The 72,089-nt window shown below is 32.0% G+C and overlaps 2 protein-coding genes across 2 annotated transcripts in view; one reads left to right on the forward strand and one right to left on the reverse strand.

Annotated features, from left to right (window-relative positions):
• Window positions 1–1,521, reverse strand: part of LOC132713305 (multiple epidermal growth factor-like domains protein 6) — a gene marked incomplete at its 3' end in the record, with an annotated part of 20,100 nt that extends 18,579 nt beyond the window's left edge. Inside the window, 1 exon segment of the mRNA XM_060695835.1 lies at window positions 821–1,521. Within this exon segment, the coding sequence (XP_060551818.1) occupies window positions 821–860 (40 nt within the window).
• Window positions 1,522–41,814: 40,293 nt separating this feature from the next.
• On the forward strand, window positions 41,815–49,963 carry LOC132713306 (fibrillin-2-like). The gene is made up of 8 exons (XM_060695836.1): window positions 41,815–41,893; window positions 42,194–42,358; window positions 43,487–43,618; window positions 44,341–44,466; window positions 44,899–45,204; window positions 48,610–48,744; window positions 49,067–49,094; window positions 49,840–49,963. The coding sequence occupies exons 1-8, from the start codon at window positions 41,815–41,817 to the stop codon at window positions 49,961–49,963; spliced, it is 1,095 nt and encodes a 364-aa protein (XP_060551819.1).
• Window positions 49,964–72,089: the final 22,126 nt, after the last annotated feature.

Genomic DNA, 72,089 nt, shown 5'->3' on the forward strand with positions numbered 1-72,089 from the left:
AACGTGCACTTTTTATCTTTGCAATGAATTAAAACAACAAGCAAACAAAACAACCAAAAACAACAAACATACAAACAACAACAACAACAAAAACACTTTTATTTTATAATTAATTATAATTTATATTTGATAAAGAAAATATAAACATTTTATGTTTGTTTTTATTTGGTTAACCATTAAGATTGATGTGTTGTTGGTTTATTATCTTTTTATTTTTTTATTCTCTATTTTTTTTTGTCTTAGCGAAGTTTCAATCCCTTGGTAAATTGTCAAAATTGGAAGACTGATAATAATACAAACAAATATACGTAAATAGCATTCTCTGTATAGTCCATTATTCTTCACAAGTAAAATCAATTGAAATGATCATTAGTTATTATTTAAGGCATTTTTTAAAATGGCAGGGGAACAATACATTTATTTTATGTTTATTTCACTTTTCAAAACAGACTGTATAGTAATAACCAGTCCTTTTAAATATGAAATTTGAGCATAATATATCCTTAAGGTTAAACGTTTTTTATTTGCGGACTTTTTTTCATAATCATAACGATTATTAAAGGGGTGGGAAAAACTGGAGTGATGAAATTATCTGATATATTTTACAGAAGTGTTGGTACAGACCTACATAAAATAGTACAAATATATATATAAACATTTTAGTCCTGTTATGTCATAACACACTTAAGTAGAAACCCTTTTTATAATGAAAATGATGATGAATGATATAAAGAAACGACAATTTATATTTAAAAGAAAGAAAGAAAAGACAAGTAATGACCACAACTCTCAGTTGAGAAAAACTAAAATATGTTCATACCTTCAATTAGCAGCAACAAAGGAAGCAATGTCTTCAACATTTTACTTCTCTCTGATACACCCTCTTTTGTTTTAATCTACATTCCAGAAAAATATCTAAGTGTCTGAGTTGAGTGCCAAACAATTTGTCTTCACTAAACAAATATAATTATGTAATACCATTGTGCCGTTTTTATCCGGTTCAAATCCAATTTAACAGTTCATATTAAAAGTTGTGACACAAATGCAGGACCTTTATTTCCAAATATTCAAATTGGAAATTTATTTTTGGTCATCTAAGATTTGATATAATTTCGAAAATTACTTACAAAACATTAAATCGCATCTATAGTCTATCACTATTGAAAACAAAACAAAACAAAAACAAAGTTGTGTGTTTTCACTTTTTTCAGTATTGTTATTTAACATGGATATACATTACTCAATATCCACTGCTATTATATTATTTTTTATTCTTTATATTTTCATCTTAAAAACTTTCATTAGAACAATTTCACATTATTACGGTAAAGTATATTCCATGTATTCACGCAAGCAAGAACACTTATGTTTAATCTTTAAACTTTCTTCATTTCACTTCAGCGAGTAAGTTCCAATACTTGAAAATTTAGAATTATGTAGATTTTTGTCGAATAATTCACGTGCGCGTCTTGTAATAGGCGCGCGTGCGTGTGTACAGGTATTAGAGAAGTTTGTTTATCATCTACCTATGCTGCGTTATCTAGAATGAGAGTCTAACTAAACACGAAGTCAAACGAACATTTAGAGAGTACTGTTATATTATGAATAATGGATAAAAAAGAGTAATTTTATAATATGGATTTATTTCATATGATTAGGTCTAGCATATTGTATTATTGTTGATATTGTAAGATCTTCTAATTACCATATATACTATAAAGCTATTTTATATATAAACCAGTAAATTCCCAGATATTATTCATAATGCTCTACGTGCTGAGATAATCACAGTTTTATCGCATGATTTAATAAAGAACATACATTCGGGTTTTCTTAGTATGCTACTGTAAAAACGTATGTTAGACGTTATAATAACATAATTATGTTGAAACAAAAAACATCACAAAGAAGTAAGACTTTTCACAATATATAATATCTGAACTAATATTTTAAATTATGTCAAACTAATAAAGTAAGTCTTCAAAAGGTGTCACAGAGATAAACAATCTGACTTCAACAATAATCAAAGTTCAACAATTTATGATACAGATGAACAAAGAAGGTATAGCAACACTGACACGAAAAGATAGATAAGGATTTTACTGATTTCATACGTCAATTTAAACTGTTTTACGGAAATCTAGACGAAAAGAGAGTTTCTTAATGATTCTAAGCTAGTTACACTACAGAAAATGACAAATGTAACAAAACAAATATTTTCCATGAAAGCTTATATAGCAATACAATCTGTCGATATAATGTAAAACGTTGTACAGTGTTTGCAATCTCGGTTCTTTGTTTTTGTTGATAAATGTATAAGTACTTAATACACTGTATTATAGGTATGCTAACTTCTCTAGAGTTTATTGTTTCATTGTTTTTATCTTTTTGTTTTGTATCACATCTATGTTTCTGTTTTTTTTCCGGCTTTTGAAGTTATGGTTTGTGGCATCTTGGAAGAAAACAAACATTTTGTTGACTATGCCACGCTTTGACTTCTGCCAATAATGTGTTTTGGCTAGAGAAAGGACACGTGTGTTGCAACCACTATTGAAATAAAACCACAATGAAATAAATTATTTCAATAGTGGTTGGGAATGCATTTCATTAGAAAAATCACTTTGCAACCACTATTGAAATAAGTTATTTCAATAGTGGTTAGGGAGGCGTTTCATTACAACCACTATTGAAATAAGTTATTTCAATAGTGGTTAAGGATCCGTTTCATTACAACTACTATTGAAATAAACTATTTCAAAAGTGGTAGGAATGCATGTCATTTTTATGCCTATTATTCCGTCTGCGTATAGCTTTGTCAGTTCCAGATGACAGGTGGTATGGAAAGCATGACCATATAAAGGTAAATCATGATTAAAAAGGAATTTATCATATCATAAGACATACTTCATATCTGAAAAAACTCCCCTAGCAGAAAGGAAAGTGCTACAAATAGACATAATAATAGACATAAAACTGATATGCATCATCAAATCACTATTGAAATACTTTTTTTTTAATAGTGGTTGAAATGAAAGGTATCCCTAACCTCTATTGAAATAATTTATTTCAATAGTGGTTGAAATGAAACGCATCCTTAACCACTATTGAAATAATATATTCAAATAGTTGTCGCAATGACGTACATCCCTAACCACTATTGAAATAATTTATCTCAATAGTAATATTTATAATAATATTTATCAATAAATAATGATTCATTATACAGGGGGTTTGAATAGAAGTTCTGGCAATTGACAATATGTTCACTATCATTTAAATACATGTAATATACAATATTCATAGAACATGATATGTCTGTAAAAAGAGAAACGTAAAGAATAAAATATAAATTTTCAAAGTAATACTTATAAAGATATTCATTCTAAGCTACGATTGAAAAATAATTTTAATAGTTTATGTACTTCAACAGTGTCTGTAAATTGATTTTTAAAATGGAATACATCCCGGAACAATATTTAAATAATTTATTTCAATAGTGGTTGTATTTCAATAGTGGTTACAATGTGATTCTTCAAATGAAATACATCCCCAACCACTATTGAAATAATTTATTTCAATAGTGGTTTTATTTCAATAGTGGTTGCAAAGCGATTTTTCTAATGAAATGCATTCCCAACCACTATTGAAATAATTTATTTCAATAGTGGTTTTATTTCAATAGTGGTTGCAACACACGTGTCCGCTGAAAGCAACTTTACGAATTAGTATCTTGCAGTAATTTTATGAAATGCCTTCAAATTTGTTAATAATACTTTTACTAAACGCCAAAAATGATGAGTATCAAAAACATGATTACTCTTTTACAAGATTTTGTAAGGTTCTGTACTGAATGACTGAAATGGTACAGCGTTATATTGGTGAGCGTATGGATTATGAATTTATTTCTTGCCATAATTATGTTAGTGGAAATAACGGCATGAAAAGGGGATATGTTACAGAAAACAAAATAATTTGGGATAATGACACAGTAAAATATTTTTAGCACTACTACTACTAAACATGATATAGATTCCTGCGTTGGGGAAAACTATACTGTTGAAACACCGACCGAGACACTTACAAGCTATTTGTATTCAAATGCTATGAAATATTTGAAAAGGCTGTCCATATTTCGGATATACAAATTCGGACTAATAAAAGTCGAAATGGTTTGATGAATCGTGCTACTTGGGTAAAAAGGAATTTAAAATAGCAAGGAATTTATTTCTGAAAAATAAAACTGACGAAATTAGAATAAAATTCACCAAAATAAATTAAAACTAAATACAATTTAATGGAAAAAAAGCAAAACAAATTTTAAAATTAATGAAGCGAAACGTTTAGAAGAAATTGCAAAACACAACCGCGTACATTTTGGAAGTCAATAAAAAATGCTATAAAAGTAAAAACAGCTGTGAAGTAAAAATAGAAATATATGAACTTTACGATCACTTTAATAATCTTTTTGGGGAAATACCTGAAACTAATGATCAAGAATCAGAATTTAGACAAGAACCCAATATTTACGAAAATTCAGATAAAGATATAACCGAGAATGAAATTCGAAACGCAGTATATGGACAAAACAGTTTTAAGGCATGTGGTCCCGATTGTATATCCGCAGAAATTATCAAGTCGTGGTATGATATCATTTCACCATACTTACTTAATATATTTAATAGATTATTCTTAAATTCTGATTATCCTGAAGCTTGGGGAGATGGATATATAATACCAATATTTAAAGGCGGAGACGAAACTGACGCAAAAATTAAATATCGGGGTGTAACTTTAAATAATATACTAGCCAAAATATACTCTCAGGTACTTTTAAATAGGTTAACTAAATGGACTATACAATATGAGAAAATTGCTTATAATCCATTCGGATTTCAAAAAGGGAAAAGTACAGTCGATTGTGTTTTCATTTTGAATTCTGTCATTTCAAAATTATTAAATTCTGGCAAAAAGGTATATAGTGTATTCATTGATTATGAAAAAGGTTTTGATAAGATAAATAGATCATTTCTCTGGCAAAAGTTATTACATGTAAGTGAAAACGTTAGCTCTAGAATGGTAAACGCAATAAAATCTATGTATAGATCTGTTCGATTACGTATTAGGTTTAATAATAGACTCTCTGAGCCAATTCTCTCACACTTGGGCGTGAAACAGGGAGACCCCAGTTCTTCTTTGATGTTTATGATGTTCGTAAATGATATTGTTGACAATATAAATACTAATCTAGATGGATTATTCACATATGATGATTTAATTTTATTCTTAATTTTAAATGCTGATGAACAGGTGTTCCTTGCAACATCACCAGAATCTTAAAAATCAATGGTAAATGATATTGAAATATATTGTGATACATGGGGTCTAAAAATAAATACTTTAAAGACAAAGGTTGTGATTTTTGAAAAAGGCAGTAGACAAACAAATTATGACTTTGACCTTTATAATCTCTACTAGAAAATTTTACTTCTCTTAAATATTTAGGCGTATATTTTTTTCAAAAATGCATATTGGAATAGAACCCAAAAACGTATTGCAGAACATGCATCAAAATCTTTACACAAACTATTTTCATTTTTTGATAAGAACGATTTTTCTACTATTGAAAAAAGTAAATGGTTTGATTCGCTAGTTGCTACTGTACTAAACTACTGTTCAAAAGTCTGAAGAATGAATGCAGGAACAGATATAGAACTTATTCATACAAAATTCTGTCGAAAACTTTTATGTGTTGATAAATCAACTAAAACTACTGGTCTCTACGGAGAATTAGGGAGAGATCATATGATTATTTGTTGAAAAATATGATAAGATATTGGACCCATTTACTGAAATCAGACAACTCTTTGCAAAAACAAATTTATATCATGCTTAAGATTGATGCCAACAATAATATAACATACAATAATTCGAATTGGGCCTTTCAGATAAAAACAATGTTAAACAATCTAGGACATTCAAATATATGGATAAATCAAGATACTGGTAATTTTTAAAAATTAAACAAGGATATTAGATAATTATTTTCAAACTTGGTATGCAAACATAAACAATTCACAACGTTTACTTACTTACTGCAGGTTTAAACAATCTTTTAACTTTGAAACATATTTAAATTCAATAAGTGAGAGGAAATTTCGGATTGCCTTAAGTAGATTTAGATTATCTTCGCATAATTTAGAAATAGAATGAGGTAGATATAGGTAAATATAGAACGAAATAATAGAATATGTAAATTTTGCAACCAACATAATATAATTGAAGATGAGTATCATTTTCTTCTTGTCTGCCCAATATATCGAGAAATAAGGAAACCATTGATTACGCAAATACAATAAACCCATTTTCCCTGATATGTTTAAATAATGCTTTGTTTATTCAAAGCAATGTATTGAAAAAAGTCTAAGAATAGAATGTTCAGTTTTATATAAAGACAAACAACAAAAACACCTACGTACACAATACTTATTACATAAAAGTACTCAGTGAAAATTTATGTTCATGGGGATTACAGGCGTTTTAACTTTATATACTCGAACCTATATTTTAAACATTATGAAAAGTTTATTGTATAACCTGGAATTTACACTATTGGTATGACTTACTTAAAATGATTGATATGCAGTGTAAATCTCACTGTACTGAATACAATGATTTTGTTATAATTCAATTTCATTTTACCTGATGTTTTTTTACATGATCGAATCAACTATTTGTGAAGTTTGACATTTTCCCGCTGCGACGGTTGGCTCTATTCTTAAATAGAGAATACCATATAATGCCTCTCAAATGCCATTAAAGAAATGTATTTTTATTTCATAAATATGGTAAACCATGAATAGAAAATGGTAAATCATAGAAAAAAATTGAATTTTGTATTTTCCCTCCACAAAAAAGGAATGAATGAAAGAGAGAAATAATAAATTATTCTTTTCAATAAAACGCTACACAGTGGATTTATATAAGTAAAAGGTTAGATATGCAATAGTTATTAATATTTATTTACATTTGACATGTTTCGTTAATGAAATAACCTCGTATATTCATGTTGGTTACTTGGCAAATAGATCAAGACTTTAAATGTATATTTGTTACTTTTGCAATGAATTAAAACAACAACCAAACAAAGAAAAAAAAAGGAGAAGAAAAAGAAAAAAGAAAACACTGTTATTTTATGTCGGTAAATAACTAAACATACTTGGTTATTTGCTGTCTTGGAATAGTCTTTCGGTAACAATCGTTTGCAATAGTTTATCATGATTGTATATTATCCTGCAGCCTTGATGATAGTGAAACCATATTCATGATGATCGTAACATCATTTTACATAGTTCATTTCGCAAACATAATCTTTAATACTGATGATTCTTTAGGAGATTCTTTTCCAAGTGAACAAACGGTGTACATTAACGATATAAACGTTGCCCTCTCCGGGTTTATTGATAATTATGCAGCCTGATCGAATGGAAAAATATACATAAAGAAGAAATTAAGGTGATTCTGCTTTGTCAGCCATGTTTGTTTTCACAAAGTCTGTCCAAAGTGAAAGTAGGCCAAAATTCATATAACAACAAAGCTGACATTGTTATATGATGAGCCATTTGCAAGTACACTTCCAGTTCTACATTTTAAAGACTATTTTAAACAAAAATAAAAATGATAACAATAAGAAAATTTACCTTGAATGTGCTACATTTCTGAAGACCAAAAACATTCTGTTGGAAAGTTTTATGCACATTTCATGAATGGCAAAATCCTTTTTAAAGTCTGTTTTAGTGCCTACAAAAGCTATTTTTTGCAGAAAATACAAAAAACTTAAAAAAACATAAATCTTAGGAAAGTAGTTTATCTGACCTTGAAAAAACATGGCCACCATGACATGTGTAAAAAAGTAGTACCATGAAAATAAACATCATTTACCTATTTCTTGTGTACATGACAAACAGAGACACTTCACTGTTACACATAAAAAAGGTTAGATTTTAAAGTTTGATTGTGTTTTCATTTTAATTGTAGTTTATAAGGCTATAAATGATGATTGTTTTCTTGCACTACTTTTTTACAAAAAATAATGGATGCCATGTGCTTAGAAGGACATGAGATACAGATTTATTTGGAGTTAAGTTTTGAAAGATTTTTGTATTTGCTGCAAAAAATAGCTTTTGTAGGCACTAAAACAGACTTTAAAAAGGATTTTGCCATTCATGAAATGTGCATAAAACTTTGCAACAGAATGTTTTTGGTCTTCAGAAATGTAGCACATTCAAGGTAAATATTCTTATTGTTATCATTTGTATTTCTGTTTTAAATAGTCTTTAAAACATAGAACTGGAAGTGTACTTTCAAGTGTTTCATCATTTTACATTGTAATCTTTGTTGTTATATGAATTTTGGCCTACTTTCACTTTGGACAGACTTGGTGAAAACAAACATGGCCGACAAAGCAGAATCACCTTAAGCTACCTGGAATACCTGTTATTATTAGTGATTAAGGGGAGAAATCGCACGGCTTAATGTTTTTTGATTGCTTCCAGGCATAAATATTGATGAATGAACGAGTAGATCACGTGATTGGTCAGTAATTATGGTGAAATTAAAAATATAGAGAGTATACTTGTTATAAACCATATACACATAATGGTATTGTTTCGCCAATATTAACATAACAAATAAGAAACCAATTTACATAGCAAGCCAGATGAATACATGTAAGTCATTTTTTCCATGATGCAGTATAATATATAGAGGATATTGGATGAGTGTAAGTTCAATACTGAATTTATTGCACGAGTTGAATAAAATTATATTATGCGAGCCTCTGGCGAGCATAATATTATTTTATTCAACGAGTGCAATAAATTCAGTAATGAACTTACACGAATTTAATATTCTATTTATCACATACCCAAAATAAAGACCGTTTAAAGAGAAATAAGAGTCATTTTTCATTGACGCGCCTATAGTATAACGCTAACATTTAGCGCGTCATTACACTATGTTTGTATAACGCTAATGACGTCACGTCAAAATATATGCACGGCCGTGCAATACCATATTTACGGAGTCGCAAAATCGGCACGGGTGTGTGATAAAAAAAGAAAGAAAACATTTCTTCAATGAAATAAACTTGTCTATTCATGTTGGCAAATATATCGACTTTAAATGCGTACTTTTATCTTTGCAATGAATTAAAACAACATACAAACAAAAACAACTGAAAACGACAAAGAACAAAAAAACACTGTTATTTTATTTATATTAATAATGATAAAGAAAATATTTGTATGCTGTTTTTATTGTGTTAACCTTTAAGATTTATGTTATGTTGTTGTGTTTTTGTCAGATTTTTTACTTTTTTATTTATTTATCTATTTTGTCTTAGCTCTTGGTAAATAGTTTTAAAACAAAGAATCGATTACAATACAAACACATAGCACAATTGAGTCAGTTACATACATCATTTGTTAATATAGGAAACCATTGGCATATTTGTCTTGTTAATTGATAACATAGACGTAAACATTTATATGTATGCAATGAATATAAATGGACAGAATCAATAACAATGTCGCACTAATTTATTTAATTTTTATTTGAGCTTTTAAAAGAGTCGTGTATAGATATAATTCAGAATGTAATATGTGAAAATAATGTATCATTTTAAATTGTTTACAATGCACAGGGACAGAAACAAAAACGTTAGCAAAAGAATATCTATTTTCAGATAGTATGATTGTGATACAACGCCAATATGATAACGAAATGAAGTTCCGTTCCCCACTTTATACTCGTAATGTATCGTTCTCCTGCCCTTCAAATAGATAAATAAATAATGATCATTTCATAAAGAATAATGGGAAATACAGAGAATGCTATGTGCTATGTGTTCATCTACCTGAATACAGTTAAATAATCAAATAATATCTTAATCGTAGCTGGGCATGACTAACGTTTAGATACGCTTTTTAATATAAAACAATCAATTAGAGAATTTATAACATAAGTTAAAAGTGCTCCACTGAAGTCTCACAGTCTGAAACAGGAAATTTGAAATTATTACCCCGATCAATTTTGGCTCTAAAAAACGATTAAATATACAAGCTGTGTGAGTATAAAATGTGTGTGATTTTTTGCCCGATTTGACTTAAAGATATACTATACTCATTTTTGGTAAAATATTTTTATTGCGGAAATTTACTGAAATCTAAATTCTATCTGAATATGTCTAATTTTAATATTACGTGAATGTATGAACTGAAGCTGTATTCCCTATTACTTGTCAAATTAATGTGGTCGAACAGCCAGTTTCTTTTTATGGCGCTATGTACAAAATGCAATCATACCTTGATTTCCTGTAGTGTGTAAAGTTAAAATATTTTTCTGTGTATATTCAAAAAAATATTGTACTTTTCAAGAGACAGTTGCTAATATAGAACTTGTCAGTCCTTTCAAATATCAAATTTGAGCATAAGATATATCTTTAAGGATAAATGTTTTTCATTTGCGGACTTTTTTCATTATCATAACGATTATTATAGGGGTGGGAAAAATTAGAGTGATGGAATGGTGATATATTTTACAGAAGTTTTGGTTCATACCTACATCAAATAGTACAAAAATATATATTTCTAGGCATATAATGTCATAAACACTTAAGTACAGACCCTTCTATAATGAAAATGATGATGAATAATATAAAGAATCGACAATTTACATTAGAGAAAGAAAAAAAGACAAGTAATGACCACAACTCTCTGTTGAGAAAAACTGAAACATGTTCATACCTTCAATTAGCAGCAACAAAGAAAACAATGTCTTCAACATTTTACTTCCCTCTGATACACACTCTATTGTTTTAATCTACATTCCAGAAAAAATATCTAAGTGTCTGAGTTGAGTGCCAAACAATTTGTCTTCACTAAACAAATATAATTATATAATACCATTGTGTCGTTTTTATCCGGTTTTTGACGGTTTAAATCCAATTTGAACACAACACCCTGTTTATTAGTTCATATTAAAAGTTGAGACACAAGTTCAGAACCTTTATTTCTAAATATTCAAAACGCAAATTAAACATGGATATACATGTACATTACTCAATATCTACTGTTATTATATTATTCTTTATTTTTTATGCTTTCACCTTAAAAACTTTCATTTATCACAATTACATATTATTACGGTTAAGATACGACAAAGTATATTCCATTTATTTTCTCCCTCGCTACGCTCGTCCGAAAATAAAGCATTTCTTAATTAAGTAGTTGGTAAAAGAACAACAAGACGTTTGACGTTTACAGAATGCGGTGCGTTACTGATCGAATTTAATATCAAAATCCTTATACATATATATAAATGAACAACTTTCAGCAGATGAACCAACAATGTATACATATTATAACACATCTATGATGAAATACTGTTATGATAACACTGAAAACATTTTTATATGTATTTGATTTTAAATATCACCTAACACTGATGTAAAAGTACCACATGAAATCCGTCATAGAACACCAAAGCCGCACAGGAAACAAAACCATTTTAATGGATAAAAAACCTGTACCCGCAGCAAGTGCTAAGCTATTCTCAGGATATGGATGGCGGGATATTCTCATCCGTGGTACAATAACACACACACAAAAAAAAATTAATGTTTATACATATTACAACCCGGGCTCAATTTTTTTTTTTTTTTTAATTCTATTTGTCCGTATGCAACGTATACAATTAATAACTAAAATTAATTAAATTAATTACATATGCTTCGATTAGGCGAACTATGAAACAACTTTACCCTTTCAGTAACGCCCGTCGAATGAATAACATTCTTAACATGTGTAATACATGTATACAAGATTCCCGCCTCACGAAAAACCCGTGCAATCTTCTTATATAGTATTACAGATGTAAAATGACAAAATGACATACGTTACAGAAATAAGAAGACAAAACGACATAAAGAAATATAAGTATTCACGCAAGCAAGAACACTTATGTTTAATCTTTAAACTTTCTTCATTTCACATCAGCGAGTAAGTTCCAATACTTGAAAATTTAGAATAATGTAGATTTTTGTCGAATAATTCACGTGCGCGTCTTGTAATAGGCGCGCGTGCGTGTGTACATGTATAAAAGCAGTTTGTTTATCATCTACCTATGCTGCGTTATTTAGAGAGAGTCTTACTATACACGAAGTCAAACGAAAATTCAGAGAATACTGTTATATTATGAATAATGGATAAAAAAAAAGAGTAATATTATAATATGGATTTATTTCATATGATTAGGTCTAGCATATTGTATTATTGTTGATATTGTAAGATCTTCTAATTATCATAGATAATATATAGTTATTATATATATAAATCAGTAAATTCCCAGATATTATTCATAATGCTCTACGTGCTGAGGTAATCACAGTTTTATCGCATGATTTAATAAAGAACATACATTCGGGTGTTCTTATTATGCTACTGTAAAATCGTATGTTAGACGTTATAATAACATATGTTGAAACAAAGAACATCACAAAGAAGTAAGAAGTTGCACAATATATATTATTTTAACAATTACTGGGAACTAATATGTTAAATTATGTCAAACTAATAAAGTAAGTCTTGAAAAACGTGACTTCATTCGAAAGCATAGCATTGTTTTAGTCACAAGGATAATGAAAAGTTCAACAACAAACCGACTTCATCAATAAGCAAAGTTCAACAATTTATGATACCGACGAACAAGGAAGGTATAGCAACACTGACATGTAAAATGAGCAAGGATTTTACTGATTTCATACATCAATTTAAACAGTTTTACGGTAATCTAGACGAAAAGAGAGTTTCTTAATGATTCTAAGCTAGTTACACTACAGAAAATGACAAATGTAACAAAACAAATATTTTCCATGAAAGCTTTTATAGCATTACAATCTGTCGATATAATGTAAAACGTTGTACAGTTTTTGCAATCTCGGTTCTTTGTTTTTGTTGATAAATGTATAAGTACTTAATACACTGTGTTATAGGTATGCTAACTTCTCTAGGGTTTATTGTTTTATTGTTTTATATCATTTTGTTTTGTAACACATCAATGTTTCTGTTTTTTTTCCGGCTTTTGAAGTTATGGTTTGTGGCATCTCGGAAGAAAACCAAACATTTTGTGATGGTAAAAAGATAAAACTTTCTAACATGAGAAAAAAGTTTGTCGTATGATTGAAGTTGGGAATAAGTAAGGCATATTTGAAATACTAACATTTTGAATGTTTTTATTAAAGTTCACTTGGTCTACGTTTTATGTATGTATTAAAGTTAACGTGAATCAATTGAGAGGAGTTAACTGACCAACTGGCTGATTAAAAGAGTTTAATTGATCAATCAACTGCGGAATACAGCTGCATTCACTACAATTGAAGGATACGTACAGAAAACGCTTATTTCTATAATTAAAAACTGATTTACCTTTGATAAAAAAAGTTCAGGTCTTTAAGCTTTGGTTTATACAGAATTTATTTTAGTTTGATTGTGTAGGAAGCTATAAGCTTATAGACACACTTTCGAAAACCGCACACTCCATGTAATTTTTTAACCATGTTTGAATCTTCTGCATTTATTGCAATTTGTTAAAGTGCAGATGTAAAAGTAAAGTAGCGTATTAGATTTATAAGAAATATTCTACACGAAGTCTGTGTATATTATTAATAATTGTTTTCCTTTATTGAGATAGAGTGCTACTAAATTATTTCTTAAAACTCCATTTATTCAACCGTTACCGCTAAATAGTTTAGTTTTGATTGTAAATCTTTCAATATGAACGTTTTAAGGATACTACTAATAGAGAAAGTGTAAAGAGCAGAGAGTATAAAATAAAAAATTGTCAATTAAAAGAAGGGTAAGTTACAACATTTGAACAATAACAAAGTAAATACTGAAGAACTTATGTCAACAAATATTTTAGTCCAACCTTGACCAGAACTATAGGAAAAACGTTATCTCAAACATATACATATTTTTTCATATTCTCACAGCTTTGTACCCATCGAAGTATTCTTTTCATTAGCATTTACTTCATTGAGTGTTATCTATGGCCTCCATTGGCAAATTGTTTACATTGTATGTGGCCATTATCATAAGTGAATTGTTGTAATGGAAAGAGAAACAACAAACAGGTGAAGCTTTTTCTATCATAGTAACATATTTACAGTGTGCTGTTGAAAGGAATATCCATTTTATATTTCTCACACTATTTTCTGAACGCAAAAGAGAATAAGCAGTATAAGCTATATATGTAATTACCCAAGGAAAGACCTCGGTGGTGTGAATCAAACTCGGTAATATCATTCATAATTACGCTATGATGAACTTATTATGACGCATTGCCCAAACATAAATTACCTCTAATAACGGGTAAATATTATAATGTTTGGCATATGTCATAATATGTAACTATTGACATGCATTTGTACTACTTCTAACTTGACATTTAAATGTTTATCATGAACTTTGTGTGTTTATTTTAGAAGTATCTTAGAAGTTTTTATCGTGTGGTTCATAGAAATATCAACGCAAAAATACCAATTCGATTGAAACATAAGTAATTAACGTACAGATGGAAGACAGTTTTTAAAAGACATTTTATTAATAACATAAAGTCTAATAGTTTTAGGTTGTCACCAGTCAAATAAAAATTTTCCAAAATAAAAAACGTTCTGATTGAAGTCATGCAAAAAGCTATTATACCCATCTATCACAATGACCATGCCACGCTTTTACTTCTGTGAATATTTTTTTTGGCTAGAGAATTATCTCGTCCGCGCGTGAAGCAAATATAACGAATATCTAGAAGTATTTTTAAGAATTTTCTTCAAGTGTGTTAATAATACGAGTACTTTTATAAAACGCTAAAAATTATGAGTTATTTTTTAACAAGATTTTGTAAGGTTTTGTACTGAATGAGTAAAATGGTACAGCGCTATATTGGTGAGCGCATGGATTATGAATTAATGTATTTCTTACACTATGCAAGTAGAAATAACGACATAGAAAGGGGATACATCTTTTTCACGTATTTATTTCGACTACGTATTACTTTTTCAGTGCATACTTTTTAGCGCTTTAATTATTTAGTTTCTTTAAGTCATTAACTAATTTTTACAGTAAATATTTATTTATATTGTATGAAACATAACAGTTAGATTTTAAGTATACCAATATAATTGACATGGAATGATAAGTGATGTATAATTTAAAACAATGAGCAGTGATGAATAGGTTAAAGACAGGAGTAAATTTATCTTAATTAACATCCACTTTAATCTGGATGGGGCTTTCATTTCATTAGAAAGATATTATTTACTGTCAGCCTTTTTTCTGATCCCTCCGATACCATTTTTGTAAGAGTATCCATAATTATCAACATTATCATTTTCAATCTTGTTAACTGTTGACGTGTATGTTCAACAGCTCTTCATCAGGTGAACAGGTGCAAGCCAGCACCTTGCATGAAAAGGCAGTTGCAGCAATTTTTGTCTTCATTTTTCAGCGGGATAAGAGGTAAAAGCAGAACTTGGGTGGATAATATTAAATTCACACAGGGAGTATAATTTACAAAGCTTGTCACAATCTTTCATATATCTATAAATTTTCAGTATTTTCGAGCAATTTAACTCACGATAAAGGATATTAATCATATTAGAAACAGCAATATCTAACAAACCAGCAGAATATTATCATGTGTATCCCTTTGCTATAATGGTTCAAATGTTTTGAATTCTATGTCATTCGTAAAACTTATTTTTTGAAAATGCATTATATATAATATTGTTATAATTAATACGTATTAACAATCAATAATGTCTTTGTAATTGATTGTCTACGTTAAAAAGTGTTGAATACTAGGGTGGAAGCGATGGCCTTGTGGTTAAAATGTCTGCCTCTCAACCTAGGGACAATAGATTCGAGCCCTAATTGGATTACGACTATGTTTCTGGTTGGTTCCAGGAAGCGGACTCGAACATGATTAATATATGTTGTAAGAAATTTTTTCGAGCTTAAATAAATATTTTTAAACTTACCCTAACCCTATAAATATCTTTTATTTTATAATGTGGATTTTTAAAAGGTTGGACATGGTCATAATCTAATCATTTCAATTTACTTCTTGTTGTTTTTCTTAAAAAAGTCATAATTATTTAAACAAAGATAGGCTATTTGTACTATGAACAATTCATTATCTTAATGTGATACTTTCTAAAGAATAAAACTATACGAATATTTATTAGCATTATTAATATTTTATATTATTATTATTATTATTATTATTATTATTATTATCATCATTATTGTTGTTGTTGTTGTTATTGTTATTGCTATTATAAAGATCAATATGTTCGGTTAATTTAGAAAGTCTTCATTAAAGAAAAACCGCACTAGTTTGGTTTGAATTAAACAAGACGTATTCTAGTTCGATTGTGTAGGAAGCTATTAGATTATAGGAACACATTTGAACACCCTCGAACCAACCTGTATAGAGCAATAAGTGAAGGAACCACCCATTCTTAACTCAAGTTGCTTACTAAAGGAACCAACCATTCTTAACTCAAGTTGTTTGCTCAAGGAACCTCTCATTCTTAACTCAAGTTGCTTGCTCAAGGAACCACACATTTTTAACTCAAGTTGTTTACTCAAGGAACCACCCATTCTTAACTCAAGTTGTTTGCTCAAGGAACCAACCATTTTTAACTCAAGTTGTTTGCTCAAGGAACCTCCCATTCTTAACTAAAGTTGCTTGCTCAAGGAACCACCCATTTTTAACTCAAGTTGTTTGCTCAAGGAACCACCCATTTTTAACTCAAGTTGTTTGTTCAAGGAACCACCCATTCTTAACTCAAGTTGTTTGCTCAAGGAACCACCCATTTTTAACTCAAGTTGTTTGCTCAAGGAACCACCCATTCTTAACTCAAGTTGTTTGCTCAAGGAACCAACCATTCTTAACTCAAGTTGTTTGCTCAAGGAACCTCCCATTCTTAACTAAAGTTGCTTGCTCAAGGAACCACCCATTTTTAACTCAAGTTGCTTACTCAAGGAACCACCCATTTTTAACTCAAGTTGTTTGTTCAAGGAATCTCCCATTCTTAACTCAAGTTGTTTGTTCAAGGAACCACCATTTTTAACTCAAGTTGTTTGCTCAAGGAACCACCCATTTTTAACTCAAGTTGTTTGTTCAAGGAACCTCCCACTCTTAACTCAAGTTGTTTGCTCAAGGAACCACCCATTTTTAACTCAAGTTGTTTGTTCAAGGAACCACCCATTCTTAACTCAAGTTGCTTACTCAAGGAACCACCCATTCTTAACTCAAGTTGTTTTTCTCAAGGAACCACCCATTCTTAACTCAAGTTGTTTTCTCAAGGAACCACCCATTCTTAACTCAAGTTGTTTTCTCAAGGAACCACCCATTCTTTACTCAAGTTGTTTGCTCAAGGAACCTCCCATTCTTAACGAAAGTTGCTTGCTCAAGGAACCACCCATTCTTAACTCAAGTTGTTTTCTCAAGGAACCACCCATTCTTAACTCAAGTTGTTTGCTCAAGGAACCAACCATTCTTAACTCAAGTTGTTTGCTCAAGGAACCACCCGTTCTTAACTCAAGTTGTTTGCTCAAGGAACCACCCATTCTTAACTCAAGTTGTTTTCTTAAAGAACCAACCCTTTTTCACTCAAGCACAATACAATAATATTCTACTATCAAATTGTTCAATATCAACAGCAATAGAATTTTGAAAACCTAAACTTCAATGAAGGAAAAGAACAATCCTAATATATATAAAAAAGGATTATGCACAATTGACAAAGCCAAAAATAAATACAATGTCCGAAAATATTATTATTTTTATAATAATACTGCACGTTTGTAACATCACTTTTCATTGGATAATCGTGACGTTTATATAGTTTATATACACGGCTGCTGTCAATGTACAAAGAAATCTTAATTTTTCTCTAAAAAAAGGAAGTTTGAGTATTATAAATTCGTTATTAAGATTGTTGACAGGTTATATGACCGGATATAAATGGTTGTTTGCAATATAACCCTCGCCTGGCGGCTCGGGTTATATTAACAAACAACCGTTTTATATAGAGCCATATAACCTGTCAACAATCTTATAACTAATAATATACACGGCTGCCATCGTTTTATGAATAAATCATATTTTCCTCTTAAAAAGGAAGTTAGCAATATTGCAAATTCCTTATAAAGATTCCTTACAAGTTATATGACCGTAAATAATTATACTGTTGTTTGCAATATAACCCTCGCCAAGCGGCATGGGTTATATATACAAACAAACGTTTATATACTACCACATAACCTGTCAAAAATCTTTATAACTAATAATATGTATATGTAATACGAATTTTGAATAATGTTAATCAATCATGAAACAAACAAACTGTACAAACTCTATCCAGTTCTTCGTCTTTTAAAGACAGAAACGAGATTCTTGAACTTTACTTGAACGTCTAGTATGTGCACTTGTTCAGCTAATTCAATTTTCCCTTTAAAGAACATGTAGTACAAACATGTAGATTGAACTCACTGTGAGTATAAAGTGTAAAAAGTTTTATGTATATAGTAGAAACATGTGGAATACAATGGGATGTAACTATAAATGATTCATAATATCGTCATATTTAAAATTATCTCCCTTATCTCAGTTGAATATGAGGAAGTGGAACTTACCTACCGGCTCTTTTGTTAAAAGCGGTGTAGTAAATCACTTACCGACCGATTAACGGGTCTGCAAATATATACAGGCCTGTTATTGTTCTATTGTACTTTATACAATAGAAAATTCATGTATGTGAAGTCGTGAAACTCGTGCATTTAAGATTCAGCATTACATAATAATCACCGTATACGTGTTGTATCTCTTAACGCAGAAATTTTGAAAAATAACGCTGTATTGTTGAAAAAAGGGTCGTCCCCTCAAATCGTCCCCGACAGATACAATATGATCACAACCATTATCTTTACAAAATATATAGAATGAACAACAGAACAATTTAGTTCTGAAATAACGTTTAATGTGTTGCAAGCGACTTGGTTATAGCTGACTGTACATGAAATGAACCAACATATACCGGTATATGTACAAATAAACCCTCATTTGCAAATAACATACATTAATTTAATATATCGTTTCATAAATTACATGTAAATAACTTCAGTCAAAGTACAAGACAATTTACTAGGAAAGATGGAACACGTACATCTATTATCTAATTCCTTAACAAAACTCATAACAAAAATCTTAATTTTCTTCTTCGGACATGTTGACAGTCGGTTAACCAAGCCCTGGATGAATTTGCAACGCTATTCCGAAAATCACGTGCTGATTCAGGCGCGAATAGCGCCCTCATGTGATCCGACGGGAACAAAACCAGGGAAATAATTTTCTTCTAATGCACTTTGTTGAAACGAAGAAAATTATATATAATTATTATATATATTTTAAAGTTCATTAAATTAGCGCATACGGCTGCAAAGGACCATCGTCACATTTATTCCAGATTATTTGTGAAAAAAAAAACGAACTAGTTTCGCCGATATTAATGAGTACAATAACGCCCATTTAGTATTTCTTTATAGTTTGTTTTCCAGTACTTACCTAACACATTTGCCGAACTATATAGCTTCATAAGTTACTAGTTTTCGGCATTTATTTCCACAACTATGTCTGCTTTTTCACAATCCTGCAGTATTTCAACAATTCTTCATTATGGGATATATACGACGATTATATTATTGGTGCACATCAAATCAAAGTAAACTTCTGCATCTTTCTTTTTACTTACAGTTAGATTATAGTGAGTATAGTTCATCTTAAGTATAAGACCGTCTTTTCTACGTAACACTATGGATTTTGTATACCAGTACTCGCCTGTTCTTCACAAGAATACGGCTTGCGCTTCCATTCTAGACCGCGTGCTTACATGCGGTTTTATCAAACATATGAATAAGGGATGATGCTAATTTAGTATACACCGAAAGAAAAGTCTTCAAAACATGAATGAAATTCTAAGAATATTTAAAATCAGTCATCATAAAACAACAACAACAACAACAACAAAAAACTCAACTTACATGACGGAATATCTACCTGTATCACTAATATTTATTAAAAAAAAACCCTGTCTTTTACTTTCCTTTGCAATAATCGTATATTTTAATTAATATTAGAAATAGCCTTTACCATGGAATTTGTTATATATAAAGATAAAGTGTTCCGTTTTTAGGATTAGAACACTTTTATCTTCCTTAATAGATTCTATATTTATATATCATTATTATGTTATGTATTCATATATCAAAATGATGATCTTACCTTTGCCTACCTGAAACAGATTCTGTGACTCATTACTGTACCTGACATTATTACATAATGAAATCCCATGAAAAACACGAGAATATTCAAATAGCACCTGATTTGTGAACGAATGAATTACAAGAGCGAAGCGTTTGGTATCTTGAATGACTTTGGAATGCTTTCTTTAACATGATAAAGTACATAAATAATATGTTTCTTGTGAGTAATATTAATTAATACTGAGTTAATATTCAGTTTAAGCGCTTGAGTTTAAACTCTTTATTTTTACGCTATACATCACAGTATATTGCAATGAACTGTATATTTGAAACCGAGCACGCTTCTGCCAATTCCTTTTCGATCCAGTCTCCGAGCTCCTGAAGCTGCCCTGGACCAACACGGAAAAATGATGGAGAAAACATTATGGAGCGGTTCTGAACAAACATGGCAAAAACACAGACACTTGTGGAGCTCAAAACGCCTTTAAAATCTAAATAAAATGCATATTTGTCAATCCCAGCACATGTACTGATCATATATATCAAAAAACTTAAAATAAGCCGTTTTGAAAAAAAATCATATTTCAACATCTATAATAATACACTTATAGACGTTTTATGACAATATTATGTTAAAATTGATCTAACAAACCAATTTTTCAAATTGTTATTATGACCACGAGTTTTAGACAATCTAGATCTATTAACAATAGGCTGAAGGCCAGAAAAAATTCTGAGAAAAAGTGACCCTACTAAAGACATTGTTGATACTATTTTGCAATAGGTTTATTTAAAAAATATATATATTTGGTCACGTCATCACTAGACTTTATGACGTAACAAATACCTTGTGACTAGTGGAGTATACAGTGTAATAAATGCCCTGACAGTATGTTATTGTGTTGATGTTATATATATGTTTATAAAGTATTGATATAGACTTTTATCTACCCATACATTATGTTGACTGATTGTCCAGGTAGATCTATCCTTTAATATATTAAACTTTGAACGTAGGGGTGCTTCATAATGGTAAGCAATGTCATTCGTAGACATTACAAGTGGTGATAACGTAATGCGTTTACCTTGTAAATTCAGCATTTTAATTCTGGTTTTATTCTACTTTATTTTACAAATTAGCGAATTATTTGTAATATTGCACATTAGTAATTATCTATAACTGTATCAGATGATAAAATAATTTAAAAAATTATTTCCAGTACTATCATGTCAAAAATCTCTTCGGTTGAGTACCTTTAAGTTATAAGACATCAACAAGATGTTGGATGGACCTTTATTTCATAAAATGACAATAATAATAAAATATTGGGGGAGACAGAAAAAAGAAAAGTTAGTTAATGATTTACAATGGCAAAACATGTGATTATGGATAGACTTGCATGTAGTCATCACAATTCTTTAACTTTTTGATCATTTCCCCTGTCTCCCAGAGATGTAACATTATGTCTATATTACACTCGTGTTTACATGAACTACGCTCTTGGTTTTGCTGTTAATATAGTTCAAAAGTTTAAACTTATGACTTTCTGTCATTGGGTTAGGATTTTGTTTTGTTTTTCTTACATTATAACATGTGACATTTAGTTTTTACAGATTAAGCGATTAAAATCGACGCCGAAAACTAAACTATCCGAATTCCTCAGCATAATTTGCACAAAGTCATGGTCTTGGGTGTGACCATCTATTTTGGGCTTTCTTACTAAATGCCAGAAAAAAAGTAATAATAATAATTATAATATTATTAATAATAATAAGAATCATGACGATTATGAATAAGAGGAAGTATAACTCGTTGAGGATGATGATGCAATGATATGGATGCGATTGCTCAACAGTTCGTTGTCTTAATGTAAATGAATGTATACACCACAGTTACAGTATACACTCTGAGCTGATCACAGACAATCTGGTCAAGGATATCAAAGGTTTTGAATTTTACATTAAAGGTGATCATTGGTAAAAAACGGCATGCCTAATGGGGGAAAATGGCATTTCTTGAGAAATTTTCTTTTAAGAATTTGTACATAATGGCAATTGTTGCATGTATACGTCTGTTAGGAAACGATGCGAAAAATCAAAATAATATGGTATCATAGTTTGGAGACCTTTCTGTTGAAAATGTGTCAGGGTTAAATCGTATACATATACATGCACAGTGCGTTAACTGGAGTGCGGGTATCAGTTACCCGCACTCCAGAGCATGCCCATTGATTGGCTCATTTTTGCTGGGGTTTACATACTGTGACGGCAGAGAAAGGGAAAGCGACAGAAATGTCATATTCAGATGTTCGTTCATTGGTTCATTTTTGCCGGGGTTTCATATTGTGACAACAGGGAACGTGCTTTTATGTTTGACTATGATACAAAAGAGAAAGAGCACCAAAACACTCGGCAATCTGATTAATACTCGGGGGCTACGCCCCCTCGTACAAATCAGATAACCTCGTGTTTCGGTGCTCTTTCTATTAATAATTAATACTGCTGAGAAATAAGAAATTTTCAAAAAGACAAAATATATGGATCCATTAAAAATAAATGAACGTGTGATGAAATTTGCTGTCATCTTATATTGTTGAAATAAACACTAAAATGAAAGTAAAAATATATGTACAATACAGAATACTTTTGCTTATTCAATAAGTCGTTTTCAATGGTCAAGGCAATCCAGGAATAGCCATCATGGCTATTCTCCCGGATTAACCACAATACGCATCTAGGCTTCCCTCCGTAATAACATTAAGCATTTCTTCAGATATTCAACCGGAAGTAGAAAGAGAAGTTAATTATCAATTGATTCGTCACTCTCGGCATAAAACATTAATATAGCCACCTACAGTGTGACATATAACTGATAAAAATGGCATACCTGCTATTGCAACAATACGCGTGTCACTAACGTTGTTGCATTGCCTCAAGTACCTAATGTAAACTATATAGCCTTGTTTATAATACAAAGCAATTTATTGTGTGACAGTAGCATATCGGAAGATTCTCGAAGGTTGAAGAATGCTAGTTGGGACTAGAAATTAAACGTAGACTTACTTAGAAAATCTAATAAATTACTAACGAAATATTTATGCCCTCAGTTTGAAGAAATTCTCTATATATATTAATTAACTATAGGAACGAGCAAAATGTCCGACTTTTAACCGCACACAAATGATCTAGAGTGTATTGGTACGTTTATTAGCATCGCTTAAACACAAAATATTAAAGGATAATAAAGGCAACGTATTGATAATATACAATTACAGCGGCAATGGCTGTACTTTTATGTCATTTAATTTAAAGCAGCATGCCTCCAGATTTATGCAATTTTTTTTTATGAAAATCTTGAAAATGTTTAAAAAGTAAAATATTGTCAAGTAAACAAAGAAAATAATTTTCACGTTGGATACAGCACTTACAACCCATGCAAATCAGCAAAATAAGAGGTCAAAATATGCAAAAATAACCCTCATTGCGTTAGTAACGCAGTAGAAATATGATGAAAAATACTACAAAACATAATGCATATAAAGATATTATTTCAGTTTTTGAATCTTCCATTGTTCTTATAAATCAAAGTACTTTTCTCAAGTTTAATTTTCTTGAAATATTTTGATATTATCTGGAGGTGTGCAGCTTTAATGTAAAATGCATCAATTTTTATAAGCATATTATGTTTTTAATAATATTAAATCCAACTCATTCAGAATAGGTTATGCATCCATTTTGGGTATCCTTGTAGTAAAGTAAAAGGTAGATAGCTGTAACATATTCGTTCAACTCATGATTCTTGTACAATATATGCTTATAGTAGTACTTTAGGTGAATTTGTTATATAACAGGTAACATGATAACAGGGTGTTTTTTATCTAAGGAAGACACTGCTTTCAAAATTATAAAAAAGAAATGAAAGGTTCTGCCAATTGCCCTTAAAGATATATTGGACCGGTAGTCCGCCTTTGGGTTTAAATTTGCAGTGTCTATATGATAAATATAATTATGGGTGCAGTTTACCCACATTTTAATGTATGTGTGATACCGTCGACGGATTACAATGCAGTGATTTTACTTTATTTAATATATCACCCTTGGAAAAAAAAATGTTTTCAAATGGGTGCAGTTTACCCAGATATCTTTCTATCAGATTAACATGGGTGCAGTTTACCCAAATATATTTCTATTATGGATGCAGTATACCCAGATATATTTCTATCAGATTGAACATTGGTGCAGTTTACCCAGACATATTTCTATTATGGGTGCAGTTTACCCAGATATATTTTTATTATGGGCACAGTTTACCCAGATTTATATCGGTAATTTTGAACATATATGGGTGCAAATTACCCAAAGATATTCATGAAATTAACATTATAGTTGCATTTTCCCTGGTAAAATAATGTAATTTCGTACATTTATGGGTGAATTTTGCCCAGTTTTCATTGCAGGCAATGCACGTAAAAAATAAATAATTAATAATTGAATAAATTATAATAAAATTGTATCATAATGACTGCACTGTTGTGACGTACAAATTCGTTATTACATGTGTTAAAGATAGGTTATCCGGTGATCTCCAATTCCTTCCGTGGTTGGTTGGCTCATCTCTAATAGAGGGCACTTTTCATTAGTTTCGTTTTGCGTGGCATTTGCAATTGTATGTGAAGTTTTGGTTTGACATGTGCATTTCATTTCAAAGAGCCTACCATTTAGTATCTTATTATTTAAATCTATCTGCATATTTGGTTGAACATTACGGTTGGATTAAAATTAGGTCTTCTTCAACAGCCACTGCTGATGAAGAAGAAACTTTCTTCTAAGCCTAGATAAATATCAATTTTCCTACGTTTGCACTTGCATTCCAAGCACTTAATTAATTTAGACTCAGATTAGTTTGCGTCATTCTTAGAGATATATGGCTGATGTTGTTTTGGCAGAACGTATCAATAGTGACATACAAAATAGTACATACGTTATTAGAAATAGGTATTGTTGATAAAGTCTTAAAACCCCGTGATCTTTTAGAGTACGATGGTGCCATTAACTCCCTTTTGGTCACGATACTACGTTAATTAAAATTTCGCTCGTGGTTTAAGATTAAACACACCAGTATTTCCAATGAAAATCGTCATGACTGCTCATAAATTCTGGTTTAAGTTAGCCCGCTGTTGGCGGAAGGCTCTCTCATTTCTTCGAGACACTATTGGCGAAAATCTAACATAAAATTACAGGTGTTTGCAATCGATGACGAAGCAAAACCTATTTTATTATATTCTATTTTATATAAAAGGTTCAAACCTTATTAATTTTATGTTACTTAATGACCAGTCATGACGAAAATTTTATGCCAACCATAAATAAAATAAGTTAAACATATATGTTGAATTTATTATCATTTGTTCCTTTAAAGTGACTATGTTGGAAAAATAATATTCAGTTTAAGCGCTTGAGTTTAAACTTTTTATTTTTACGTTATACGTCACAGTATTTTTGCAATGACCTGTATATTTGACTCCTCCTCCCAACAAGTCATTCAATCTCGGTTGCGCATGCTTAGTGGACTTGGTATATAAACCGAGCACGCTTCTGCAAATTCCTTTTCGATCCAGTCTCCGAGCTCCTGAAGCTGCCCTGAATCAACACGGAAAAATACCCACTGGCCTTCCTATTTGCCTTGCTGTTGTCTCTTTTTTTCTGTTTTCAGGTAATAATGACCGCCGCGGTATTTAGCCCTTCTTCGTCATGGCTGGAATTATCATTACAACAGTCACTATTGGTTTTGCGACATCCGGAAGTTTACCAACGTCGACTGCAAGACCATTATCATTTGAATCCAACGTCGGTTCAAAACATACATTTAACTGGCCTGTACATAATCATAAACACTTTCATTTCAAACACCTGTGGAATGCAACATAAACAATGTGAGACTTTCGGATATTTGTAGAACAGTCATTAGATAACCTGTAACAGATGACGGTACACAACAAAACTCTGTTTTCAGATGCCATAATTGACTTAATCCATGCGTAAATAAAACACATATTGTCTTTAAAAAAGTATTGATTTAATGGTTATTATCATAACATTGTTATACATGGTTTCAAGCAAACCTTCATAAAATATATCACAGTACCTTCTACTATTTAATTAAAAGAATATTTTTTCTTAAAGAAAACGTTAAACTTTCTCTTTATTGAGTTGTATGTATTTTGTGTTTTATATGTTTATTGGCATATCTTAGCAGGTCCGTTGTTCTATATTCCGAGGAATAGTCTGAGGGGGTTTCCTCCGTGCATGCCAACGGATGCCACGGTTCCTCTTAAAAAGGGGGAAACGTAGGCGGCCAGTATTCCTAAGACGAATATACGATCAAAGCTCTATTAACTTTATGTTACTTAATGACCAGTCATGACGGAAAATTTATGCCAACCATAAATAAAATAAGTTAATATATGTTGCTTTTATTATCATTTGTTCCTTTAAAGTGACTATGTTGGAAAAATTAAAAAAACAAAAGAGCATGTACATGTAGTTAAGAGTTACCGCACTCGGAGTAGGTCTGCATAGTATTTACAGAGACGGGTGGCGGTTTAAAAACATTGTTCGCTACGCTCTCTCGGTCTTAAAATCGCCACCCGGGTCTGTAAATACTATGCAGACCTATTCCTCTTACGGAAACTATTACTAATAAGTGTTTAAGAAGGCAGCACTTTTACAAATGGACAATACGCTTTCCTCTCTTGATTGCATCTCATGGGCAAAGTAGAGGACAATGATGAGCAATCATTAACATAAATGTCTTCAATGTCGGGACTTAAAGCGAGGATTGATGTAAGAGCTTTAAACTAGTATAGTTTGCAAAGAAATATATTTGAATTAAAAGTTGAGCTAGCAAAAAAACACACAAAAAAACAACAGCAACAACAAAAAAAACATGAATTTTAAAAACTTCAATGTCATGGTGTTCCCATAACCTTATTGTCGTTTCTCAATAAACATGTTTTGTAACATTATATAATCAGCATAAGAGGAAGAAGTTGAAGGTACAAATGACGGTTATTTGGTGTTATGTGTATAGACTCAAAATACTTTACTCCTTGCAGCGTAACTTGTAGTTATAATCAAGGTGTCAAGGATTATAACCAAGATAACAACTTGATACTGTACGGTAAGGTTAAAAAAATATATTTATTTATTTAGTTTTTCCCATGAAATATGGTGCTATATCAGTCAAATATATTTTACATTTTTTAAAAATAAATATGAAATATAAATATGAAAGTGGGCGGAGTCAAAACTCATATTTATTTTAAGGGACTTCTTTCGCCGTTGAAAAATCTGAAAAATACAAAACAACTTTTTGTCGAATTTTGCTTTGAAAACTATCTGGAATGATAGACAATGGTCTAACTAAGAAAATAAATCCGAACACCAATAATTCAGTTATTAACGCTGTACAGACGTTTAAACAGTTGTTTACGTGACGTCACAATGTAGCGCCAAATATCGCGTGCAAAACAAGACGCAATAATATATTACTGCGCGCTGTACAATTGCAGTTGCATAGCAAGCAATAGAGTTCGTAACCATTTTCTTTGATAATGAAATTAAATAAAAAGGTTGTTTTTTCGTTTTTCGTGAAATATGGTATAAATTATATATTTTTACTCAACATGATAAAATGCCACATATTTTCACTCGCCGTCCCGGCTTGTGAAAATATGTGGCATTTTATCATGTTTCGTGAAAATATATTCCACACTTCACTCAAACGAAAAAATATCCTCTTAATATTTATGAATATTATGTCTGTTCTAAATTGACATCAGTTTTGAAATGTCCGGTTCATAAATAAATCTTACGTGATATGTTTTGATGATAAAAAAGTCGATTACTGTTTTTTCCTATGTCATTATATGTCATATATGACCGTCAAATAATTTAACATTTATCTAAATCTATATGTAAATGCATAGTTTACTTTCAAATATCAAAGTAATAGCTGTTTATAAAATTGACTGTTATCAAAAGCATTAATCACAGCCGGGTACCGGTTCTGCAGAAAATCACCGTCTATAAAGGAATGATATCAAGCGACAGCATATTACAAAGTTTAAAAAATGTTCATTTAAAGCAACGCCACTGACGTTCAAATGCCTAAAAACATAACATTTGAATTTCTTACACAAATTAGCAGGAGCATTAAAAAAAAAAGAAGCAAAAGATAATTAAGAAACATACTAAAAATTGAATTGAAAATCGTATTTTGTGCTATTCCTAGCATAATTTGAGTGAAAAGTGTTGTAACGTTTTTTCAAATTTGGGGACATTTTTCAATATTAAAATGAATATTCAGGGAAATCAAAGTGAGCGGATGATATATTTTTTGACGCAAGTTATTGTTCTAACTCTACATCAAATAGAACATCAATCTCGAAAAATTATTTCCAATTCCGTCAAGTAAGAAACACCCAGTGGAGTTACCTTTAAGAAATCAAGAAGCTGGTTAAATGCATTAAAATCATTGCAAAAATAATATCGCTTGAGCCTTAAACGTCTCAGTTTCATCAACCCTTTTATACCAGACATTTGTGATTTTCAGTATATTTAGACATTTAGACAGCCAAGTTGACAATTTTAATTCAGTAGTAATTAAATACACGATAGCTTCCTGGTAAACGTTTTCAAATATTATACTATCTTTTCCATCAAATAGAAAGCTTTATTCAGGACTATTTTGCATTTCTTAATACTGTTTACCTTGTGACAAGAAATTTTTAAAATATTTAACAAGGTCATGAGAAAGGGTTATAATTTTAAAATAAAATCATTATTTATTTATACAGTGAATGTAGTTTGAAAAGAGTCACTGGCAGGATGGAATTATTTGAAAAGGAATGGTTAGTTTCAGTTTGCACATTTAATACATCTAATTTTGTTCAGATTTTACTAGATGAGTGGTTTTATGCCAATGACTTCAGATTATTTGCTTGGAATAAAATACCGCAGGAAATTTTAGTTTACTTTATGTGAGGAAGCTATCCTGGTGGCCTGCAATTAGGTCAATACCTTGAGTGCCCGTTAAGGTCATATTTGAACAGCCTCAATATTAAAAGAGAGACACAGGTAAATGTTTCATTGCTTCGTTTTGTATTTGTCATTCATTGGACAGGTTGCACAGGTGCAAACCCGGATTATAGTATGGTGAATGTCGGGCGGGTGGGAAAAAACTTTTCGTAACATTTTTCTCAGCAACTACTTATCACAACCTCTTGATATTTGGCATACATCATTGACACTTGGTCCCATATCGTTGGATTCGATTTCAGGTCTGTCGCTCATCCACATTGGTTTATCGACTTGGTTAAATTTTCGACTATTATGGTCAATGGTAGGAAATTTCGTAACATTTTCTCAGCAACTTCTTATCACAGCCTCTTGATATTTGGCATACAGCATTGAAATGTGGTCCCATACCGTGGGATTCGATTTCAAGTATGTCGCTCATCCGCTTCCTGTTAGTCTATTTAGTTAAATGTTCGACATTAATGGTCAAAGGTAGGAAATTGTCGCAACTGTTTTTCTCAGCAACTTTTCATCACAGCCTCTTGATATTTAGTGTATAGCAATTTGCTCCATGGACGAGTCTATTCTTAAGAAGGCCAACTCTCGGTTAAAATTTCTTTACCGCAAGAAAGAGTTTCTTTCTCAGCATACCAAGAAACTTCTGGTTATGTCTCTAATACAGTGTCACTATGATTGGTATGCTCTGTTTGGTATAATAGCTTGACACAGTCTTTGAAAAATAAGTTACAAACTTGTCAAAATAAAATAATGAGATTTGTACTTGACTTGGATTCCAAAGCCCATAGTGACCCATCCCACTTTAAGTCCCTTAGCTGGTTACCGGTCCAAGGAAGAGTTGAACAGATAATGTTGTGTCAAGTTTTTGAGATTAAAAAGGCCTGTCCCCGGATAACATGATTTGAGTACAAGTCATATGATTATTTTAATATTTTTGTCATTAATTTCAATAATTTGCCTGAGTATCCCCTTAACATGTCATTGTTATTTATTATTATTTAAGAACATTTCACGGATAAAGAACATAATGTTTATCAAAAAAAATTATAATCTCTTAATTGATATTTAAGAACATTATAGAGTTAAAGAACACAATGTTAATTCGAAAATTGTAATGTCTTTACATGCGTTAAGTGACATTGCCATACATTCAGAAGGGTTAATATATCAAAAATATCCCACTCAGTCCTCATTAACCCTTCCAGCCTGCTGAATCTTAGTAAGGGCTTATCAGCTAGTAAATCACTATTAGTTGTATGTCTCCCATTAACACGTCCACTGAGTTGAGAGTTTGTCATTATTAATTGGCCTTCTGTATTCTTATCTAATGACCCAAACATTGAAGGATCAAATTTCTGTAGAAGATACACTCACTAAATTTATCAATGTTTTTTCTCCATTCTTGATTTTAACTGGGTCTGTAGCCCAATTGGATTGTGAAACTTAGCAATTATTTGTAAATATACTTTATAAGACACGATAAATTTTTTAATTCTTAATAAAAAAGTTCAATAGTTAAGTGTCACTGTTACTTATGTGACTGAGTGAACACCCCCCGCTAAAAAAACAAAAAACTGTTTACACATGTAACTTTTTACTGCAAAGTGCAAGACTCTTATTAAAATGACCAGGTAAGTGATATTTTTTATTATTAGCATGGCTATATTAAGAATATGGTGAGCTGTCCTACTCACCTCGGTTTGTAAGTCGACGTCCGCGTCCATACTTTAAATTAATGTTTATGTGCCTGTGTCCGGACTGTAACTTTGTCATGCATTGAGGGATTTTGAAATAGCTTGGTGCAAATGTCTACCACATCAAGATGATGTGTCGCGTCCAAGAACCACGTCCCTATCTCAAAGGTCAAACTCCGGAAACAAAGTGATCCCTCGGAAGCTCAAGGTAACACTATCGTTTTGAAGTTTCACATTATCGCAATGTGAATGATTTTTAAATAACTAGGCAATACTTTTTTGGTTAAAACATATTTATTTATGCTCGGTTGCGAAACAAGTTCTTGCACCTTATATTAATCACTGTCGAGTTTGCTTCCTGGAACCAACCAGTACTGGTGTCATATGAAGAAAAAAGGTCGTAACCCATGATATCTGGATTGAGAGGCAGACACCTTAACCACTAGGCCACCGCTCCCCTCATAAATGTCTACCACATCAAGACGATGTGTCGCATCCAAGAATTAGGTCCATACCTCAAAGGTCAAGGGCACACTAACATTTTGAAGTATCACATTATCACAATTAGAATTGATAGGACCCACAATCGTGTTCAGGCTTTAACTTTGTCATGCATCGAAAGATTTTAGAATAACTTGGCATAAATGTCAACCACATAGAGACAATATATATTCCTTATCATCATCCACATCATGTGATAAGGTGCAAAACTCTAAAACCACAGTATTTCGAAACAATATCCCCTTGAACATATAATTTTCCTTAAATTATGTTATATTTTACTCTAACATCTTCATTTCATATTAATGGATTGACTTTAAACTTCAAACATATGTTCCTTATCATCAATATGTGACAATGTTTTTTTAACTCTAGCACCAATTTTTCCAGAATTATCTCCTCGTGAACTTTTCTCAAAAAATGGTTACTTTTGACTTACTTTTTTTTATTTCTTAAGGTATATACTTCTAACTTTAAATATATGTTCCTTATCATGTGTGACAAGATTCGTAAATGTAGTATGAACATTTCCAGAATTGTTTCCCCTTGAACTTTTTTTCCTATTTTCAAAACAACCTGTGGCTTTTTGAAGGGAAAAATATAGCGCGATAAATCAAAAAAGGGGGAAACCTGAAATCAAATTCCAACAACTGAAAACGGAATTTATCCACACATTATTTGAAAAAAAAAAATTCAATTCATTTTAACATGCATGGTACATAGCAGAGGCTATCTATAGGGACATATTTCTGTCTCCTAGCTGATTTAAGTCAGATGCTGTTAGGTCACGGTTCTGGTAAGGAAGAGCATGAGGCAATTCAGCGGAAAATATTAGCATTTTTAGGGGAAAATATACCTATTTTGGGCTAGGGGAAACAGCATTTATCCGGCTGAAAAATACAGTGAAAAAATCACTGTTTTTTTTAAAATAAAAATTGATAGTTTTGCTCTTTTTATCAAAGAATTTACTTCTAGCTTTCAACAATACCATGGCAAGCTGCATAACTCGAGCATCAATATTTTCAGAATCATCATCCCTTTATACTCAAAATTTTCCTTATTAAATTCAGACTTAAAAATACATGTATGTTTCTTATCAACACCTATACCAGGTGCGATTAGATTTATAACTCTATCTACCTGTATTTCTAGAATTATCTCCATAATAATTATTATTAGAAATGACATCAACTCTAGACTTAAGATAATTGTTCTTTGTCACTACTTACATCATGCATGACAAGGTTCATAACTCTAGCATCTTTATTTCAAGAGATATTTCCTCTTTGAACTTTTGAACCTAGAATTTTACTTTAAAAACTTTATTTACTTTTTGCTCGTATCATTTTGGTACCTTTTTAACATTTTATTGCACATTCAGCTCTTTTTCTACCAGATTGAATGATGCTTTAATAATGCTTTGAATCAATCATTATTATTATTACTTAACATTATTTTGCTCCTTCTGAAAAAAAAGAAAGAAAACTAATATTAATCACTGTGGCATGATATACCTTTAATATGAAAGTGATTTACACAAGTATTTTCATTGTGAGTTGTAAGTGATTAAAACTTGTTTAATGTAATCAAATCTTTTTTGTCTTTAAAGGGACTCCACTGAGGTTTTTTGACATGATGGGACTGAAATTATGTTTTCAAGATAAATCTACCATTTGGTGTAGGTTTATACCACTAACCTTTGTGCAATAATTATTCAAAATGTACAAAAATGACCCAAAATGAAAAGCGTTTAAACACTTTTCACTCAAATCGGGCTACGAAAAGCATAAAAATACGATTTTCAATTTATTTCAAAGTATATCTCTTAACTATCTTTGCAAATATTTCTGTTTAATGTGCCCTAGCTCATTTATGTAAAAAATTCAAATGTTATGTTTTTAGACTTTTAAACCTCATTGTGGGTCCCTTTAACTTTTAATAAAAAATGTACGTATCTCTTTATACTAAAATGAAAATCTTAGTTTTTCCTTATATCTATAATGTTCTCTATATCCTCCAACTATACATTCTTGAAACATGATAGGGTCATAAAACATTCAAGGGTGCTGCTATCAGTGATACAGTGACAAGCCGTGTAATTATAATTAAATGCTCATCACTGACCAGAGATAGGAAATTTTGGGGGAAAACTGGAAATCTTGGGTTAATGCTAGTCCAACTTATTGTACTGCGCGACGAGATATTGTGCTATTTTCGTGTCTGGGCAATATCTCGCCTCTACGTTAAAGCGAGATTATGCCCCAGAACGAAAATATCTCAGAATCAAGCTTTGGCACGTCAATATATTTTGACTAGGGTTAATGCGTAGGACTGCACTGAGGGTGAAAGAACGAATTATTCACCCGAGACTAATGACAAACCAAGGCGTAAACCTAGGTGAACATTATATTGTCAATAGCGGAATAGCTCGTTCTATCATTAGAAAATATGGAAATGATACATTCATCGGAAGCACAAAAAACAACAAAATTATATGAAAAATGCTAACTAGGTTTGATTAAGTCTTTTCAGGACTCTAAAATCTCTCATGCATTTGAGCACCGGCTTAACCAGTTTTCACTCTTCAAGGCCAGAATCAATAATATAAAAAGGAACAGAAGTAGTGAAGAACGGGGCATCTTAATATAGCTGTAACACGGCACTGGACACCTGCTGTAGTGAAACAACAAAATTATATGAAAATTGCAGACTTTGTTTGCTTGAGTTTATAAAAAGTCTTTTATCCCTTCCCCTTAAGCAAATAATCAATTAGGGTTTATTCCTGGATTTGACCAAGCACCAGGAATGGCAAATAATTATGTCTTTTGCTAGTGATGAGAAAAAACTGTGGTCCATCTTAAAAGGTATACAGCTAAACCTAAATCTCATGAAATATTTATTCTATAAAACTTATAAAAGGTAAAAATATTCTATTTTGATCTGTTATTAAAACGCACAAAGTCATGAATATTGTACGTAAAATGAATAAAATGTATTTTAAATTATTCTCTGTCAAAAGTAAAACAAGCATTTCGTTACACAAACAACGGATAATAGCTTAATATACTTCTAAGTCTTATTTATTTATTCATAATCATTCATTCAAGATAAAGAACTTATTGAGTTATTATGGCATTAAGAAGTTTTGCAAGTAATCTATTGTCACATAATTTGTTTAATAAGCAGAGAAATATGGACACAAATCAGTGTAATTTTGTTTCCGTTATACTTCACGTGAATTTGTTTGTCTCATTTGTCATATATGTATGCAACATGAAACAAAAATTGCATCGTATGAAAATAAAATTGTCTCGTACGTGCGTGACAATAACATTGTTGATCTCACATATCTGTATCCCATAGGCGCTTATCAAACGACGTTGAAAAACACTTCCGGTGTTACAAAAATGTAAGATAAATTTTACTAGAGCCTTGAAGCTCATGGGTTGCCTTTCAGTGTTGAGACATCGTTTATCAATGCATGATCGTTAGAGGCCACTAAATGGGTTCGAATTATTTGAGTCTATGCGCCTCTTAGCTAAGGGGAGCGATGGCCTAGTGATTAAGGTGTCTGCCTCTCAACCCAGAGGTCATGGGTTCGAGCCCTACTCGGGTTACGACCATGTACCTTCATATGACACCAGTACTGGTTGGTTCCAGGAAGCGGACTCGAAAGAGATTAAATTAAGTTTCAAGAACTTGTTTCGCAATCGAGCTTAAATAAATATGTCTAAACCAAACCAGCAGGTGAGGTGAATTCGACTCCTGGTGTTGCTTTAAGTTTGTAACGCCTGAGGTTAGCTAAAATATATATTTCCCGTTTTGGCGTCATGGGACCTAATACGTGTTGGTGAGCCTTAAAACAGAACTAAACAAAACAACCTTGAAGATATGGCACACAATTTGTCTTATTATTGTCATTGATAGATTATGTTCGTTATAATAAAATAATCCTATGAGGGTAATATTACATTATTTAAACCTTTGAATATTAATGTTCATCTCAGCTCACGCCTTGGATAATGTCACGTTCCTTCACGACAATTTATACAATCTTTGATTTTTAGATATACGTTTTGATATATGTCATTGTAACGTAACACGTTTTTGAAAGATTAGCAGCGCAATATTTGTAAATATAATTCATCGTTTTTGTTAAAGTGATGAAATTTAAAGAACACATTCAACATGTTCTATATGAACTGTGGTAATTAAATTTCATAAATCTAGTAAAATTGAATAAGACTTCTTTACATGTAAAACACTTTATTGGCGTCCGCACCGAAGCGCGACGCCCTTTATGGAATGAAATCAGATTTTGTGAAAGGGCACTTGCCACTTCTCGGGCATTTTCGCAGTCATAATAGCCGATCATTCCGATTGGTATGAGGGTGTTTGATTATCAAAAATGAAAGGTTGCGATATGTACAAAGAAAAGCGAACTCGAGAATTTCGTTATGCAAACATATTCAAATGAAATCATCTTATCCGTCAAGTTATCGCGCTCTTCGTTTTTTTTTGGTACTACACAGTGTTATAGCTGTACCTATAAATAGAATGATGACCTTAACATTGTAAAAGTCCGAAAATCTATTTAAAGAAGTAGTTTTAGTTTAATGAAACGGTCATTCGTGTCGCGCTATGGTAATAAATAACGAAATGGATAATTTTGCAGGAAATGAAATGCAAACATATTCAAACAATTTATTGCACTCTTTTTAAATCTATAGAAAAGAATTAAGTATGCTATTTTTTACGAATTGATATATCATTTTGAAATTGTCTTTTTCTTTTTTTCTTTTTCTTAGTGAAATGTTGTTTGCCGAATATTGTGACATTTTAACAACAGAAACTTTCGTCTGCAATGTTAACATGAGTAATTATGGGTTTTATTGATAGGAACACACGAGTGGGTCAGACGAGGTTTTTGAAGTAATTCATTAAAATAGAAATTGACTGCACCCCCTCCCCTCCAATTAACAGACTTATTTTATTTTGACTACAATTTGGTTTGTTCCAACGAAAATACCACATGAACTTAATATCCAAAATACTCCCTATATAGTATTAATAAACGTTTACCATACAGGGCCGTACATTTTGGATATAATAAACCTGTATATTTTGGATATTATCGTTAATATTGATATAATTTAAAGTTCCTGTGGAAAAAAACATTTAATATTCTAATATCTAGCATGCCTACCAAAGTTCATGATGAACAAAGTCTATCGTCTGATATACAATTCTGGTAAAAACCAATTAATCATTAAAAAAATTAAAAGAATATCTGGTCATCAGATGTCTCCTAGCTTGTATTGATTATGGTTGGTGTGCACACATCATTCAAAAGACGTTTACTTTTTATGATACCCAAAAATTCTCAAAGAATATGAAAAGAACTTTTCATACTTCTTTTGTTTTTAGCTTAATGAAGTATGGTTAAACAAAATTTAACTAAATTAATATAAATCAGTAACAGTGTATAATCTTCTGCTTACAATTAATTATTTATCATTATATATTAATTTTACTATTAACTGTATCAAAAATGAATTATCTTCTTTTAATAGACCCTGAAAGATGTTCGCACAATGTGTTCTACTGGTTCCTGTGCTGATTACCCATACCAACGCAAGTAAATATATTTATTATCTTATAAAAGATTGCAAAACATATTCCAAGATTTAAAAGAATAATTAGAAAAAAACATTAAAACAAAGATTTGTACCTGGGAAAAAAAAAAATTTTTTTATATGCTTGTATTTTTAGCTGCAAAAAATTTGCCGACTAATTTTACAGGGCAAAAAAAACCCCAGCGGGGCAAAAATTTACACCGTCAGGGTGTTAGCCAAGGATAATATTGCCCAGTTTATTCCGTCAGTAAGTTGCTTATAACGGATGTATAATTAAGCATATGCTTATAAACGACAAATGCATCAATGAAGATTTAGAATAACGCTGTCTCAACGCACACGTTTCCATTCCCGCGTGCAAGCCAATCATACCCCCAGAAATTTATCTGATTGTTTTTAAGATTAAGATATAAGATTGTCTTTTTAACATGTTAAGTTTTATTGTAGTGGTAACAAGCACCGCATGTACATCGAGTGGAGGTGAATGTGATTCTATTACCAATAGCAACTGTGATTCAGTCACGGGCTTATGTCAATGTAATACAGGGTATGAAGCGTTTCGTGGCATCTGTGTAGGTAAAAACACTTTTAAGAAATGAGGACGAATAACAATTTATTATGATTACAATGTCTGCTAAATGTATCAGCAATAAAATATGATTAACACTGACTACTTAAATATTTAAACTTTCTTTTTCGTACATTTTAAGTTTGGTGGGGAACATGTACAAGGGAGTGTTAAGGAAAAAACTAACAAACTATCTTAGTTGTGCTAGATGAATGTCTACTGTGGAAACTATTTGAAACTCACCTAGTGATCGATCAATTATTATGTTCTAGCATTTCTGGTTCTGTTACCAACAGCAATCCTAAAAAGCAGATGTAAATTTTTCAATTTCGCTGCTGTTAAATTTAATGAATGCATATACGAGTAGTATCAATTTTGTGCTTGAATCTAACATTGTGTAAGTAATATATCAATCCTGTTAAAACAGATTCCATAATAAATCTATTTCTAGTTTACAATTATGTTCAATTTCTTACCAGAATTTCGAAAAAAAAATGTAAAACAAAATGAAAACTAAAATAAATACTAGTATTGAGTGCCATCTTATTATCGCATTAGTTCCCAAATAATTATGAAAAATAATTAAATTCCAAGTCACGGCGGGGTGGGGATTATTTACAAAAAGTGCATAAGGGGCTTTTTGGGCATGTTTCCCATTTTTAAAAATCCAAAATTTTTTTACAATTTTCATGCTGTTTTAAAAATATGGAAAGGAAAACAAAAACATTTTTCAAAGGATGTAAGGGAAAAAGGGTATTGCACATATTTAAATTTCTTAAAACTACCAAAGGGTTTGAAAAAAATTTTTAATTTAAACAGATATATTTTTTAAGGGGGGATCAAATTCCCTTTTTTTAAAAACACAAGGGTTTTCTTCAAGTGGCCCCCGCTACAAATAAAATTTTCCCGGGGTTTTTAAGAATTTTTAAAAAAGAAAAGATTATTTTCGGTTAACTTTACAATTTTAAATTTTTCCCCGTTACATCCCATAATAACAAATATTAAAGATTATGTGGTCACCCTGACAAAAGCAAAAAAAAACAATAAAAAAAGAAGAACATAAAAAAATGTAACTGATGACATTCTAGAAAATTTGTTTTAAACGGAGAACAGACAGCTGCAAATAAAGGAACAAAGAACATCACAACATCATTATTATTCATAGAAATAATAAGTTCCAGTTAGAAAAAAAAACACCAAAAAACAAAAAAAGATGTGAAATATAACGGCGTTAAAAGTATAGTATTATACGTATCTCTTTAACGATAATAAGGATAATAAGTTGAACCAATTAACATTACAAAATGTGTTATGAATTAACAACTGGTAGTAACAATTCTTTTCTCTTTTTATTGGCTACATCTATATATTTTTCCTAAATTTACAAGTATAGCTTTATCATCTGATTGTAGACGAATGCGCTGCCATGACAGACAAGTGTGACTATACAAATGGCGGATGCACAAACACTGCAGGACCGTCTACTTGTTCATGTAACGCTGGATTTCATCTTGAGGCTGATGGTTTTACATGTACAGGTAATGAATGACAATGTTATTACCTTGAAAATATTTTTAAAATATGTTTCATCTTGCTTTATTTTTTATGATTTTATAGATTTAAAGCAAAATACATTTGAAATCATCAAGAATAAAGGGACCTTGTGAAACAAATGTGATTAATGCTTCCGAGGGATCATTTTGTTTTCAGATTATTATACTTCACAACAGCAGGTGTCAAGTGCTGTGTGGCAGCTGTAAAAGTTGCCCCGTACTTCACTTATGTGTTGTTATATTTTTCTGGTCCTTCGGGATCATTGATGCCAGCACTATTAAGTGTTGAGAATCGAGGTTGAGAATCGAGTACCGCTCGAGGGATGTTGCACTTATTCATTATCCCTCATGTACAGACTCAATCAAACCGAGTCTGCAATTCTTATGTAATTTTGTTGTTATTAATGCTTTCGATGGATAACTTTGTTTCCAGATTTTTTAACATAATTATGAACAAAAATGAGATTTGTCACGCTTCTGAACAGTTAAAACCTTTTCATCCTTGTATAACAAAAATAGAAACATTTCTATTTTTAATTTAGTACATGTATTACCTACTTAGTTATTACATATGCTTGAATACCATTGAGGTAACCATAGATATCATGGATGGGTGCAATATTTTTGTATCAGATTCTGACATTTAGACCAAAGTTCTATACAAGAATATATGTGTGCTAAAGTAATGCAACAACAATGTAGTATTCAGATACAGACGAATGCACTGCAAATACTGATAGTTATACATGAATATGAGAAAACGAGCTTAAGGCTTTTTCTTCAAGCTATGTTGAGTAATTACTATGCTATGTAATATCTACATTCCTTTGATAAGCGTAAAATGCAAAATGTTCAATATATATTTCCAAATTAAATCTACAATGTAAGTTAATTAAAGCTATAATGTAAGTAATAAGAAAGTAACACAATTCCAAATAAATTACCACATGTATGAGCTTCAACGGACTTGCATGACTGTATGGATCTTACAAAAGTAATTATATATTGTGACATGTAAAGTAATTATACTTTATTTAAGAGTTGTCCATATATGTACAAGGGTTGATCATCTCTTTAATAATCAGAGCCTTTAAAGCAAATGAACTTATTGTTTATGCACAGGTGTCTCAAGTGATGGTCGAGCTAACAATTATTTGCTGTTTTCAGATAAAGACGAATGTACTGCAAATACCGACAACTGTGACGACACAAATGGCGGATGCAGGAACACGGCAGGATCATTCACTTGTTCGTGTAACACTGGATTTAATCTTGGGGCTGATGGTTTTACTTGTACAGGTTGTGTAAAACAATGTATTTATAGAAAATGTTTTATTCAAAACATTTCATTTAACATAAATTAAAATTCAATTCTGCTAATGTTTGGCAAAATTGCCTCTTTTTCTAATAAAGAAATTAATCTTGAAATGATCAAGATTACAGGGACATAATGAAAGTAGAGTTCGCTAACATATTGAATAAGGCAAATTTCCATGTGTGTGAGCGTCACAAAAGTATTAACAAATACCAACAACCGTGACGATACAAATGGCGGATGCACAAACACTGCAGGATCATTTACTTGTTCGTGTAACACTGGATATGACGTTGAGGCTGATGGTTTTATATGTACATGTTATAAAAAAAATGTAGTTATATAAAATTTTTAATTAAAGAAGATTCATTTAACATAAATAATTATAAATTAATGCTTGGCAAAGTTGCTTTCTTTTTCTAAAAGAAATAATTTTATTTAGTTAATAGTGACATTTTGACAGTAGATTTTATTATCATATGAAATAAGGCAAATTTCCAGCAGTCTGACCATTCAAGAAAATAAACATATTTTATACTTGTTATAAAGAGATACATTCAAGTATACTCTACTAATGTTTAACTGCCCTCTACAGTAGTAATTATAGACATCACGGAGGTGAATAAATGATCATATGTACATGTATAATTTTTCTATTAGTTTCTGAAAATTTAGAACCGACTGTTTTACAAATATATACTAAATTTAGATATAGACGAGTGTACTGCAAATACGGACAACTGTGACGATACAAATGGCGGATGTACGAACACTGAAGGATCATTTACTTGTTCGTGTAACTCTGGATTTAACCTTGAGGCTGATGGTTTCACATGTACAGGTATTGCATGAACATGAGTGATTTATTTCTCAAAAGTTTTCTTGTGATATTAATATTCTATTTATTATCATAAATCTGAAACGCCAAAGGAAAAAGGTTAACTATCCAATTCCAGGATATATTGTAAGCAATTTGAAGGATTCTTACAAAATTTTAAAACATAATCAGCACAATTATGTACTTAGGCGAACATTGAAAACGGTTATTTATTTGTTGTCATTTAATGATGTGCGAATACTGCAGGATCGTTTACTTGTCGTGTAACACTGGATTAAACATTGAGGCTGATGGTTTTACATGTACAGGTATTATATAACAATGTAGATATTCAAAGTGTTTTATTAAAAAAGTTTCATCTAACATAAGCTTTCATTCTGTTACTGTTTGTAAGTTGCTCCTTTTTCTAATGAAAGAAACTAAACTTGGAATTCCCAATATTATAGACATTTTGAAAGTAGATAAAAAAGGCAAATTTCTGACCATTAAAAAATTAAAGTATTGTATATATGTTATAAAAACTTACATCATGGCCTCTACTGTAGTAATTATAAACATCACGGATATGAGAAAATAAACACAAGTTCATTCAGTTTCTGAAATTTTAGATCCGACTGTTTTACCATTATTTACTAAAATAGATATAGACGAGTGCACTGCAAATACTGACAACTGTGACGATACAAATGGCGGATGTACAAACACTGCAGGATCATTTACTTGTTCATGTTACACTGGATTTAACCTTGAGGCGGATGGTTTTACATGCACAGGTAAGTAACGAGCATGAACCTGCTTTCAAAATGTCAGTACTTTTTGATTAGGCAAAATGTATTGTACGTAATTGCAATCAAAAGTTAAACTTAAAAAGTATTTAGTTACGTGAAGCAGATTATGGCTATTGCTCTGTCCGCCAATTTTCCTTTTTTAACCGACTTATTTGTATCAATTCATTTAATACTGTAAATGAACATCAAAATGGGCAACTAACTTGAATTATTTTCGGTTTCGTTTTCAATTTCTTTCGACCGATTTCTAGAAATTATTTTTGCTAACAGCGTTACTGTTACTTGATGAATATTCTGGCAATATAGCGCAGGGTACCCAGTATTCTAAACATTAAAATAAGTATTGTCTTTTAAAATGCTTTGGCATATTTTTCCATAACACAAGATATTGTTTCAAGACCCGTCATAGTATTGTGAACAACAATCTCATAGTTTTAGACATTGAGAACAAAATATAAGAGATCCTTCGGTAATTGATGTATGTAAAGAAACATTCAATTTCCGATCTGAAACTTGTTTAAGACGATTTAATCTAAATAAAAGATGTGTTTCTATTGCAATTGGTATCGTAAACACTTGAAAACCGATCAAAGCTCCTAAAGCACTTAATACGATGGCTTTCATTATGCCAAAGAGTAAGATATAATAGCTTTAATACCGGTGAATAAATTCGATTTGTTAAGGGGTCATACATGTATATAATTAATGTCCTGTACATCTCTGCAGTAAAATCAAAATGCCACAAGAAATCCTAGATAGTTTAGATATACTGTAACGTCCATATGTAATACAATGCACAGTGATACATTTTTGAACTTAAGGTTAACATGTGCAGGTATCAAGCAAGGGACTAACCTAGAATTATATGTAATTAAATAATTTTCCTGTAAAGTCTCGCTCTTTTTAAATACGCAAGACCAATGCCATATTGCAAGTTTTTATTGGGGCGTTAGGGATGTTGCAGGTATTCATTATCCCTCATGTACAGACTCAATCAAACCGAGTCTGCAATTCTCTTGTAATTTTGTTGTGATTAATGCTTCCGAGGGATCACTTTGTTTTCAGATTTTTAAGTTAAGATCTCACTAATTAACAATCATTTTCTGTTTTCAGATATAGACGAATGCACTGCAAATACCGACAACTGTGACGATACAAATGGCGGATGCAAAAACACTGCTGGATCATTTACATGCTTGTGTAAAGCTGGGTATAAACTTGATGTGGATGGTTTTACGTGTATAGGTAAAATACCATGAGCCTTTCTAACAATCAGGCTGAGAAAAACATACATATATATGGATCAAAGAACGATAGATATGTTGATTTTCAAATAGTAATAAAATTTTGTTGCAAAGTACAGCCCTTAATTTGATAATAATCAAATAGCATTTTGGTTCACAAACATTGAATTGACTTCAAACATGATTTTGCCGTGTTGCCCATAGTTTTGGGACCTTACGCCGCTTTTCATGGAATGGCACAACTGTGTCACATTGAAGGTTCCATGATGACCGCCGTATGAACACATCTGCGGATGTTTCTAAATTCAAAGTTTTGCCATTTTCGGGTTTAAATGTTGAATTTCGTATAAGCCGGTGCTACGGGGCGTGGACGGTTACTTGCACTATCCAGTACCGTCCATTAACATACTCAATCAAACCGAGACTGCATTATTTTTAATTTTGCTGTGTTTGGCTCTCTTTAGGGATTCTGCTTTTCTCTATTCTATGCAAGAACGCTTAACGTTGATAGTTCTATTTTTACATGAAGTATTCATGATTTATTGCCATTAATGTTTCCACCAATGACAAATATATGTTTGATACATCGATGAATCATAAAAAGGTTGTAAACCGTAGAAAATAAAAGATACAAATATCAAGAAACTTTACTTAAATAGTATAATTCGCTTATTTGCAATATTGATTAATTAACACATCATATTTTATAAAAAAATGTTTCAGATATAGACGAGTGTAGTACATATACAAACATTTGTGGCCGTTCTGATAGACTATGTACCAATACTGATGGATCGTTTACCTGTTCATGTAACACTGGATATATACTTTATAATAATTCATGTACAGGTAAGTTATATACAAACTGACACATTAGCTTTTATTTAAAAATCAAATGACTTGTGGAATTAAAAGTAATGCAACGTGACATCTTTTTCTTGTTCTGAATCAACTTTACCCGCATTGGTTTCAGGCATAATTCCGGTTTCAATAAGAAGCATGAGATAAAACGTAATTACCAAAATATATTGCACCTTGAATAACTTATCATGAAATATGTTCATATATATTTATTGACAAACTTGTGCATAGGAGTAAGGTTTTTTATAGATATTGTTGCATTTTTATGATACATTATAAATGATAGACGATAACATTTTTATTCGTTTTACGAAACGCTGTTCCAAAGTAACTTTTCTTTGTGAACTACATTGTTAAATAAAAGCATACTAAAACATGAATTAGTTTAAGAAGTTCTAAGTTTTACCTTTAAATATTTAGTGGCACCAGAAACACCGAGAGGTTTTACAATAGACTATATCCAGCATAACAAGGCCCGATTATCGTGGTTACCTGGCAACAATGGAGGGTTGACACAAACGTTTGTTATACAGCTAGGAACTGGTGAAAGTTCTTGGGAAGATATAGAAGTCCAAGATGGAGTCAAACAAAATGATCAACCAATTTCCAAAATACTGACGGGTCTCATTGATTCTACAACATACTTCGTACGAATGTACGCATATAACAACGTTGGAAATAGTTCGCTTTCGGAAATTCTCAGTTTTACTACGTCACCTATCAAAGGTAAGCATCATGTAAAGCAACTGAGAAGAATATGAATATCAGGATGAAATTGTAGTTTGTAATCACATGATTCATTATATGCACTCTTCTATATAATTTGTTTTACGTCATTGAATTTGCCCATGCTATGTCACACATAAGACTACATACAGGTGCCTCCTCCACCAGTAAAGCTGGAACGTCGCGATATGACCTATACTGTGTCGATGTGACGTAAAACCCAAAACAAACAAAAACATACAGGTGAATGAAATAATGTTCAGATAAAAAAAATAGAAAAATAAATAAATAAGAAAACTCAATTTTCGTTTGGATAATTATATATACGTAATAGGATTAATCATGAGTGCCATTATACACCCAAATCTAGTGTTTGAGTGAGTTTGCCAATTGTTTCCAGACGGAGACAATCAATTTTATTAATTGGTTTTGTATACAGATATACTTGTGTCATCATTAGATACTTTTCAAGTTGGAATTTGTTTTCAAATATTTATTTTTCATAGTTGTGTCCCCTTTGAGTAGCCTTTTTAGCTCGACTTTTTTTTGAAAAAATGTAGAGGTATTGTTAAAGTTGCGGCGGCGTTGCCGTTGCTGTTGCCGATGCCGTTGCCGTTGCCGTTGCCATTGCCGTCCGCAAACTTGTACCTGGATAATTACTTTTTTATTTGTTGGTGTATTGTCTTCATACTTTGCCACAACAACCCTTGGGACAAGACCTTTCAGTACACCACACTAACCTTGACCTTCATCGATAAATGACCTTGACCTTCAAGGTTAAAAGTCCAAATTTTGCTTGTTCATGCTGTTATTGGCTGTTTGTTATTTTTGAATGGATTGTCTTCAAACTTGAACATATAATCTTCAAGGATATCCCTTAAAAATAACCAGACAGACCTTGACCTTCACTCATTAATGACCTTGACTTTGAAGGTCAAATTATTGAAATTTTCATTTTTTTGGCTATTATTGGCTGTACTTTTGTTATTTTTGAATGGATTGTCTTCAAACTTGAACATAATAATCTTCAAGGATAACTCTTAAAAATAATCCGACAGACGTTGACCATCACTAATTAATGACATTGTCTTTGAAGGTCAAATTATTGAAATTTTCATTGTTTTGACTGTAACTGACTGTAACTTTGCTATTATTGAAGGGATCAACTTCATATTATAACAGAACATTCTTAAGGACCAGACCTTGTTGTTTATCAAACCTAAATTTGTTTGGGCTCTTTAATGACCTTGACCTTGAAGGTTAAATTACTGAAATTTCTCAGATTTGTGCATTAAATGACCATAATTGTATATTTATTGGTGTGTGTGTGTGTGTGTGTATATATATAGATATCTATCATCATCATCATCATCATCATCATCAACAACAACAACATCATCAACAACGTGTATCTATTTAGAGAATGGCGCGTTTCTATTTTTAGAATTGCGTGTTTCTATTTTTAGAATTTCATGTTTTTATTTATAGAATTGCGTGTTTCTATTTATAGAATTGCGTGTTTCTATTTTTAGAAATTGCGTGTTAATATTTTTAGAATTGTTTGTTTCTATTTTTAGAATTGCGTGTTACTATTTATAGAATTATGTGTTACTATTTATAGAATTGCGTGTTACTATTTTTAGAATTGCATGTTTAATTTTTTAGAATTGCGTGTTTCTATTTTTAGAATAGCATGTTACTATTTATAGAATTACTTGTTTCTATTTTTAGAAATTGCGTGTTAATATTTTTAGAATTGCGTGTTACTTTTTATAGAATTGCGTGTTTCTATTTATAGAATTGCGTGTTTCTATTTTTTGAATTGCGTGTTTCTATTTTTAGAATTGCGTGTTACTATTTTTAGAATTGTTTGTTTCTATTTTTAGAATTGCGTGTTACTATTTATAGAATTACGTGTTACTATTTATAGAATTGCGTGTTTATATTTTTAGAATTGTGTGTTACTATTTATATAATTGCATGTTTCTATTTTAAGAATTGCGTGTTTCTATTTTTAGAATTGCGTGTTACTATTTTTAGTATTGCTTGTTTCTATTTTGAGAATTGCGTGTTACTATTTATAGAATTACGTGTTACTATTTATAGAATTGAGTGTTACTATTTTGAGAATTGCGTGTTTCTATTTTAAGAATTGAGTATTTCTATTTTTATAATTGCGTGTTACTATATATAGAATGACGTGTTCCTATTTTAGAAATTGTGTGTTACTATTTTTAGAATTGCGTGTTACTATTTATAGAATGGCGTGTTACTATTATTAGAATTGCTTGTTTCTATTTTTAGAATTGCGTGTTACTTTTTAAAGAATTACGTGTTTCTATTTTAAGAAATTGCATATTACTCTTTTTAGAATTGCGAGTTTCTAGTTTTAGAAATTGCTTGTTACTATTTAAAGAAATTGCGTGTACTTTTGAGAATTGCGTGGTACTTTTTTTAGAATTGCGTGTTTCTATTAATATAATTGAGTGTTTCTATTTTTAGAATTGCGTGTTTCTATTTATAGAATTGCGTGTTACTATTTATAGAATTGTGTGTTTCTATTTTTATAATTGCGTGTTTCTTTTTTTAGAATTGCATGTTTCTATTTATAGAAATTGCGTGCTACTATTTATAGAAATTGCGTGTTACTATTCTTAGAATAGCGTGTTACTATTTTGAGAATAGCGTGTTACTATTTTGAGAATTGCGTATTTCTATTTTTAGACTTCGGTGTTACTATTTATAGAATTGCGTGTTTCTATTTTTAGAATTGCGTGTTACTACTTTTAGAATTGCGTGTTACTATTTTTAGTATTACATGTTTCTTTTTAGAATTGCGTTTTCTATTGATAGAATTGCGTGTTACTATCCTTAGACTTGCGTGTTTCTATTTAAAGAATTGCGCGTTACTATTTATAGAATTGCATGTTGCTATTTATTTAATTGTGCTTTTATAGAATTGCGTGTTACTATTTATAGAATTGCGTGTTTTCTATTTATAGAATTGCGTGTTCTTATTTATAGAATTGCGTGTTTCTATTTATAGAATTGCGTCTTTCTATTTATTGAATTACATGTTACTATTTATAGAATTGCGTGTTTCTATTCATATATATATACAAAATAGATAAACACAAAACTAATGTGACAAGACAGACCGACTAAATTTATAAAAAGGAAACGGTAAGATATGTTCAAACCTTTCTTTGTTTGCTTTTAGAAAAAGTAAAAAGTCGAGCGTTGCCCCCGCACGGCGGTGGCTCTTGTTATAGTTGAAGCTGTTTTATGTCTGTTACAATGTGTAATCAAAATTGTTAACTAAAGGTTTATTTTCTTTCTGTAAGAGTTTGCTGACAATTTCACAAAATAATTACATTTAATCATTACAATGAATTTATTTTTCAGTTGAAACAGAAACTAAAACTACAACTACATTAATCGTGGGAATTGTCTTAAGTGTAGTGATAGTTGTGGTTATATCATATGCGATTTATGTAACAATCCAACTTAAAAGAACGCGAAACGCTGTCCAAAAGGATGGTAATTAGAGATTTCATATATTTGTTTATCAATGATGACTGTTTACTTAACATACCAGTCACATAGTTCTTTCCATTTTGGCCCCATCATTCATAACTTTGTAGCATTATATGTAATAAATATTTAATCTCAGTGTGTTTTTATGTTTAGTTTATACAGATTATTCCCCATAATAACTGTTGCATTACACTTTAAAAACTTTCGCACAAACTATTTCATCATATAACAAATGCTAGTAAAATTCAATGTGCTAGTTATATTTAGAAAGTCATAGATGAAAGTGTTGTAGCAATATGTTTTAATGATAACATTTACTATTCAGGTCGCGTGCAGAAAAAAGACGGTCAAGTGTAAGTGTATTTAAGAAATATTAATCTTATGATAAATGTAAAATGAATACGATTCGTGAACTTAAAATTAGTATTGTATCTAAAATACAAGATATGATTGTGCTAGTATGCTGAATTATAAGAATCTTCATTGAAATCGTATATGTGTACATGTATGAATGGTGCAATATGAGGTTCAATATTGGCAAGATCATGGTGAAATTTTCAAAATATTCAGATGAGAGAGTTGAAATGACATTACATATATTCAAATTTCATAACAAACACAAAGTCAACGCACATGCTAAATAATTAATGCGAAATTACGTGCTTCAAACTGAGGTATTTTACTAACATATAATTTGGAATAATATTGAAGATGTGGCCAGATGGCGCACCAGCCAAACCAGCAAAGGCGTTCAAGATCAACAGCCAGGGTGGGCATACATGCTAAAAGAATAACTGCTGACATCTTTGTTTTGCAAATTTAATGTTTGACGCATCATCACATTTATTGCGCATGGGTGTTGGATTTGTGTTTTAATAAACATAAATAAATGAAATATAATATCATGTCTCTCAACTACATTTACTGAAAATTCTAGGATCGGACATTATGAGACAATTTTACATGCCCACTAATAAGATTAGTAAACATTTTGAATGTATTTTAACATATAAAGAAACGTTTGCAAACATAAACACATGTATTTTCTAGTAAGATGTATGGGAAATTATCATGTAGTATTTTCATTTTGTTTAAAAGGAATATTCATATCGAAGACTCTACAAATATCCCTGATAGTGGAGGGTATGAAAATCCATATACTGACCTCAAGACAGAAATGAGGGATTCAAGATCTCCATACGAAGCCATATCAACTATGTAAAGAAACAATCGACAGAAATATTTCACTTAGATATAAAATTAACGCTCGTATATTTAAGTCGAACACAATATATTTTGTACATAAAGTGAAAAAGATAGCAATGTATTCAGCTAAAAGCTATCCTTTTTGTGTAAACATTTTGAATGAATTTAGTTGGAAAGGGTTTTTATTACAACTGTTTTGTTTTATTTCTAGAAAAGTTTAAATATATTCTATGCTCCTCTTTGGATAAAATAACTTTTAAAAAATCTGGAAAAGAGATAATCCCTCAGGTGCATTGAAAACAACAAGAAAATATGACAACGTTTGGCTCATTTGAAAGGATTTGTTCATTAAAGATAATGTAAAAGGTGGGAACATTTATCACGCCCTATAGTACCGGCTTAAGTGTTTCAATCTTAAGAATTAATGACCTCGATGGGCCAGAAAAATACAAAAAACATCACCTTATTCCTGCTGCTGATAATTTTTATTATTTATATGTGTTTGTTATTGCCAATAATCAGTGAATTATAATAAACCCTACCTAGAATAATTTAGTTTGGTACTAACTTTATTGCAAGTCATTGGTGTTGTGGTAAGATATTCGCTTAAGATGTGTGAAAAAAAATAGAGAAAATAAGATTCCCTACAAGGGACGGAACAAAATAAAATGGAATTTTGAAAGGGGATCAGAGGTTATGAAGCCTGCATATCACAGATAAGCCGTCGAAAGACAAATTTAAAAAACAGGCCACATATCCTAAGGGTGATTCAACAGTATTCAAGTGAGGGATACTGGAACCACCCAACAAGAAAATAGCCGAATAGAAATAACTAAATTACCACAAGCACAACACTAATGTCGTGCTGAACGATCTTTAAGGATCGGAAATATTATCTCTGATTGAATGTACGGGGCGACTTTTTACAGCCTCCACACGGCACAAAGAACGCTGACGTGGCGATAAAATAGAGAAAATAAGTATCTCTAAAGAAAGCCCAACACGGCATAATTGAAAATGTTGCAGGCTCGGTTTGCTTGAGCCTGTTTATGGACTGTACTGTTAAGTGCAAACTACCGTCCACACCCCTAGCACCGGCTTAAGCAGAATTCAACATTTAACATGAACTGGTACAATTTTGAATTTTGAAACATCCGCAGATGTGTTCATATGGCGTTTATCATGGAACCTTCAATGTGACACGTAAGTGCCATTCCATTAAAAGCGGCATATGGCCCCTAAGAAAAAAAAATGCAAGTGCCCTTAACGAGAAAACAATGGGCGGAACAAAATAAAATGGATTTTTGAATGGGGATCAGAGGTTATGAAGCCTGCATATCACAGATAAGACGTCAAAAGACAAATTTAAGAAGCAGGCCACATATCCTTAGGGTGATTCAACGGTATTCAAGTGAGGAATACTGGAACCAACCAACAAGAAAATAGCCGAATAGAAAGAACTAATTTAAAATTACCACAATCACAACAATAATGTCGTGCTGAACGATCTTTAAGGATCGGAAATAGAAGGGCTTGAATCCCGATGTTTGTAACTGAAAAAATGGTTGTGTCCTTTTAGTAACATGGATTTTTTCTCTCAAACATTTAGGCAAGATATGCAATGTAAGATTAAAATGTGAAGAAATGAACATATTATGATATTTAAATGCAAGTTATAAACTCTTTTATTATATACTTATAAATTAAATATTGAGAAATATTGATAAAATAAAAAAACGTATTTTCATTTTCCGTATTTTCACTGTAAAATTTTTTTTTTCACTGCAGTGAACATATTGTCTGTATTTTTACTGTTGTCTTGTCGGGCTACTTTCTGGTATATTCAGCCAATATACAAAATTTAATGGAAAGTCTTTCAAATTTTGATGTTAAAAAAAGAGAAAAATGAGATATAATAAACAGAAAATTCAATTTGTTTCTACAAATACAGGATTTGTTTTCATCTTGTGGTATGAAAATTATCATATTACACTCGTGGCTACCACCACTTATGAAATATTTATTTTCATACCACTCAATGGAAATAAATACTGTATTTACAGAAAAAAGTTGAATATCCTGTATATACTCGTATACTCGTATCAAAGAAAGATTAAAATGTTTAGAAAGAACATAAATGATATTCAAATGCAAGTTATAAACTCTTATACTCGTATATCTCTAATGATGCTTTGATTGTAGATTCCTTAACATGAACGCCTGTTTTACTTGCTGGAACAGATATGCCACATCTGTTTCCGTCGGTAACACCAGCAAGGTTTTATATATCATTTTGTACAGTAGTACATTATGGCTATCGTTTGAAGCACTGCATGAAATATTTGTCTTGTAAGGTACTGGATCTGGCTTATATAAAACGTGCACTATTTTAAGGTAATATTAAGAAATTAACTGACATTAACTGATATTTCTAATAACAATATGATGACAAATCCCATTTAATGTCAAATATTTAAGTATAACTTTTGTTAAGCTTTTTGATGCTTTTATGAAGAACTAAGGTAATGGCTCACATATTTATAAGGTATGTGGGTCATTTATCACGCACAAACACAGTGTGTTTGCACTTAAACATTCCATCATTTATTTCGTACACCTGTATATGTCACCGCAATGTATCCTTGCACAAGCTTTAAAAAGTGCTGGTATGACAAAACATACGAGTTTTTAATATAAAAGAAGTTTAGTTAAGACTACCTTTCTGTCTTTATATCTGCAGTTCCCCGGACTTCATGATGAGCCATATAGACAGGTATCATCTTAATGGTGATATTATAAGGTTTTGTAAGTGTTGAGATTATTTGTATAGTGCTGTACGGATTCAAAAAATTAATTGACGCCTTTTATATAGTAAAGCGAGGTCACGCGTGTGCTTTTTTTTATTTTGGTTAGATTTGGTAACGGGTCTGATGACTTTTATGTCTTATACATGTAAACTATGTTATGCTCAAATTGATTTTTTTGTTAGTCCTATTTTTTAGAAAAGTTTAGATATCGTTTAATTAGGATAACACTAATAATTACCTAGGCATAAGGGACAACCATTACGGTCAACTCAGCTCTGTCTATATATGAATACAATTCTGGAAACAAAAGTGATCCCTCGGAAGCATTAATCACAACAAAATTACAAGAGAATTGCAGACTCAGTTTGAATTGAGTCCTGTACAAGACATATGGTGACGGATTCTTGGCACAATACGACATTGGCTAAAGGGTACCCGTTATGTCAATGTTTAAAACGAGTAATACTAGTAAGACGTCATAAAATTTACATATCGTAATGCTTCTCCTTTAATTTCAAAAACTGCACAGAAGTATGCAGTGCACAGCCGACAAAATTCCTTTGCAGCTATTTTACGCGTGCGTATAATCTCGCTTGTATCATAGTTTGGGGACCTTTCTGTTGAAAATTGAGTCTGTACAAGACATATGGTGACGGATTCTTGGCACAATACGACATTGGCTAAAGGGTACCCGTTATGTCACTGTTTAAAACGAGTAATACTAGTAAGACGTCATAAAATTTACATATCGTAATGCTTCTCCTTTAATTTCAGAAACTGCACAGAAGTATGCAGTGCACAGCCGACAAAATTCCTTTGCAGCTATTTTACGCGTGCGTATCACCTAGCTTGTATCATAGTTTGGGGACGTTTCTGTTGAAAATTGTCAGAGTTAAATCGTTAACATATACATGCACAGTGCGTTAACTGGAGTGCAGGTATTAGTTACCCGCACTCCATAGCATGCCCATTGATTGGCTCATTTTTGCTGGGGTTTACTTATTGTGATGGCAGAGAAAGGGAAAGCGACAGAAATATCATATTCAGATGCTCGTTAATTGGTTCATTTCTTCTGGGGTTTTATATTGTGAAACATGGAACGTGTTTTTATGTTTGACTATGATACAAAAGAGAAAGAGCATCAAAACACTCGGCAATCTGATTAATACTCGGGGGGCTACGCCCCCTCGTACAAATCAGATAGCCTCGTGTTTCGATGCTCTTTCTATTACTTATCATCCAAGTTCATAGATTAAAACTCCTCGATAGAAAATGGGTCAGACTTAAACCTCTCTAATTGCCTTTTATATGCGTTTGTCGGTTTGTATTGTGTTAAGTATTCTTTCTCAGTTTACACCAAAGAAATACTCTGTTATGTTGTTACACAAACTTATCTTTTTTATATTCTTAGTTATATTTCCAAGTCAGGGGTACTAGTTTAATTTGAGGATTATTTCTCCAATTACTTGAACACCAATAGATTAGTCATACACAACGGCATTTTTTTATTTTGTTGACTAATACGTTGTTGTGAAATTCATATTGTAATTCACTAATCTAGTAATTTGGATTAGACAGATAATGGTCATTTTCAAGCAATTTTGCAGTAAAACTTTCCTCGTGCGTCTTTGAGACAGACTGGTAATATGAAATAGAAATATATCCAACGAGTTGTCTGCAGTTTTCCAGTACAGAAAGCCATTTAATAATTTGTAGGAGTGTGATACATATTTTGATTTATGATTCTTAATTATCATTTAAATGATTCAAGGGAGACAGCTCCAGTAATTATCTTATGTATTCATCAGTTTTAATGAGATATAACATTTGAGACGAGGGAACATGATCATTTAGCCTAGGTTATAATGATTCCGTTACTGTCATGTAGTAGTGGCTTAAAGCAGACTGGTTCCCTTACAGAAAATCATTAATTTTTAACAAATCCCTTGTTAGTTGTTACCACTACACACACGAAAACATCAGCAGTTAAGTTTATTTACAATTAATTCATTTATGTTTAGTTGTGTAGGAATCTATAAACTTATTGGCATGAATCCGTTCCACTGATCAATGGCGGGATCGGACCCATGCATCTAACAATTCACCTAATTGGATACACACTTTGCTATATTTTACATAGTTCGTGATCACTTTGAAATAGTTCATGCTTCCATTTTTCACATGTATTATTAAATTGTCAGGAAGCCGAAGACGCATGCGTTTTGACATCCCTTTGTAATTTTTAGCATCCATCATCTGGCCCCGTGTTCATAAACAAAAGATCAGGATCAAGATCAAACGATCCTGATGTTATTTTCCATGTTTTTTACAACTAAAATTGATCGTTATTTACTAATGTTAAATGGTAATAAACAAAAGGTACAAAAAATGTTGATATGCACAGAATCAAACCCATTTCGGGATGATATTGACAAATAATAAAAATAAAAAATACAAAACTAATCGGCTCAAAATAAAGATCAGTTTAAGAATAATGATCAGTTTTTGATATATGCTAAATATCTTTTCAGAAATCTTCAGACATTAAACAGTTGAATGTATGCGCTATCTTCCAAAATGAGATATATGTATTATGTTTTATCTTTCGAAATAAGTTATATGTATGTTTTGTCTTCAGAAATAAGATAAATATATGTGTAATCTCTGGGCAATATCCGGAAAATATCTGGATATTTACTGATCTGTAGTGACATTGCAAATATAAGCCTCAATTACATGTGTCACACTTGCAGTCTTGATAGTAATCATTTGTGTTAGAATCAATCAAAAAATGATGACTAATGGTCCCCCTTCACAAACTTTGACCTCTCTTTGTAACCTTGACTTTGATAGTAGGAACCTAGATTGTACTTGTACGTGTTGTTACATTATAATTATAATTTGCTTTATTTTTACAATTTACAAGAAAGAAATCTACATAAGTCTTTGACTTCCTTTTCAATCCTGTTTATATAATGTTGTTGTATCATAATTGTATATGTTTGTATTATATGAAATAAATACTGTTTAAACCAAGAAGTTTTTAATGTCTGAAAATGATGCAGGCTTGGCAAAATAAGTATGTTCGTATATTACAACGGTTTTTGCAATCTGTCGCCCACGCTCCCCGGCACCGCCTTATTTAAATTAAGTATACTAATATTTGATAATTGAGACACATAATTATGACTTATTTTGTTTTTCGGTACTCGTTTTGCATCGCATCGTATCACATTCCATCACATCACATTACATGACCACATCGTGATTTTCGGACAGGATCCAATTCTAACATCGTATACTATTACAGTTATTTCCTTATGAAACTTGAAACAATTTACATCTATATATAATACATTTTTATACATTTAAAAAAACCTACTCATTATATGTAAAGTGTATATGACACCTTATATGAAAGAAAAGTTTAAAACATTTAGTATCCTATACTCCGACAACTGCCTATCAACATGGCCGTCGCACGTGCGCGTGACGTCATTCGGGGTACCTTTGTGCATTGTGTCTAAATATGGCGTTTAGTTTAGTGTAAAGATATTTTATTTCAAACATTTTGACACAAACATATTTTACCTACAATTAATTAATTACAATGTAAAAGGATCAGATCCGAAAGCATTCAATGCTTATAAAGGTCTTTTATTAACATAAAATTCATTACTGTAGATTTGGTGGTAAATTTCATTTTCGAATATATCTTAAAAACATTTTATTGATAAGGAATGTAAAAAGATAAAGAAAAAAAACAGACAAATGTGTCAATTGGTTTAAACATATTTTATTCTATATATTTACATTATGATGAACAATATTTACACAATACATTTGGGATTGGGCAGAAAGCTATGAAAGCTTATGAGTGTCCTGTCCCAGTTTAAACAATTTACATATATACAGTTCATGGCATTATCATGCACAAAATTCATTTAGTTTGAAAATATATCAAAGACATTTTCAAAAAAATATGTATTTTGAAATTAATAAATACTTAATATATGGTCATGAGAAAAAAAAAGCAAAAGAAAAATGAAACAAAATGGAGGTGAAAAAATAATTATTATAATGACAGAGATTAATTTAGTTAGAAGTCGCCGTTTAATTTTCACCTAGGAATGTGCAATCGAAAAGACACTGTTTATTAACGGAGACAAAAGAATGTAATAAGAATCTTAATTGATAGTTAATAAGTTACAATTATGTAATTACAAAAAAACAAACAACAAAAAACTACCAGCTAATATTGACAAAAAAAAACAAAAAAATTGAGAAAGAAAAGGAGTGGTGGATGAACAATAATAAAGCAGCAGGAGTAAACAAAGATCCATTATATAGTAACTATGTATGTTTAGTATGAACAAGCGTAAGTAAGACTTGGGGTACGCGCTAAAAAGCGCTTCGTTTCTCGGATGTATTTTTGAACAGCTGTAAAGATAGATACATTAGACTCGTAAGATAATAAGAGAGTGTTTCCAAGTAAGAATGACATTTAAAGAAGGATTACAAAATTGGGAAATAGCCGTCTTATTAATTCTGGTCGAAGGTTAGTATATTTAGGGCATTCCAAGAAATAGTGATAAAGCATTCTCTCGGAACCACATTCGCAAAATGGAGATTCGATAATATCTCTTTCAAATAGATCCAGCAGAAAGCGATCTGCAGTGAGTGCGTAATCTTGTGTGAAAAATTTAAGTTTGCGATCACCAGAAAGAAAATAAGCAGGCACACTTGGCAAATCATTATTAAGAAGGCGCTTAAAAAGAAGCTAAGGTTGGGGCATTTTGCGTTTGAGGTGGAAGAGAATTGAAATCTCTGATAACAGAAGGCAAGAATGATTTATAGTAATAATCTGTATTGTGTGAATATTCTGTGTGTCGTTTGAGTTACGGAGTGGGTACCGATGGCTCACTACAACAGACGGAGGGACAAGGTCAGAGAGTGATGAGGGGTAAGACTTTTTTCATTTTAAAAGAAACAGAATCAATTATGTTGTAACGCCTTTTTCCAAGAATTCGCCACCCAACTTCTTTCATGAGTTTTATCAATAGACACAAGTTGTAGTTGTTCCGGTAATTATCTAGCTGCTTCTTGTGAATTTGTTTGAGCTCTTTTTTTATCATTTTGATTACAATTGTCAAATAATACATCTCCATATTCTATAATCGGTCTAATAAATGATAGGTATATGATTTGTAGTGAGTTCTGTCGAGTTGAAATTTTAGTTTTTTCATGAACATTTATCTTATTCTCCAGCTTTATTTTTAATGGTATGTCACATGATTGACCAACGTAATTCATGAAGTAAAAGTTATACCTAAGTATGTTGATTTACGTACTTCTTTTATTTGTGTGTTTTGCATAAAAATAGGAGATGATTTATAGAGTCTGTTGTTATACGCGATTATTAATAATCGATTCTGTTTTAAGGGATTGAATTTTACCAACCACCTTTCGGCCAAGCATGTTTATTTATGCAAATCTGTTATTAGGGTAGGTGAAGCAGTGATAGGTCTCTACAACAATAAAAGACAATTTATCGTCAGCGGAAAAGTCTTATATCTGTGCATTAATTATCGTTAAAATATTCATTAATATAAACAAAAAAACAGTGCCAAGAAAGACCCTGCGGCACACGCATCGTTATAATAACTAAAATTGATTTCAACAGGAGAAACGACTCTCTGTCTTCTGTTCTTGAGATAAGAAGAAAACAAAATAAAGACGACCAGAGTTATGCGATCGAATTTAATTTGAAATAAGTCCTTTGTGCCAACTCGATTCAAACGCTTAAATTATATCACAAAAAGACAGGATTCTAACTCTTTACCAGAATTCATGCGCTGTGCAAAAAAAATTATTATAATATGTTAATGGTTGACAGTGGAGCTCGGGAACAAAACCAATTGAAGCAGCACGAATGTCGATAAGTTATAGATCTTCAGAAAATAAACGTGTGTTTAAATTAAATTCTTTCAAAGACTTGATGACTGTTTATAATAGGAATGGGTCTGTAATTAAATACTAAAGAACGTCCCCATTTAAAGAGAGGAGAACTGAGCTTCCTTCCATGCATCTGGAACTGGAGCAATCTGAATAGAAAGTTCAAAAAGAGCACTTAAAGGACCCACTGAGTCATGGAGGAGTTCCGCGAAGGATTCGATTGTTGAATAATTTCAGACCAGCGTCTTTTCCCAAAGAAAGATTAGTACCAATCCACCGCCCCGTCTTATACTGATATTCATTCCCAATGGTAAGTAACGTTAGGTAAATCGGGAGACGGGGAGCTTCACTTCATCAATGCTGCTGTGTGCAAAAAAAGTCGTCATAAACATTCGCCTTTCAATGTCGTTCAGATATCTGAAATGTCTGTCATCAGAGGTGAAGGGGTGAGTGTATGAGGTATAATAGGAAAGTAGGGTTTGATAAATGATAAGAAGAGACCACCAACTTTTGAATTTGATTCCCCTGCTGTCATTTTGGGCTAAATTCATATGCTGTTCTTGCAAACGCGAATTTTATATTATGTGATTTTCTCAGGGTTCGAATACCGGGCCAAGTAATGAAGGTGAATCAGTTCTGTTTTGGCTCTTACATACAGTCTTTTCGTTCAATAAGAATCTTAAGTCGTTGTCTAAACCAGAGCCTCGTTTTCTCGGTCAAAACTTTCTATTGGATACATGGCTTCGAGATATTGATATTTGTGGTTATGTATTAGTATATCAGTTTATATCTTTATTCTTCAGTGAATCCCAATTCACTACAGAGGCCAAGTCTTAAGAAAATCGTAATTACCCTTATAATATCCAAACATTTCATAAAAAAAAAGTCGCTTAGCTCTTTCCAAAATCTAGTACACAGTAATATAACCGATTACCTGACATCCTGGCTGAACAAGGATCCCCGCCAACCTTTCCCTATTATAAGAGATAGTGTTAAGCCAAGTAAATTAAATGTTCAATAATGACGAAGAGATATCGCTTAAAGTTGTAGGTGAGTCAATAATCTGAGCAATAAACTCTTGCAACACTATATCTCTAATTCTTAGAAGAAGCTACTATTTAGTAAGTCACCCATCATTAAGATATTATCTATACCTGCTATCAATAGCCATATGGCATAGAGTCTCTAAAATCAAGCATGAATGGGCATTGTCTATTATTGGGGGCTATAGAAAACTCCGAATAAAATAGGTTGCTTGAAAAGACATTTCATCCAAATGCATTAGTCCACAGTTAATTTCAAGGATCAATCGCGTCTTATAGTGGATATAAGTCCTTAACATTAAAGAAACACCCCCGGTTAGTCGCACGATTCTTCCTTTCGGGATTAGCAAAATGGAAGAAAGAATCAAGAGAGTAAAATATGTGGCCAAGCAAGTTTCTGAAAAGCAAGAATATCAAAATCCTTAAGCTCGGAGTAAATAATATCAAGTTTTTTGTTAGTGCAATGCTACTGACTTGTAATGAACACACAAGAAAGTTTCGGGAAAGATCAATAAAGTCATTCTCAGAGGAAGGCCGATGATACTGAAGAAACGCCACTGGATACCCGGTCCTGGTTTTATAACATACCCGAAAGTTAGAATTATAGTATGAATATTCCAGACATTGAACAAGCAAAAAAACATTACGATGAACAGACTACAAGCACGAAAAGAATAAAGTTGAGTGTGTTCTTACTATGTGGAGTTTGCTAACGAGAAGTGGTTAGAAGATATTTTAAAGTAAATCATGACGGAATACTTAACAATGCATTTGGAATAATAGCTGAGAAATGTGAATGTGAATAATAGTGATGTAGAAGTTAAAATCTAATACATGAGCGATGCGAAACGCTCTCTTCTGTAGTTGCGGTGTCTGCTTTTAGTCATAGCGATTCGAGCAACAAAAAAAGATAATTTCAGTAGGCCAATACAACAGAGAACGTATAGATCACGAAATGCTATAATCAAGCACTTATGATACTCAGACAATGTTAGATTCACTCCTAAGAAACAAAGAAGGGAGAGAATAGCAAAAATATAAATGAAAACATGTATATTGCTATGTTAATTGGAAATTGATATTGTCATAATAAAGAGAATAACCAAAAATCTGAAAAAGAAAGAAAATTGAAACCATACCTGTTGGAGTTGGAGAGGATAGTTTGTCTGTTTACTAATTTTGATATAATTGTGATAAAATGTTTAGATTATTTTGAAGTGAAAAAAAAAATTCTTATGCGAGCATGAAGGCTATGAGTTACACATTACGCCATTTTTTAATCATAAAATTTATTTCCGAAGATAATAATGACAGAAAATAAATACTATTCCTTATTAAATAATGTAAAAAAGCCTGAAGAGCGAATAATTCTAATAAGAGGTTCGTATCAATGTGCATTAAATATAATTGTTAGATATGAAAAAGAAAAAAAAGTAATGAATTAAAAAGTTACAGTAAAAGATCTACATGTATAAACATATTGTCATGAACGACATATTAAATTAAATATATCAAACTTATAAACGTGGTCATGTCTAATTACTTCATAATCGTCTCATCATTTAAAACATAAAACCATCGGCAAATAGAAAATGTACAAGATCAATATCATATCCATTACAACAACAATAATATAAAGACCATGCCAAAATATAACATTCACGGTACAATCAACAACTGTGCTACACTTGTACATATCAAGTCATGTATATATATTTCACGTGATATACAAGTCAGTCAATACACAAAATCCATCATCAGGCCCATTTTATTTACTAAATATTATATCTGGCAAGGCAGTATGCTAATTGCCAAATCAAAAACCATTTACCATACCACATGCACGCAATGACCATAATAATGGATGGCATGTTATACAAAGCCATTACTGCACTATATGGTTAAAAAAAAAAAAAAAAAAAAAAAAAATATATATAATAAGTCCAACATACCACATAAATTCCATTATCGTATATATAGTAATAAACATTATTAAAGCGAACCGACAACATTGTGAGTTTATGAACTCGGAGCTAGCCGTCACTCAGGTCAAAATCATTAAAAGATTGCAGACCAACAACATGGTGTCATCCATTTATAAAGCCAGAATTGGATTGAACACTCACACACGATTGACGCGCTATTTCTCGTAGTAAACAATATGACCGACTCTCTTTCTATTGTCCGTAGTAATTATAGTTAACCGATTTGAGCAAATATAGATCAATTTACTTTATACCCAAATCGATGAAAAAGTTTCACTTAGAAGGGCTTCACGACATTTGAGTATTAGTTCAAAATCCTCTAAAGTTGTATGCCGAAATAACAATAAGTCGAAAAATAACGTGAAAGAGTCTCTCTCCCTGATTATTTATCCGGTATAATCATAAATGTACTACAAAAAGCTTCCAGCGCTTGACCCAAATGATTGATTCATAGAAGTTTCGTGATACTAATGTACCAAAAGATCATTTCTATAAAGATATGAACAAAAATCGGATAAAAAATATAATATTTTTAGAAAATTGTTGGACTCAGTAATGGAATTCGAGTCACGCTTACAATAGTGCTGCCGAACGAACTATAAAACTGACTGTGCACTTTCAAGCTATTAAACATATGGCCATGTTACCCTTCAAATTTACTGTATTTGATCCCCATTTGGGTAGAACTATAAAAATAGCATTGTCTTATCCATACTACCAGCAACCAAGTGTACAAGAAGATTACTGATCATTTCTTTTTAATAGCTGTATTACGCAAGTTACCAACATCAACAATTGAGTGAAATCACTTGTTCATTACTAAAACTTGCGAAACAATGCGCTATACAGAAAACAGGTTTAAGAGTATATGAAGGTTTCCATTCTTCGTCCAGCACTTGATTTTAAATATGCATAAAACCCAACCTTTGGACCTTCGGCTCATTCATGCTAGTACGACTCTTCATGAACCGTTAAGTCAATGAATGTTAACCAACCAGTATATCATTTATCTGAGTCAAACAGTTCATTAGTATGTATACGTATAATCATTACATATTCAATAATTTAACCGGTAACGGACGTGTGTACGTCGCGAGGAGCTTATCTCATAGGCCACAACACAGGGTGATTTAATAGCTATTTCACATAAGATCGTGGTGAACAAATTCATTATATCAAGTTATTTTTTAAAACATTACGTTTAGCCAGGTTAAAAAAGTTTCATGGCAAAAATCTGGTACTTCATGGTATTATTCTTTGCGTACACCACTTGATTTAAAATAAGCGGACTTGGGCGACTGTCCTAGCACCCAGTGTGAATACTGTCATAGCGACCCCTGATTTTTTGGAACAGCGTTATTTTAGATTACAGCGAAGCCGCCGGCTTTTGCCCAAAGGCAACCAGTAAATTTGCATAGCAACCAGTGACTGCGTAGGAAGACAACGAATTTTCGTGTACCCAACGTTTGTACATAGCAAACCACTGACTCTTCATATCGACCCACACGATTTTCGTATCACATTCTTGTACCTCTATTAATATAGCAAACAACCCTCACCGAGCTATATTGCATAGCAACCATATGAAGATATTTCAATAACATAGCCAAAAGCCACGAGATGACTTCATCCGTGTATTTACAATACTATACTTTTTTTATAGATTCAGTAATTAGTTAACCATACACATACTAGTAAACCTGCGTCAGTATTCAGACACCACACACTTGACAAATTTCTACTAGGTCAAGCTAATACTTGTTACTCCGTCTCACTCCTTAGTTCGTTTTATTCCTTGAGCCAAAAGATCAACCGTCCATCAATATTTCCCAACCAATCTTCGGACCCCTCTACGCACTCCTCTGCCAACAAATCCGGGTGCCATATGTACATTCAAATATCTCCTTTTAGTCAAATCTTCATGAAAGTCAAACTAGTATCGTTTTTCATATCATGGATTTTAACCTACCTCCTGTTTAAAGACGTTGGCGTGCCCTGTACGAAAAAATTTAACAAATGGCCTGGCCACACAGACCATACCGTTCCCAGTCCTGTTGCGACCGACAATTCTCATTTCACATCATTCTACATTAGCTGTTTGCAACAATGTCGACACACATTTGGCATAAGTTTTTTCACAGAAAGGACTCAGGATACCCCTGCAAGACGGATATTGTTCCGCCGCTGTTTACTCTTCCCAGCAGAGTCTGCATGTGCTTTGAGCGCTATAAACTTGCACTTTTAAAGATGCGTTCTCAGAAGTTCCAAGCGAGGGTTTTTTCAGATCTCAAGCAACTTATTGCCTTGCGAGGCCACCTAAAACCCGTCTACCAAATGCCGAAACAGAAGACTTAACTTGCAGTTCGGAACTAAAGCGAGTTATTTCGTTTTGAATAGAACCCTTAAGGACGTCTGCCATATTTTTTCGAGAATCTCCTGTCCAAAGAAACGTTGTGTACGTTTTTTCAGGGCTCCATCAGCTAGTCGCAGATAAAGCGGTTGGTTATTCAAATTGTCAAACGGCCGAGGACAAAATTCGTTCTTTGCTTACTGTTGGAGAATATAAGGACACGATGACATATGTGGCAAAAAACCTGTCTCTAACAGGAAAAATATATGATGTTTAGATGTATGTCTATTGAACTTTAATACTATACGTAAAGTTACTTTTGATCATTGAAGGTAATACATGACGAAAACTTTGAAGAAAACTGAACATCTAAATTCTCTTTCTAATACCCAGCTTAAATGTTATATCTTACTTATCATCATGGTTAACAATCCAATATAAACATATCCAACATAAAACTATCCTCCAAAAAAACGAATAAACTATATTATTTCACATTTTTCAACGGAGCGAAAACAAAGAAGTTTTTCCGCCATGATCACGTGACTACCTTTTCGTCAATTAAGAGCTGAAGGTGGAAAATTATAGAGTTGAAATAAGTTAGATAAAATAATAAATGTCGCATTTCAGATACGAAACAGATAAAAAAAAGTCAGGGTCTAATGACTTTATACCAAATATTTGTAGCGAATATTTGAATAATCTATTGATCTATTGATCTAATATCTGATCTAAAATCTGAAAGATGTACATAAATGAGCCGCGCCACGACAAAACAAACGTAATGCGCGTCTGATCAGGATCCATGCTGTTCGCTATCAGTTTCATACTTGTTATTACGTTGGTTTTGTCGTGACGCGACTCAAATTATGCCAGTTCGACCTAGACTACTCGGAGTTTATATTCAATCGGTGACCCGTACTTGACCTTACTTGACCTTATTATACTGTTTTGATGATTATCTCAATTATTCTATTATAGGTTTTGATTAAGGTATTTGATTTTAGTGTTTCTTCTGTTATTCTTAAATTTTTTATACATTTTCTTTTTGTGATGAGACAATGTAAATTGTTTTTAAAAGAGATAATCTGTCTTTATTAGCTCGCCCATTGTTTCTCGTTTTATTTTAGGCATACGTAAGGGTGTTTTTTTTACTTCGACCTTCGCGTTTTCACGAAAAAGCACTACGTATGTCACATAAATCCACCGAAACCCGTCGTTGTATGAACACATCGTGTATGTTTCAAATTAAATATTATCATTCATGTTAAGTTTTGATTTCTCCTAAGCGTGCATATGGCGTGACGGCAAGCTTTAACTTTCCAGTACCGTCCATATATATGCTCAATCAAACCAAGTCTGCCATATTCAATATATATCTATCATTTTGTCATTATTAAACATAATTGAGATTTTATCGCTAAATTAATAATTATTAATCTTATTTATTAATTTGTTCATTGGTTGATTGGTTAATTTATTTATTTACTTATTTATTTATTTATTTATCAAATGCTTACTAAAACACTAACCAATTTAGTGTTTGAACTTATTTTTTATAAACAGTCGATAAACCACACCGATTAATAGTTATAACCCTATTTACTAAAGTAAATGTGTAAACGAATCATGAAATGCTTTATATCTATGGACAACGAAACTTTCAGACACTAAATATGTAATAGAATAGTATAGTATTGCACGCATGGGCAACAAAACAGTATGTAGTAGTTAACTTAATACATGACATTCCTATATTAACATAATACATTTTTTTATATCAATTTCAATCATAATCAACTTGATATTATAAATGCATAATTAAGAAAACATCACTTCTCCCGCCGACTAACTAACAGACGCATTCCACCGCTAAAACAGAATACTGCCAGCCCGTATAGCTTAATCGTAAGAGCGCGACGGCTTCTATCTTCGACATTGTAGTTCGATTCTCGGGCTGGCAAACTAAAACTACTATGAAGTACAGATGAGACTTTAGGTCGAGGTCCCGTGTGTGAGTGCTTTAACACTTGGCACGCCAAACAACCAGAAGCTTCAGAATTAAGGCATCTTTCGAAAAGCTTCAAACGCCTTTCATCCCTTCAATCTGAGCTATGAGTTGCACCACGAAAAAAATGATTTTCATTTAATTAAAATATATCTTACCTAAATGATACTTTAGATTTAACATTTTTAAAGTCCCAGATGAACCTATGCAAGATTTTCTAATTTAATATGAATTTTTAACCCTTTTGGGTTTTCAGTGAACCCATATAGCTATATTCAGTTAAATTTCATTAACTACAAACGTCTGCCAAAATTTCTTCAGACTTAAAGAGAATATTATGCACACAATTCTCCTTTTGAAAAAATAACCTATTAATTATCCACTGCAAATTACATATCGTATATAAACAGCAGTAGTATACGGGACGGTGGCCATCACGACTGGCGCTTGCGCGCACCATATTGATTCTATCAGGTTGAATTGACATAATATTCTATTTTTTAGAATGTATCACTCCATTATTTTTTAGAATGACACATTGTTCTATTTAATCTCCCTAATAAACGGCAGCTGACTTCGTATACTCGATCCTAGCGTGAATCGCACATTGAAGTCAGGCCTCCGCCCTAGACGGAAGTTAACATTTCAAGTAAAACATATACACATGATCCATTAAAATAGAATGAATAAAAGACTACCTTTCAATTAGGACATTCTGTATAAAAAGCTTATCATTCAATTATAAACCATTATTAGCATAAAAGTATTATTCAGAGTTCATAAAAATTATTCTTATCTATATTATCATTACCTAAATTATTTCCAACACAGTGTCGTATCTAACCAAATCACTTCCTATATATAAACAGAACCGCACCTGCTAAGTATATACATCATATAGTCTTGAAAAATAGATTGACTATGACTTCTCTGTATTAACAATGGAAATTAAACATTTTACTATATAATTTAAATGTGTTTTCTATATAAACTTTTTTTAACATTATTACAAAATATATGAAATAATTTTCAATTAATTCCATATTATGAAACTGTCAAAACATATTTCTATATAATAATTAATAATAATAATACTCGTTTACTGTACAATACTATTAATAAATATCTGCGTAAAATTCATAACATACGATGTATTGACTTCTCGGCGTTTCTGCAACGAAATGACTCTTTAAATTTTTTGGTCGAGTGATACTCTATATATGATGACCCGCGTTTTAATAACCTTTTCAGCTATTTAAAAACGGAGACAATAGGCTATATTCAGTGTGTCAAAATTAATCCATTCAGAAACACACCGCAACAATCTCTTGGCTCACTGTACTTTTATTAAGAGCAGATGTGCGGACAATGTCCATTCAAACTGTTAAAGTTCATCTCTTTAAAGTCCCGAGTCATATAGTTCTCGATACCACTAATTATTTTACGATACACAATGCCCATTTCAACTTGTCCAAAGTTATTCCCCTTCAAGTCCACTACTTCAAGGCTTCATTACCTAAGAACGAATTAGCCAATCACAATAGAGACCCTACGTTAGCTTCCAAACATAACCACGCCAATTTGAAAAAGACAGCCCGTTTGAATGAGGCTCTAAGTAAATATAAGAAAGCGTAGCGTCTGTGTACGTCATTCTAACTTCATACCAGTAATATGGAACACTTTGATATCATCGTGGATACGTTTACCGACGCAGATTAGCTGAATTGAATTTCTGCCGCGACCTGGGAGACAGATTCTCCCGGGTGCATTCGACATTTCAATAAGACATACCCACAATATGAATGACTTTCGTGACATGAACAAATGGAAAGGTTACCGACAGTTAGACGACACAAACAGAACCAAAGACCGACCTGAAAGCTATTTAGATTTGCGCTTTAAAGCTAGGGAGATTTTTGTTGAGTATGTAAAAGCAAGAGAAATTGATGGTATAAAGAGCTTTATTATTTGACGAAAAATGGAAAAACGATGTCGACGAGTGTGAAATAGATAAACAAGCATCAACAAGAAAAGCGGCGTCAATGAACGCAACTCCCATATAACCAGCAACCTGAACCAAATGCAAGTTCCCAGCGACCCAACAAAAACAGGACAAAACAGAGCACGAAGGTTAATCAAATTAAATAAAATAATCTGTAACTGATTAGAAATTCAAAAACGGGATGTACCCACAGCACAAGGATACAAGTAGCGAGGGATGAGCCCCACGGACCCCTACTACATAGCCGATCACGTGAACTTCCATAACATAAAGAAAAATCAACAGGACGTATGCAAAAAAAGCGCATGAATCTATATGTAGATTGAAAATTATAAAAAACATATAAGACAGAACTCAAATAGTAGAGCTGGACTCACAAATGTTGAAGACTTCTTGACCAGGCCCGGGCAATTTACGGAAATGACTTGTCGTGTCGATTCATCATCAAGATAACGACCCTATCATAGTCCACTCAGCCCGACAGTGACCGCCGTAAGTACCCTTAGATCGGTCCCACCATTTTAAACGACGATAAGCTTTTAAAGAAGTCTGGATGCGCATGATGGTGGTCAGTGCCAGACTGGGAAACAAGTTCATAACTAGGCCAAGTTAGGATATGCGTCCATGTATTTACCTGTACCTCGTGGACGACGACCACATTCACGCCATCACCAGCATGACAGGATTCTTCAGCGCGGGGCATTTCTGCGACCAATGCCTCAAACACTATAAAAATAGAGAAAGACACCAGTGCGAAATATCCTGTATAGGCTGTAAGACGGATTACTGCCCGGAACAGAAAATACAGTCAAGTGCACAGACTGTTACATGACATGTAGATCAGAAAAGTACTATAATCAACACAAGACAGTACCAGTACACAAAAAAGGAAAATTCAAAGGAAAACCCATTGGACCATCCAAATGTCAAATATACTGGAAATGCCCAACATGCTACAAAGTCAAAAGGAAGAAAGAAGACCATGCGTGTGGAGAATATTTGTGTAACTCGTGCGAAAAATATGTAATGGAAGGACATTTATGTTATCTCAGATCAATACCAGCCAAGGAACATTATAATTCTAAATTTATATTTTTTTTTATTTTGAATGTAGTCAGGATTAATTGTCAGAGGTGTGAAAATGGATATGTAGCGAGTAGAAAACGAGATTGTAAAGACTGTCAAAACACAACAGGTATATAAATCTTTCTCTAAATGTCAACACTGTAAATCATCTTGGTGCGGAAAAGCCCAATCATAGTCCCAATTTTGTATAAGCACATTCTGTGTTTCCAAAATGTGTCAATAAGCCCTTGACCCCCGTATCTATATATAAAATGCGGTACGCGGTGCGAGGAATGTGACAACTCTGAGCTACAAGATAATGAATACCAAGGTCCGTGTCTTCCGGTTAAACGTGGATTCAGAGAAGTAACGTTGGAAGGAGCCAACACTGCAGAAAAATTTGGCGAATTATTGTTTCCCCCAGCAGAATATTTCAAAGTTTTTGCCCATAATATGAAAGGTTACGACGGTTATTTTTCTGTTAGAGTACTTTATAGGCCAATCCATGAGACCGGACAATATTATTAACAGTAGCTCCAAAATTATGTATATGACAATAGAGTCAGATTTACATATTAAAGTGATTGACGTTTGAATTTTTTACCTAAGAAATTGTCAGCCTCCCTTAAGCGTTTTGATTGACTGAATTAAAGAAAGGTTGGTTTCCGAATTACTTCAATACTTGCGAAAATCAGACTTATGTAGGCCCGTACCCAGATGCTCAGTGTTATGGTCATGATTTTATGAATGAGAAAGAGAGAGCTGAATTGTTAGTGTGGTTGAGCGACAGAAAGGACGACGTTGTTTATTTTAGAAAAAAATGTTAGATTATTGTAGAAATGATGTAGATATTTTAAGACAAGCGTGTTTGGAATTTAGAGAGTTGTTACTGAGTGCTACGGTGAAGAATAGAGGTTGTAAATGAAAAAGAAAGAAAGAAAAAACGTGGGTCGGAGCCGTGGATCCATTCGATTCCGTGACCATAGCTTCCGTCTGCATGAATGTCTTTAGAACCAAATTTTAGAAAAAGAATGGAATGTAAAATTAGAGGGCAGTGATGATTGGATACCTTCAAAATTAATAGATGGAAAGCTTTGTGTTGTGCGGAAACGAATGGATCCTCGAAACCAAACTCGCGGGTGAGAAAGTAACTGAGACAGAATTTGTAAGGGCACCAATAGCGAAAATTCCTCCTAGTGGTTTTAATGTTCAATATAGCTGAAGCGTCCATACAATGGTTAGAATGGGTGGCGTGTACAAAAAATGTCAAAATTCAGCATGCTTTTAATAAAGGAGAGAAATCTTTACCGTGAACACGTTACAAATTAGACGGTTACTGTGAAGAAACAAACACGGCCTATGAGTACCATGGTTGTATTTTTCATGCATGCCCTGATTGTTTCACAGATAACATAGAAGAAACGCGCTACCAACTCATCAATCAATCATTAGATGAATTGTATGCGTTAACAATGAAAAAGAAAGCTTACATTCAACAGTTAGGCATGAAATACGTTTGCATTTGGGACCACGAATTCAAAAAAAAAAAAGATTCAAAATACTGAACTGAAACAATTCGTAGAAAGCTTAGATATTATTGATAGGTTAGACCCGAGGGAAAGTTTCTTTGGGGGTCGCACCAATGCCTGTCAACTTTATTACAAAGCGGAAGAACAGGAAAAAAACTAAGTACGTGGATTTTACGAGCTTGTATCCATGGGTGAATAAGTATTATCAATATCCCGTAGGACATCCTACCATCATAACCAAAGATTTAAAAGACATTAAGGACTATTTCGGTATAGCTAAGGTCAAAATACTTCCACCTAGAGGATTATACCATCCCGTGCTACCGTATCGCTCAAATAACAAGTTGAAATTTCCCCTATGTAGGACCTGCGCCGATATGAAAATCAAAACCCATGCGCATGTTCTAAACAAGAAAGAGAGTTGACTGGTTTGTTGTGCACTCCGGAAATTCAAACGGCCGTTAAATTAGGATATCAAATTAAAAAGATTAACGAAGTATACCACCGGGAGGAATCGACACAATATGACCCAAAGACCAGATCAGGGGGACTGCTTGCCAATTACATAAACATATTTTTAAAGTTTAAGCAAGAGGCAAGCGGTTCTCCTGACTGGATACACAATGAGCAAGACATGACAAATTATGTGTCTCAAAACTTACAGAAAGAGGGAGTTTCATTGGATCGAGCAAACATCTCGAAGAACCCGGGTTTGAGAGCTCTGGCTAAACTATGTCTCAACAGTTTTTGGGGCAAGTTTGGTCAGAGACTCAATATGCGCCAGACAGAGTTCTTTCACGAACTACAGGCCAACCTGTTCTTCCAGTTGTTTGCCGATCCAACGAAAGAACCTTTAAATTTCCATATACTGACGAATGATATGATTCAAATAGAATGGCAATATAAACAGGACTGTCAACCCGAAGATAATAAAACCAACATCTACTTAGCTACATTTACGACATGTTAGGCCAGACTCAAACTCTACAGTGTGCACGAAAAGCTCGACAGACGAATTCTGTATTACGATACGGACAGCGTTATCTATGAGAGTCGCCCTGGACAGTATGATCCGCCATTAGGAGATTACTTGGGTGAACTCACGGATGAGCTGAGATGAGGGGAGCACATTAAAGAATTTGTGTCGGGTGGTCATACATACAAATTATGCTTATAGAACTAATTAAAACAACGAAACTTGTAAATTTAGGGGTTTCACATAAAATTATACAAATAGCCAACTCATCAACTTTGAACGTGTAACAGATATAGTTATTATTCTTGTAAATACTTGTTTTTATTGTTTCGTTTTCTGTCAATGCGTTAAAAAAAAGTGTCACTATTGATTAAAAAAATGTTACACATATTTCAAAAAGTGTTACTACTGATTCAAAAAGT

Source organism: Ruditapes philippinarum, unplaced genomic scaffold (assembly GCF_026571515.1).
Source record: "Ruditapes philippinarum isolate M1 unplaced genomic scaffold, ASM2657151v2 ctg3900_1_1_1_1, whole genome shotgun sequence".
Taxonomy (NCBI): Eukaryota; Metazoa; Mollusca; class Bivalvia; order Venerida; family Veneridae; genus Ruditapes; species Ruditapes philippinarum.

What these genes read in the sequence shown, in the direction of transcription:
- LOC132713306 (XM_060695836.1), top strand. Translation starts at nt 41,815, where the DNA reads ATGTGCGAATACTGCAGGATCGTTTACTTGTCGTGTAACACTGGATTA. An exon ending in TGATGGTTTTACATGTACAG is followed by an intron (nt 41,894 to 42,193) that starts GTATTATATAAC and finishes CTGAAATTTTAG; the next exon opens with ATCCGACTGTTTTACCATTA. An exon ending in GGATGGTTTTACGTGTATAG is followed by an intron (nt 43,619 to 44,340) that starts GTAAAATACCAT and finishes AAAATGTTTCAG; the next exon opens with ATATAGACGAGTGTAGTACA.